The sequence below is a fragment of the Nipponia nippon genome, unplaced genomic scaffold (genome assembly GCF_047370975.1).
Source record: "Nipponia nippon isolate SJK-2023a ecotype South Korea unplaced genomic scaffold, ASM4737097v1 scaffold_5, whole genome shotgun sequence".
Classification (NCBI taxonomy): Eukaryota; Metazoa; Chordata; class Aves; order Pelecaniformes; family Threskiornithidae; genus Nipponia; species Nipponia nippon.
This window is the reverse complement of record NW_028262369.1, coordinates 75,671,361-75,743,449: the sequence shown is the minus strand read 5'-3', so window position 1 is coordinate 75,743,449 and position 72,089 is coordinate 75,671,361. Positions and strand designations below refer to the sequence as shown.

The 72,089-nt window shown below is 41.7% G+C and overlaps 1 protein-coding gene across 8 annotated transcripts; it reads left to right on the top strand.

Annotated features, from left to right (window-relative positions):
- The first annotated feature begins 15,956 nt into the window (after positions 1-15,956).
- Positions 15,957-51,808, top strand: MTX2 (metaxin 2). Of its 8 annotated transcripts, none has more exons than XM_087733150.1 (11): positions 15,957-16,105; positions 30,016-30,063; positions 31,042-31,088; positions 43,212-43,284; positions 46,344-46,420; positions 47,164-47,256; positions 47,517-47,711; positions 47,992-48,030; positions 48,433-48,558; positions 49,221-49,297; positions 51,067-51,284. In XM_087733150.1, the coding sequence occupies exons 1-11, from the start codon at positions 16,000-16,002 to the stop codon at positions 51,188-51,190; spliced, it is 1,005 nt and encodes a 334-aa protein (XP_087589276.1). In that variant the 5' UTR covers positions 15,957-15,999; the 3' UTR covers positions 51,191-51,284. The 8 variants fall into 8 exon arrangements, with proteins under 8 accessions (XP_087589276.1, XP_087589275.1, XP_087589277.1 ...); XM_087733149.1 differs by lacking the exon at positions 51,067-51,284 and adding an exon at positions 51,314-51,808 and having other exon boundaries at positions 15,961-16,105; XM_087733154.1 differs by lacking the exons at positions 31,042-31,088; positions 51,067-51,284 and adding exons at positions 30,894-30,980; positions 51,314-51,808 and having other exon boundaries at positions 16,020-16,105.
- Positions 51,809-72,089: the final 20,281 nt, after the last annotated feature.

Here is a 72,089-nt window from a genome sequence, read left to right as displayed (position 1 = left end):
GAGCCGAGAGCAGCTCCGCCAGCCCCCCGGGGTCCGCGGGGCGGTGGGTGCACGGGGGGCCGCCCCAAGCTTCCGACCCCTTCTTCGTTTTGCATTTAAAAAGAAGATCCGCAGGCTCAGGCAAAGTTCATGCGGAAGGGGGGAAGAAACCCCGAGAAGGCAGAGCGGAGGCGAGCAGGGAAAACTTCCTCTCACGGGAAGGGGCAGGGATGGTAACGGCTACCAGCATGAGTCCAAGATCCCCTTTTGAAAAAAGTGCCCTTGTCTCCTGTCCTACCCTTCACAAAATTGCTGCAAAAAAAGAGGCTGTTTATACTTGTATTTATTGCTCATTCGTTCCCATTCCTTTTCCTGATGTGGCTGATATAGTCCAAAATCTGTTTAGTAACTCTGAGGGAAGGTTTTAAAAGAAATAGTGTCTTAGGAGGAGCACCTCTTCCCATGCTAACTGCAGAGGTGCTGGGATTTTCCTTGCAGAGGCTCTGGGCTTCCCCAGGACCAGCCAGCAGCCGCTCTGCTGGCTCCTGGCACCTCTCGCATGTGCCTGGGCAAGGGCAAGACAATAAAAAGCCTCTTACAGCATCTAGGGCCAGACTCTCAGATCATCCAGCTCTCTCAGGCTTGATTGTATCTTATGGTTAAAGAAATGCACTGTACTAAATCAGTTTACAACAGATCTTACCACATGCAAAAGCTCAAGACCTGTTAAAGTGCAGAAGGATGCTTGGGTTTGACCACAGACCTCTGCCAGCAAAAGACCAAGAGGATTCCTGGGTCTTTTACTTGGGGTACTAGTTCAAAAAGAGTGACAATGACTGATTTCCCCATACAAGTGCAAAATTCACCAGTGATCCTCACTTGTCCCGATTTCATCTTTCCCAGAGACAAAATAACAGTATCAAAGTGGACAAAGCAGCCGAGTTCAGACTCTTTTCCCGCCTGTGACTGGGAAAGCATAACAGCAATGCGTAGAGGAATGACATCTGGATTTATGGGAAGGTGATTTTATTTATTTGTGGTACAAAATGGTTTTGGACAACTCTCTCTTTGCCCCGGATTTCTGCTGGGTGCTGGACTTCGGGGTGAAGAACCAATTGTAGCACCAGGGGAGATGGATCTCAGGGGACCTGTGAGCGCTGGGTCCCTGTCTGGAAGCCAGCCCCAGGCACCAATAGCTGTTGGTCTTTGTTGGATGCTTGCTGTTCAAAAGAAACACAGAGAGAAGACGAAGATGGGTTTTGAGTCAGAAAGTCCGCAATGTAGGGGATACTTATTCTCTGTAATACCTTCCATTCCCCAAGGCGCCCCTCTGCTTACAGGCTTTCCTACGAAGACGTCTCTTCTGCCGAGGGACTGGGAAACCACCGCTGATGGCAGCTTCAGCAGAGGTTGGTGGGAGCCCTGGCAAACAGTGTGCTCCCAAAAGCCGGGCAGGCACGTTGGGATGATGCTGCGGCAGCAGGCCCATGGCTGAGTGGGGATGGGAGGCCTCCTTAGCAAGGAGACGGATGCCCCCGCAGCGAGCATCTGAGAGAGGGAACCTCCCAAGACAGACGTGTTTGGTTACACATCATGTCCCGACTGTACCCGGAAAGTACAATAAAGCTAGAGGCTTGCGGTTGTGCATGCACACAGGGACGTTTTTGTTCTGTATATGGGGTTATGGTTCACGTCCCGCTGACTGATTGACTTCATGGGTTATCACTGAAAAATTCTCAGGACTGAAGTACTTGTGTGAAACTAGTTGCAACCAAAGTATGTGGTTTGCAGTTCCTTATTAAAGTAATGACACCAAACAAGCGTTTATACTGCAGGCTGATCATTCATTAAAAATAGGAAATAATATTTCTACCACCTGTTTTTGAGAAGATGCTATTTAAAGCAGAATAAAGCAAAATCTGGTAAAATTCATGCAGATTCAAGTAAATCAAATTTGTTTTGCAATCTGAATATTGAAGGCAAGCCAACTTCTAACCAACCCTTTTCAGCTGCTTTTAAGGTACATTTTTACCAAGTCTCCTGTTAGTACTCCTTGTTTTTTTAAACAACAAATAAGCATAGACATGTAGCCAGAAAAACCCATCTTTCTAAGAGCATATGGTTCACATGCGAACTTTAGAAAACAGCTGTGTTTTCAGTTGCTTCCAAATTTGTCACATGTCTATGGGGTTGGGGGTTTGTCAGCCTTTTATTTTCCTAATGATTTTGACATTTGTGCTAGGCACTTCAGGCCAGAGGAACATTTTCCACGCTGCTGGCATGCTCCTGCGCTACCAATGTGGAAAGAAAGATTCTCATTGATTTCAGTGGTGCTGGATCAGGCCATTAGAGCACACTAAGTCTTTTATAATGAATGTTTTCATGCCATATATTTTCCTGAATAAATAAATACATGTGCCGGCCTTGTAGCAGTGCACAGTTCTGTATCCATCAAAATGACACAGCCTGAATATATAGAGATTTACTTGCAAATTAAGACGAAACCTTACAACTCTTTTATGGCAGTCTGAATCAATTTGCTGGTAGGAACACAACTATATTCTGTCTTAAGAACTGGTACTTAATATTAAGTGTAATTTCTGCTCACATGACAGGGCCAGTTTAATAGGATTTTTCTTCTTCGCAAACAGTTTTAGCTATATGAGGATTAGATATTGCTCCTTTGCACTGTTCTGTCAGCAAGATACCCAGAGGAAGGAGCTAATGCTAGTCATGTGCCAATTCCTGAATAATTAAATAAAAATGCCTGTGATATACATGGGTGCACACATGAGACAAATAAATGATAGATAAGGTCTAAGATTCACTCATTTAACATTAATCCCAAGAGTTGTGTCTCATATACGTTCAATTTGATGCCTAGCAGTTGGAAACGGGTTTTAGGTTAGGCAGATAGAGGTATGAGCACAAGCTGCAGTTCTCACCGCGATTGGAACAAAATATTCCAGACTTGCCTCAGTAGACACCCACCACCATATAATTTATCACAAATTATGAAAATACTATTTCCTGGCCTTATTTTCCCTCAAACATCATTAGAAACCACAGATAGACCATTCTATTTCAGTCATATATTTATTTTTGCCTACTGACTATTGCTCAAAGGGCCACAGGCTACAAAGGGATATGAACAAAATAATTTTTTTTTAATGTGTTCCCATTTTGCCTGAAACAGAACAAAAATATTGATTTGGAAGGCATCCAAGGAGAAAAAAGTTGTAAAATTAGTGTTCCTAAGTGGTATATGTGAATGTAGAGATTTCATATCCTTTGGATAGGTAAGTGATAACAGAAAATCACACCTCTTTGAAAACCAAGCTTAGGCAAGAACCCAGGCTTGCTTGGGTATCTGGCTTCCCATGCAGAATTGAATGAGTATGTTATTGCTTGCAAATACAGCACAGGGAACGCTTTGCCAAGGGTCAAACCAACGACTGCGGTTTATGGTATGAGCTGCATATACAGGCTTATTTTGAGCATGAAAGAACACAGCAGTAAGCCAGAAAACAAAAATATGCAACCCAATCACCACATTTTAATCTCCTTTTAAAAGTGTGCCATTTCCTCTATTTATTGGTAAAACCTGGAACGGTGGCTTACGCATAAAACGGCACAGATTACTAGTAGAGGAGAACAGACTATTACCTCTTTTAAGAAAAATCTTTGCAGGCAAAATTACAAAATGGAAAGACCTCCTTGTAGTTCCAAGCACTTGTCTCTAGCAGCTAATAAATCATACTTATGATTTGTCCCGCACCGCTCTGTTAGCCTAAATTCCAAGGAAATCCCGAGAACACTTGCAAATCCCTGACGACCAAGGAGGAAGCGGCATGGAGAGAAACCCCAAATAAGACATGGTTGTTACCAGTTTATCATTAAGAGGTGACTGAAGTTCAGGGGAAACACATTCTTTTCTATTGGCGATATATGGCTACATATAGCTATATGTGTATGTGACTCACTTGATCTCAACCATCATTTTTTATGACTTTTCCTAATGTCAGTGTGCTAGAGGAGTCTTTGGCCAGGAAGAGGCACCCTGTTGAAAGAAAGAAAGGTGAACCAAATGACAACTCATTCTGCTCCCTATCGTAACAATGTCTGTTATTCACCCCCCTCCCCAACCATATCTCTAAAATGCCCCCCAAATAATTCTGGGCAATATATAGGAAAATATACTTCCCAGAGCCAGTGTCTTATTGTATTTTACTTTTATCCAGAAATCATTTGCTCTTCTTGAGCACCAGCCAAGTGAACAAAGTAACCCTCAGCTGTGCAATGTGAATCTTCCTTGGCTTAAACTTATGCCTGCATAGAGTGCTAACCTCTCAGATAGAGATACAGTCCTGAGAACTATTTGTACACAGGACAAGGCTTCCTTTATACTGAAAAAATTTAGACCGCTGGCCCACAAAAGAGCTTTTCATAAACAGTTTTGTTTTTCTTATATTTTTGTTTCCTCAAAAGGCAACAGCCCCTGGTGATTAGCAGATTGAAAACCAGCAGTTTAAGTAAACAAACAAATACATGAACAAACACAGTCAGTTCCTTCTCTACCAGCCTATCACACTTCCCACCACCTGGAAAATAGATCTTTTTACTACACTTCGTCAGAAAGCATAGTGTTACAAACAATAAACCACAAGAAATTTCGGTTTATTCTGGAAACTGAGGCATTTTTAACCAGGATGGCATATCATGCCTTATTAAAATGTTTAACAGGTCTAACTCAAGCAGTGTGGCCCATGACCCTGGCCTTAGAGTGAGACCCCTACACCCACCGGCATGGGGGACATACCTAACCTGCGTGCTTGTGCCCTTACACGGAGAACAAAGACCTTTGCAATGCATCGATCCATGCTGCTGTGGGTGTGCATAAAATTACACCCATGTGTGAATTCAGTGGATCGGGAGAGCTGCTTCTGCTGGGCATAAGGAACCATTCCTTCTGCCCATACAGCCTATGAAAAATGCTCGCATCCCAGTAATATGATTTTGGTGACATTAGTATAGCAGGAGAACCTGAGAGCTAAGGCTTCCCAGCCATTACTCTTCATCTTAACTGTTGTGTTACACTAAATCTACATTCCTAATGCTCCTTTTTATGTTCCTTTAACAAGTAAGCTAGATTAAACACAATAAAGTTTAGCGTGGTATTTGAAAATAGATAAAAATCTCCCTAAATTTTTTAATGACCACTCAGATCAGATTTTGCCCAGTTACTGTTCAGATAACGGAAACAGTTTCTAATCCTGGCAATCTCTAGTATCAGATCCATATGTTAAGCATAGATATTGGAATAATTATTTTTAAACCTCACACATTTATGGATTTATAAATTATACTATTTATGTGGGGTGACATTTTTTCAACATCTGAGTGTATCAAATCCAATGATAATTATCAATCATTGTGTTAAAAGCCTATCAATAAAAACCATCTGTCTTTTGCTTTACAAATTCAGCCGAGTAAAAGCGTGGAAGGTACATGGCACCAATGGGTTATCAAACCCATTTTCTCATGCTGGAGAGACTAGACCCCAAAACACAGTGCACGCAACAGGGTGATGTCTTATAATGGGTCCAAGATTTTGTAAAATTTTGTAATTGTAACCAACACTGTGAGCACCGAGATTTTCATTTTAATGTGACCAGGCAGACAGTTAAAAAAAATGGGACAGGACTGTTGAACACTCTTAATGTCACGTCTTACTTAAGAAATGGACCACCTGGTGCTTCTGGTTGCTTTTCAAATGTAGTACCAAATCAAATAGATTTGGTAATCTGATTTGGGACTTCACAGGTGTGAATTGTTACAGCAAGAGCCACACAAGAAAAGGACTATCACAACTCTGGGGCTAATCATAAATGCGAAAGAAAAAGAAAAAAAAAAAAGAAAAAAAGCATTACATCCTGTCTGCATGTTGTCAGTGTCATCTATGATGCTGTTGTGTCTGTCACCTGTGATCTAAGGCCCACAACAGAGCTCAGCCACCCCAGAGGCAGACAGCCGTGCTTTCAAAGGCGTGCACATAGCAGGGACTGGAAGAGCATGGCTCTGGCCTGTTCTTCCGAAGATTTTTTGCTAAATTTAAAATCCATTGTATTTAATAAAAAGGTGATGGCATATCTGGCTGTTGTTGGCAGTGGTCACATCCAGACAGGGACACCCAGATCTGCGGTCACTGCCAGCCTGCAGTTTGTTTTCTAAAGCCTTCAGCAGCCGCAGGATAGCCTGAGCCGCACTGGTGGCCACATGATGTACAAGCAGTGCCACCAATTGCTCACATGTGCTGGGTTTGTCAGTCTCCAGGCTTGTTTTGCATTGGTCCTCTCTGCATTCAACTATGCTGATAGTTCAGACTGACTGGCCATCTAACTCATCACTGTAAGTCTCCTGTACCAGAGTTGAGATATATTGGCAACCCCAGGCATTCATTTTACTAAAGACATTTAATTCTGAACATCTGACTATGAAGGCTTCAGATCCTAACAACATTACTCTTGTAACTTTTGCCAGCCTTCGGGGAACTGAGAGGAGGTAATGGATTGGGGATGTCACGCTTACACATGGCTGCTAGCTGGACTAGGCTGGAATTTAGCTAGCCTGTGCTCTCTGCACACTGATCGAAACTGAATCTGGCTCATGTGGCTCAAAATATTTCGCAATCAGGCATTCCTTTTCCATGTCCCAGTGTTCAAAAAGCTTCAAAGTGTGTATTATTTGCAAAATGTTCTGAAATCATTGCTGCACGACTTTTTCTTTCTGGCTGCTTGATCTCAAAAAAGACCAAAGGAGACACCTGGTGCTTTTCTCACATCCTTCTGCTCGTGCCAGGAAAAGGATCAATCTGATCTGCCACATCTCCTCACAAATCTCAGGAGATACCCAGCCTCACCAACTCATACCCACTACTAAAAAGACCATATGTTTTTAATCTACATACATTCAAGTTATTTCAGTCAGCATAATTTTTTTCCTTACCACAGTTGTACCCTGGGGAGAAACTATGTCAAGTATGAACTTCTACAGCTGTAATGAAGATATGGCAAAGCTTTTCTTATTCCTTTTATGGAATAAGACAATGATTTTAGGTGGAGTAGATTAAACTTCTGAAGTTGCTGCTATGTCATATCTAGTGAATCAATTCTCAGCCTCCCTTAAAAATACAGCAGGGCACTCCTGTATGGTCAGGCTACGTGTTTAAACTGGAAACATTGACCAAAAACTAGAGAAAAGCTTCTTATTTATGAGACACGCAGGGGAAATGATTCAGAAAATAGAAAGTCACTTCCATGTAAGCTTTTTAAAAAAGGAGGTGTCCCATCTGGAGGCAAAAAGTTTATAAAAGATCATTCGGCTCTGCAGCATTTAGCTGTAAAAACAGAAAAGTCAGTATAAACAATGGACTGATCCTCTGAAGACCAAGTAATCAGGTAGAACCAGTCACGACACTTCTGCTGAAGTGAGATGGACACCATGAAAAGCCCCATCCCGGCTCAGCAGAGACAGCATTCACGTGAGATCAACAAGGTTCATGTCCCTGCTCCAGCGTGTTAGTCTCTTCCCTAGAGCACTCCCCAAGGATATGGAGGTTGAATGGAGTGGTTTGGACCCCATGAATTCTCAACCAAATTTTCTTAGGTGTTAAAATTTTCTGTTGGGCTTTCACATTGCAAGAGTCCTACACATACAACTGATGAGTTTTTTTTTTGTAGGGGGTTTTGCTCTCTCTCTATTTCTAAGATCTTTTAAAGGGGTTTTGGTTTTATCCCAGTGTGGAATAGCAACGCATTTTTAATCTCAAAAATCTTTTGGGACAAGGAAACCATTTCCTGCCCAGCTCTACAATTAATCACAGCACATCCCTCTTACAGTGTGCTACAGATAAATAATTCATTACAGCTGCCTTTTCCCTCCATGCAGGGTAGGCAGTTGTGATCATTTCTACAGGAAGAAGGAGAAAGTGAATTCTTTCTATGCTGGCCTCCAGAGAAGGATTTAGACCCTCTCACAAGGAGCTTTGATGAATTAATAAACCTCCTCAGTATTTACCACACTTGTCCAGAAACTGAGTTCAATTACAGCTCCTTAATTTTCCAGATAACATCTTTAGAGTTTGAGAAGACTTGCCTAACCAGTGCCTACAGTCAAACTGTGAACAATTATTCTTACTTTCATTAACAAGATGGATCAGGATTTTGCTGCAGTATGAGCTATACGAATATCAGGATGAACCCTCACAGCCATCACTGCTGCAAGTTGGAGTCATGATTGCTGCTTTGACATTCGTGCTGTTTTGACAATGCAGCCCTGATTCATGCTTTAAAAAAAGATTTCTTGGTGTCTGGCCAATTAGGGATTAGAAAAACATAGACAAGTATGGAAGCAGTCTGTTAACACAGGTTGGATCCAAGGGAGCCAAAGGTAGAGTTAGTTTGGCAGGGAGGGTAGAGGAAAGCAGCACGGGCTGGGAAAACAAGGGCAAAGTCCCGCTGAAGCTGTTGTCTCCCTTCTGGGAGCGCCTGCTTGCAGGCCCCTCTGATCTGAGATTTTGTTTCAAAGCCAAATCCTGGTCCCATATAGCATAAGCTCTGTGAAACCTATTGCTCTAAATCCACCACTTACGTGGAGAAACATGCTCCACGTGCAGCTGAGATGCTGCCAGGGTCCTGGAGGCATTGATGGGCCTGACCAGCCCCACCTGGGACCCCCACCACACCCTGCCCATCAGCCCAGGGGATCTATTTAAAGCTGAGCCCAGAGCATTTTCTCTTTTTGCCTAGTGATGGTTCCTGCTTAGTTGGATCCTGACCTATGAGTTGATGTCCCTGTCCCCATGGGGGTGCCTGATGCCCTGGGCTGGGGTCAGTGGGATGGACTGTGGATGTAGAGGCTCTGCCCTGCTAACCTGTGGAGTCCCCATGTGAAAGTTCAGGTAAGGCTGGGAAGATCAAGGTCTGACTTCAAAACCTTAGCTATTTCAGAGCATGGGGAAAGCTTCCTCAGCAGCTGCTGTGAATGACAGGGATATGCAAGAGCCTGGGGGCTGGTAATGCCTCCAGTGAGTAGAACAGTGAAGCTGGGATTTCTGCACAACTGCTTTCATGCCTGCTCAGTGCAGCTGTAAGGATGACAGATGTGCTAAAATAGACTTGGCACTCCTGAAAATCTGACCCTGCTGAATAAAAGAAGGCAAGAAAGGAGGTAAGTGAGAAAGGGAGGAGAAAATGATTCATCTAATGGCTTTCATACACAGTTTGAGATCCCGTTTGCTTTCAGAAATGCTATTCTTGTGCCTTTAAAACTCTATGAAAACTCTTTCTATCCTCATGTGGGTTGTTGGAAATGCATCAGCATTAATTGATTTGTCAATTAAGTATGCAGTATCTTCCGTAAGTGCAAAGTGGTTAGTGTTAATACTCTGGCTATTGCATTTTTATAGAAGCATATTCCTAGAAATTGTACCTTATCTTGTTTACACAACTATTAGACCAAAATTTGTACCTGACTGATTATGAAAATAAGAGAATACTGTCAGCAACATGTAATTAATTTTATCATAGTGTGAAAATCTACTGTAAGATATACCTGAACTACCATAAAAACATCCTCATTTCTTACTCAGTCATGGGTGCTACCACAAGACATACATGCTAGCTTCCCAAGGAAGTGCACAGGAGCTGCAGAGGTGAAAGTTTAGCCTCAGTTTTGAGTTCAGGTTCTCATATAAAATGGTACCTCCTTAGTAAACTCCCAGGACTGTGTGTGTGACTGAAAAACTTGTGACTTGGCTCATAGTTGGGCAATTTTAGCACCATTCCCCACACTGAAGAACAGTGGATTGCATGAAATGGCTTATAGGCAAACACTTGCATTAAAGATAGAGAGTGCCCTGTGAGATCCATTTGATCACGCTAGTCCAGATCCATCTGTTTCTGTTGCTCTGTGTACTTTGCCAGACTGTTTAGTGTACAGAGAACCTCTGGCATGAAGTCATGGTAAAAACACCCTCCTGCTGCTGCCTGGCACTGGATGTGTTGGCAGGGAAGGACTTACTCAAGTCTTCCCTCATTGCAGAGATTCCCAGCAGCTATAATAGCTTTTTAAAGACACTGACAGGCAGCATAATGCAAAGCAGCCCCCAGGATGCCCTAAGTTACACCAGAGGGGCAGCCTGGCTGCAGGCCAGGTGAGGAAAAGGCGTTTCAGTGCTGGTTTCTTTGCAGTCTCTCGCTACCACTTGGCCTATTCTCAAACACCAGCCATACCACACAAGCAGTCTTCAGAGGTTTCACTCATCAGCGAAATTTCCACACAGTTCTCTTTCAGAGAGAATAATTCCTAATTGAATCTACGATTGTCAGCACTCCTCTGTGTCTTGGACAGGCCTGACTTGTTAGAGACCTGCTCCATAGACATGGAGAGCAGTGGTTTGGGCAGAGGTCCCCAGTCGTGTGCTGAGAAAGTGCTCTGATGAGGTCTGTTGAGCAGCACACAAACCTAGCCAGTTGTCCTGGGATGAAGAGAGGTCATACTGCAACACAGAACAACTCTTCAGTGTCCTCTGCCACCTCAACAGCACTCTGAAGAGGGATGTTTGCTATCAGTGTTTGGCACACAATACCATTGTATCCACCTTAAATTTGACTTAGCCTACAGTGTGCTTCATGAACTTGAGAACTGCATGTGACACCTAGCAGAACTCAAATTTGGAGAAAGTCATTCAAATGCCTTTGCTTTCTGGCGATTTGTTTAATCTTATGTCCTGTTGTACACTTGGCCAGCTAGGCTGTAATTTGAATGGTCTGCAATAGTGGATGTGTTAAAAAGCAAACAGCTTAAAAAAAAATGCAGGAGACCAAAAGTCTTTCATTGCCATTTCCCAATTCCGCTTGTAAAAATATTCCTAACAGTTCTATCTGCAAAGGACTTATATTGCAGGTATAGGTATGCGCTATTGATAGCCATATATTTTGTTAAATATTAACGTGGAAAAAAAGAACAATACAAATCAAACATACATGTTAAAAACTGCCTAAGTAATATTAAGGGAGCTGATAAGAACATTCTTTTTTTTTTTCTTTTTCTAGGCAGAAGATTAATCCTAGTCAAATTCCATTCTATTTAAAATGGAGCATATGTATATATGGCCTAGTCCTGTTTCCCCAGTGGACAGTTTAACCCTAGCAATTAATACCTTACCTGGTAAAGGCAGCCCCTGTGGAGAGATGGGCTATGAGAAAACTGCACTCCATCTTTTGGGCATGCCTGTGTAAGGTAAGACCCTTATTAAGGGGTAATGGTTCTGCTAGATCTACTCCAGTTGACTTTCAAAAATACAAAGCCCAAGGGAGAGCCTAATTCTGCCTTTTGTTTTCCCTTGAAATACTATCTGAAAGTGCATCCTTCTCTCCGCACTGAAATCAGAGGGACTAGCACCTTGGGATCTGCTGTTATGCCTTTAAAATCTGTGAAAGCTGGGGAGCTTTCCATGGTGTGGAGTAAGAATTACCAGAAAGACATTTGTTAATGGTGTGGCCAGCTGAAGGAACGATTCACATGCAGGCCCTGCAGGAAGCCAGGCTCACAAGAGCGATGCCTTTCCTCAAAAAGCTGGGGGAGGAGAGAGGCGTATCGAATAAAGGTGAAGGTGGTGATGGAGTTGGTTTCATTGCTACTATCTATCATCAGTGGAGATCTCCCTGGAGGATTTCCTACAAGATGCTCTGCTAAAACAGTTCTTTCAGTGGGAGCAGGGAGGAGGACTGGGAATGCAGAAACAAAACCCACCACCCCAATCTCCTGTCCTGGAGAAGAGAGCCTGAGCATCTGTGTGCTGCCACATGTTGGAGGCATGGGCTGAGCTCCACTCAGTTTTCCTCCTGCTTTGTCTAACTGTTTGGATTTGTCGATAGATTTCTGTGGGTATGTATTTGTTGATACTTGCTGGATGACTTCCCGGTTTCTGTTCCCTGACTTAGTTTGCGTCATCCACCTCCATTTCTGGAGATGAGCTCTTTGTATCAAACTGACCTCCACAGAGAAACTTTGCTCTTTAAGTGGGTGCTAACATGTGGATTTGGCCTAGCTCATACCTAGTTCACACTCAGCCTTATCAGGGCAACTTTTGCACCATGTCTTGTGCTTTTAGCCTTCTAAGTACTCTTGGTGATGAAAGGACTCTAATAGGACACACCAGCTTAATTTAGACTGTTGTAATCCCATAATACAAAGCCACTCAACTTCTCAAGGCTGCTCAGAGTTTCTGTAAATTTGGTGCTATTCAACTTACAACTGTAACTAGAAATGTAGCTTTCATCAGCATTTTAAAATAATCGGTCCTCTTCCACATCACTGTTCTCAGTTCTCAGTCCATTGTTCCAATGTATTTACTGGCTCTTCTGCTTTTGCTACTGCTCTAATAGCATGCTTCCACTACCAAGTGAAGAATGTATTTAGTAATGATGCTTAGTGATTCAATAGTAAGTGTCACCAGACGACTTTCACATACTTTGCAAACACTAATACATTTCTATATTTGTTCCATACTGTTGTGGTTTAACCCCAGCCAGCAACTAAGCACCACACAGCTGCTTGCTTACTTCCCCCCTGGTGGGATGGGGGAGAGAATCAGGAGAGTAAAAGTGAGAAAACTCGTGGGTTGAGATAAAGGCAGTTTAATAGGTAAATCAAAAGCTGCGCGCGCAAGCAAAGCAAGGAATTCATTCACTGCTTCCTATCGGCAGGCAGGTGTTCAGTCATCCCCAGGAAAGCAGGGCTCCATCATGCGTAATGGTTACCTGGGAAGACAAATGCTATCATGCGGAGCGTTCTCCTCCTTCTTCCCCCAGCTTATATACTGAGCATGATGTCATATGGTATGGAATAGCCCTTTGGCCAGTCTGGGTCAGCTGTCCTGGCTCTGCTCCTTGTGCACCTGGCAGAGCATGGGAAGCTGAAAAGTCCTTGACTAGTATAAACAGTACTCAGCAACAACCAAAACATCAGTGTGTTATCAACATTATTCTCATCCTAAATCTAAAACAGAGCACTCTACCAGCTACTAGGAAGAAAATTAACTCTATCCCAGCTGAAACCAGGACAGTATCCACCCCTTATTCTATACCATATATGTCATGCTCAGGTCCCACATTATCCAATGCATCCTCATTACCCGCCCCCCCCCCCTTCTTTGATACAATACACAGATATCATTCCCTTAGTCTATGGACCATCCTGTGAGATGTCTGTAAAATGTCCACAAAATGTCCATTGAGTTCATTTAGTCCATGACTTTGGGCTTCATCTTTGTTGGTGGTTGCTCAGGATAGGAGAGGTGGTGTGTTGCATGGAGTTATTGGGCACCAAAGTCAGCTCAGGTTGGGTCACTGCTGCACTTGCACTGCTTCTTGTAAGGCTTGTCTTCCTTTGGTTCAGGTGGTTCCTGCTATGGTAATTCTTATAACATGCAACTCAGATCATGGGTTACAACAATTTAAAGGTGTTTCCATTACAACTGCCACCCCTGGTCCCTTGGGGCCGGGTTATAGGGTTTAACATTGCAAGGAACTCCTCCCCTTGCTCCTAGCCTGGCTAGCAACAAGGGGTTCCTGCTATAGTAATTCCCATAACATGCAACTCAAATCCCGGGTTACAATTTAAAGGTATTTCCATTACAATCTTCACCCCTGGACCCTTTGGACCAAACCATCGGGTTTAACACTGCAATGGACTCCTCCTGTTGCCCCTGCTCCAGCTTGGACTTATCCACAGACTGCAGTCCCTTAGTGATTTACCTGCTCCAAGTGGAGCCTTATCTATGAGCCACAGTCTCTCCAGGGGTATACCTGCTGTGGCATAGACTTATCCACAGCCACGGTCACTTAGAGGTGCACCTGTTCCAGCGTGGCCTTCTCCATGGGCCACAATGCCTTCAGAGATATACCTGCTCCAGTGTGGCCTTACCCACAGCCATAGTCTCTTCAGAAGTAAACTTGCTCCAGCATGGCCTTACCCATGGCCACACACTTTGAGGTGCTCCAGCATGACCTCACGCACAGCCACTTCAAGATGTACCTGCTGCAGCACAGACTTATCCACAGCCACAGATGCTTCGAGGTGTACCTTCGTCAGTGTGGACTTATCCTTGGGCCACAATCCCTTCAAGAGGGATAGACAGACATAACCATGGCCACAGACGCTTCAAGACATACCTGCTCTGGCATGGGCTTATCCACGTCCACAGATGCTTCGGGATGTCCTGCTCCTTCGTGGACTCATCCACAGGTCACAGTCCCTTCGGCTCAGGTTGACACTGGAGCTCCAGCCTCTCCAGTACAGCAGCACAGAAACAGCAGCGACGCCCTGGCCATCGGCCAGTCCAGGGGCATGGCCACTGCTGTTATCAAAATGTTCCCAGGCACGGCAGAGTGAGATGATCAGCAGTACAGCAAGCAGCAAAAGCAAAAAGCAGCCACTAAAGAGCACTAGACTTTAATATAAAGTAAGGCAAGCAAGCCCTGTGGCAAACGCAGTACCTTCTAGTACTTACAAGATTTAAGATCTTACCTTACAAGACTGAAATATCATTGTGTTATCTGTCCTTTGCAGCAGAATAAGTCTATTTGATAAAATGAGATATTTTTAATTCTTACTAAAGTGTGGCTAAAGAAATGAGGATCAAGAGGCACTGTAGAATAATGAAACAAGTCTCACATATCCACTATGTTCTCTGCAATCTACATATTGGATACATAATCTGATTTTATGTCATTTTCCCAAACTTTGTATAGTCTTTATATTATAGAATTAAGACTAAGAAATTAATAGTTGTTTAAAGGCAAGGTGTACATCTCAAAATGCAGTTTGTCTTCTGGAATCTTAATTTGGGATGAAGAAAAGGCAGCTGTACCCTTTACTGAGTCCCTTTAGTTATAACTTCTTGTCCCCAAGACACTTCAGGAAGCATTTTGGTACCAGGGTGTTGAAAAGATATTCAGTATGGTGAGTAAAGAAAGCACCTAAGATTTTCAGAACAGCCTCCTGCCAGATTCAGATCATTTTATGCCCACCTTGCCTCTCCTCCATCATTTGTGTTTTAAAGGTAAAAAAATTAATGGTTCAACTGGTACGTTGTTCTGAACCAATCCAGGGGAGCAACGTATTCCAGAGCTATATAGCCAGAACTAACATTTTTGTTCATGTTTATAGCAGGGAAGAATTCTAACTTGCAATTAGTGTGGCACTTTCAGGCGGTTAGAGGTTGACCTTTTTTCTGTTTTCAGGCTCCAAACTGTATGCTGTCATTTCTGTTATCTTCAGAGAACGAACGGGGTTAAACCCTCACGCGTATCAGAGCTCCACATAGAAGAGTGGCAGAGGAACTGAAGATGGCTTGAGTCACTTTTCTTGGGAGACCTTAGCGCTGGTTACAGCATTCCCAACAGCTTTTTTTTACACGGAATTTAAAAATACGCCTTCCCCCCCAACTCCAAAACCCACCTGTTGGGATTCTTTCATCAAAAAGAAATGTAAAATAACCTGGACTTGCATCTTTCAGCTCCTTACGATATTGCCTCCACATGTCATGTGGAGCACATTAAGCTGACTTTCCATCAACAGTAAAAATTCCCCATGGCTGGGGACTTTGTCTGAGCCACGGTATTTTTAAAGTTTTTTTTTGATGTTTCTCTGCTGGTCGAGCACAGCCTTGCCCCCGACTCCTCTCTGCAGGACCACAGCCTAAGTTGCACACATGTAACATACCACTAAGAAAGAGCTGCAAAAAAGGCTTTTTTGCTCAGGCTGGAGTAACTGAGGAGAGCGACAGTAACTCCCCAACACCCGTTCACTCCTAAATGTCTTTCAGAGTTTCCCTCCTCTGCCCCCTCAGCGCTGCCGGCGGGGAGCGGTCCCGCTCCTAGCGCCTGCAAGCGGCAGCGCGCCGGCTCCCCCGACTCCCGGCCCGGCGCCCGCCGGGGGCGGGGCGGACCCCGGATGCAGTTGCTGCCCCGGCGGCCAGTTCCTGTGCGTGCCCTCGGCCTGTCGCCCGTCCTCCGCGACATGTCGCTGGTGGCGGAGGCCTTCGTGACTCAGCTGGCCGGTGAGGGGCGGGTGACGGCCTAGAGAATCGCGGGCGGGCGGGACGTGGCGGGCAGGGCCCCGCTTCCTGTCAGACGCTGCGCTCCGGGTCGCAGCCTGAGGGTGGCGGCGGAGCTGGAGCCGCCCCGCTGGGGTGCGGAGCCAAACCCCCGCGGCCTCGGTCCCCTGGGTGAGCCCTCGGGACGGGGCTGGGGCGCCCTGGGAGCCAGCCGGCCGCGCCTGCCTCAGGGAGGGGCGGCTGTGGAAGGCGAACGGCGGGCCGGGGGAGGCAGGGGGCTGTACGGAGGCAGGGGCTGTACAGGGGGCTGTACGGAGGCAGGGGGCTGTACACGGGGCTGTATGGAGGCAGGGGGCTGTACAGGGGGCTGTACGGAGGCAGGGGCTGTACAGGAGGCTGTACGGAGGCAGGGGGCTGTACAGGGGGCTGTGCGGAGGCAGGGGCTGTACAGGGGGCTGTACGGAGGCAGGGGGCTGTACAGGAGGCTGTATGGAGGCAGGGGGCTGTACAGGAGGCTGTATGGAGGCAGGGGCTGTACAGGGGGCTGTATGGAGGCAGGGGCTGTACAGGGGGCTGTACGGAGGCAGGGGCTGTACGGAGCTCAGCCCTGGGCCCCTTTGCCCTCTTGTCGCCTGCCTGGCACTTGGAGGCGAGGGCAGGTCACCCTGCACAGCTCCCCACAGAGCACAGGGGTGCAGGTTCGCCAGGCCCCCTCCTTTATGGGGTCCCTTACCCCTATGCTAGGGCGCATCTTTACTTTGGTTTAATAACTTCTCTGTCTTTAAAACTATTTACTTTTCTTCAGTGGTCCAAAAAACTGCATCGTATTTATAATTACAGCAGCTGGAGTTGAGTCCCGCTGTGTGGGCGAGCTCAGCGTGGTGCCACCCTCTCCCCGCGCCCCACGGGAGCGTGCCGTGTGTGCTGTGTTGCTCTTGTGAAGCTGGGAGATGCGACAGTGCCTTTGCTGCTTGGTAGTGCTCTTGTGATCTGCTGCAGCTGGGCCACGTAAACTGGATGTGAGTCGTGTCGTAAAAGAGAAATGTGGATCGCTGTGGAGTTATTTAGCAAAAAATGACATTAATCTGCTCTCAAGCAAGAAGAAAACATGCACCTTGGGTAATTCCTGGCTAGGAAGTTCAAAATCCAGTTAGTATGTTGCACACTGAAAATCAGTGCATTGGCCAGTTTCTCCTTACTTGTTATTCTCTGTTCCTCGTTTCTTGCTGCTACACAAGCTCACAAGTAATAAATACTGCAAGGAGACAGCATTTTAACTGCTACTGACCTGTTGAGGCGTAACCCGCTTTTTTGTCTCAGGAGCTGGGTCTTCTGCCACTTGGTAGGATTGGCATTTGTTAATTCATAGATGTTAGCACAAGCCATGCTTACACTCTAAGGGCCAGAGCCCTGGATCCTCAGGGTGTGGAGAATATGGCACGATCAGCATTGCTTCATGCCATTTACTAGCCTTTATGATCTCTTTAGTATATTTTATTTACATTGTGAAACACAAGGATAATGACATATGTGAGTAGGTGTTGATTCTGCTGGATTCCTCTGTTCTGTGACCATTATGGGTATTCTAGAGTGACAGCTTGCTGATATTTACTTTCTTCTGGAATTACAACCTCAAAACTATACTGTATGTAGGTATCTCATTGCTTTCTTGTTGAAAGTGCTGGTTATTTTCGCAACAACTTCCCACTAAACAAGCAAATTTTTGTGGAATACAGCAATGACAGACCCAAATTAAGTACAGTGTAAGGAAAATGTGTGTTTGAAAAATGGGAAACAAGAAGACAAAGTTCTGCAACAACTGGCTCTTTCCCTCCTTGCTGAAGCATTCTTATTCTGTTCCTAGAGAGATGTTTGCCCCTCCTTTGGGGTAGTTGGATGCTGCTTATACTAGTCAGACTCTCGTGCTAACAACTGTACTGTTAAGGTGGTGCTTTGAGGGCATCAGAGCTGCTCAAGTACTTCTGGACACTCCTACAATTTAATAAGCTTAAAACAGTAGCACCTCATCTTTTACCTGTCAGTCACAGGTTAAGTGATGCTCGTTTTCTTTTTATAGGTAAAGTAGTATGTAGGCATCTAATAGAAAAATACTGGCAATGTTCGTCTATTTCTGCAGAGCAGAAATGGTTGGTGCTTATTTTATTAATCTTGTGCTTCTGCTGGATACACAGCTGTGACTTAAGGTACAGTAGAAATCCTTGTTGCAGACCTGTCCACTGAATCATTCTTTAAAACAAAATTATGACATTGCCTTTGCTTTCCCAAAAGTGAATCAGTATCAAAAGCAGTTATCTGCCTTGAAAATAAAAAATACCTTTGCCAGTGGGTCGTGGCCTTCCTAGCTCATCTGTATTATGTACCAGTCCCAGACTGAAACTAAATAATGGCAAAATCACTCCATTTGTTCATATGGAAGATTTTTCTAAGGGGAAAAAAAAAGTTATCCAGGATCTTGGCCAATACCCAACGTACTTCTAGATTTCCTGAGATGTTGCACAGACACAGAGTATATTTCCTTCTGGTACCAAGAAGATATAAGTGTCCCGCAAATGTAAGAATATTTTTGAGGAAGAAAAGTGGTGCATCTGCAAGGAAAAAATACCACTTAACAATGACACTTGTTTTAATAGTGTCTTGTCCCCATATCTGTGGTTGTGAATACTGCCTTTCTGTTATGTATGGATGGAAATTTAAGAATGATTGAGAATTTTTTCCATGTCCATAAAAATGAAATTTGATTGGCTTGTCATTGAGAGTCTTGTCCGTGAAGACGGTTGCTTTGTCGTGGCAGTTGCAATGAACTACCGCTGCTCTAACATGTAACAGCTATAAAGCATGGGTCTTTGCATGCAGGTGTTTAAAGACAATCATCCCAGCATAGTTTGTTTTCTAGAAAGGTTTTAAAAGCTGAGGGGAGGGTTTTAGTAGAGAAAAGGATCATAACTTTCTTTTACACACTGACTTGCTTGTGTATGTATTTGAATTTTTTTTGTTAAGTACTACCTATCTTCACCTTTCCTGCACCTTATACATTCATTTTTGACGTGCCTATTCACTGTCTCAGCAAAACTGAAGCACAGAAAATACCAACATAAGAAAAACTTTTTTTACTCTGAGGATGGTTTAACATTGGAGCAGGTTGCTCAGAGCAGTTGTGGAGTCTCCATCCTTGGAGATGCTTAGCACCGAACTGGAGATGGCCCTGGGTAACCTGCTGCGGCTTACCCTGGACCTCCAGAGGTGCCTTCCAGCCTCAGCTGTTCTGTGACCATCAGTTGCGCAGCCCGCTTGCGCTGCTGCAGTAATTCAGCACCCTCTCTGTGCAACATGCGTTCACCCGAACATGCTGAGCATAGCCTGCTGCTGTAATGCATTAATGATTAAATACAAAATGATGACTAAATCACTTACGTGGAGTAAAACACTTGCTTTAGTGCCATTCAACTGTTCGCTTATTCAGAAATATAGAGGTTGATTCTGTGTCTCAGGGAATAATAATAAAGAAATATTTCCATAGCTTCATGAATTGCAAGCATGTTATGTCACATTTTAAATCATCTATTGCTGAACTGTAGAAAATATTAATTGGATAATATGGTAGAGAATTTGTTTAGAGTAGCTCAGCATCAATCACATATTAACAGGATAGGAAATGAGTGTTTATACTGTAAGAAGAATTAGAGTGCCAGCTTTCAAGTCGTCCAGAACATTAATCTTTCTAACTCTAGTAGTTTTGAGAAGCTGACTGCTCAAATCATCTATAAAAGATTGTTGAAAAGATGTTTAATTGATCACTAAATTACTCAATATGCTTTACTTTTTTTTCCCTCAAAACATTAGTTTTAGATCAGTGATCAAAAGAGAGAAAATAATATCCTTGTTTGTCCTTTGATCTCTGGAAAATTACTGCTGTTTATTGCTGTTGAGTTATGTCCAAGGGTCTTAGGCTAGTTTTAATACTAAGGGAAATGAATGCAGTTTGAAAAACAGATGCCCTCTGCCTTCAGATATTTTACATTCTTAGTGAGTCTACCTCCAATGTGACATGCCAGAGCGAAAATAAATCTCTGACGTGCATGTTTTATGTATTGAGACAAGCTGCAATTTGGCTGAGAACAAATACATAGGGAATGAAACCTGACCACCTAAATTGTTCCTGCACATAAAGACATAAAATTTCAACTCAGTATGCATTTTGTGCATCAAAATGTGCATAGGTAAATGTTAACATTTCCTGCACATGTAAGGTGAAAAAAAGTTATTCTTGCTTGATAATAGGTTGTCTGCAGCACAGATTGTTTAAGCCTCCTGCAGAGGTGCTTGTAGTCAAAAAGAGGTGATTTGAAAATACCAAATTTGTCAGGCTGTATGATTTTATCTTACAGTGTTCTTTTACATGTGCTTTTTTTTTTTCCATTGGTAATAAAACTAAAAGGAATCGCTTTAACTCTTGCTCAGTTTCAATAAACAAGTCTCTTGCGCTGCTCTTGCCAATTTGTGCTCAGACACATATGTTTTATGAGTTGATTTGAACCAATCCTTTGAGTGGATTGCCTATCTAATCTTTTTTTAGGTCAGGGGAAAAATGACTTTCTTTCACAATTATTATAGTCCAGTACATATTTCATTTTAGATATTGTTATTTCTTGTTTTTAAAAAGCAATATAATTACAGTTTATGATAGAGTATGCTTCTATAGTTGTTTCTGGCTCCATTAAGACTAAGCAGTCTTTCTCTAATCAGCATTTTATCGTTGCATGTTTTCTGCTAAAGTAGTATCTTCTTTTCTCATGCCAGAAATGAGAGTGCTCTAGAAATATTGGTAACAAAATCAGTACATGAAAAGTAACACATATTTTGTTATTGTCCAGTTTGACTTGCAAGTGAGCTTTCATCAGTTGTGGAATGATTCGGGTGTGAGTGCTGTTTAGGAGCTCACAAGAGGTCACAGAAGAACAACTTCAGAGAGGAACCAGATTTTTCTTCTCTTTCTCACTCCCTTTTTCTCTCTGGTCCTTGGATGCTCTGTTCTCTGACTGTCCCTAGGCACTAACATGGTCTCCTCGTGTAGATTTGGACCCTATGAGCTGCTTCCTTTTCAAAACAAGAATGAATGAAAGAGCTTGGTTGCTGTCCTTCTTTGCTCTAGTTGAACAGGCGTCACATGCTGCTGCATTGCTGGGCATTTTCAGCTGTCTCTTTTGAAAGTAAGTGAAAAGCTGCAGCTGCATGCAAGCCGTGGGGAGGACAGAGAGAAAGTCCACACCGGGTTCTGAGATTTTTATTATTATTATTTTTAAATTCTGGTCTTTAGTTATTAAGAAGACAACATAGATGTCATGTGAACATGGATGTTTTAATACAAACTGGAGGAATTTACATGTAGTAGTAAAACCTATGAAATGCATAGGAAGGATTGGAAACATCAAAAGAAAAAATTACAATGGTGCTGCAAAGAATGCAGAAAAAATTGGTACCAGTCTCATTTGGGGGGGAAAAAGCCTAACCAAAAAACTGGAGTGTGCATACTGAATTGGAGAGCAAAAATGCTGAGAGATGGGAATTTTTAACAGTTCTGCCTTCTAGCTGTTGTATAATGAAATTGAAGCTGATGTATTGCTTGCATTCCTAGCAAGAACTTTCAAAGTCCATCTGCATGTGTATTTTTTTTTTTTTTTTTTTTGCATTTGAGTGCCATATTGGAGAAACTGGATGCATTGCAGTGTGTTCACTGAAAGCCTTGGAAAAGAAATGAGGAAGACTGTGAGGATATGATGAAGAGAAGAGGATAAACGTTTTCAGATTTTGAAGTAGGAAGTCTGTAGTGTTTCCCAGAGGTGAGGAGGAGCCTGAGAGGTGCTGTTGCAAATACCATTGTCTGTTTTGGGCTGACTTAAAGACTGTGAGCCCTAAAGCAGCATCTTCCCCCTTGCTAGTGGCAGTGCTTGGCTGGCTGACTGCACCAGTGCTAACTGCTTGCATTTCTACCCTGCAGAGCTCTCCTGCCTAGAGATCTCAGCTCTTCTTGCCTCTTTGCAAGACTCTGGCACAGAGAGTCTCTGTTGTCATCACTTTGTAGCTGCTGGTACTTCTGTGCTCAGGGCTGTGGGCAAGACAGGAAAGAGAATGAAGCGGAGCCTTAACAAAAGGCCAGAGGGGCCAGGGCTGGGTGAGCAGGAATTGTGTGTGTGGACTAGCTTTTGGAGCAGGTATGGGATATTGAGGTCCTGTCTGGCGGGACAGATGTGTAGGTTCTCTGTTGTGGATCAGAGTAGGGGTGCTGTGGATGAGAAGCAGGGAGCTCCTTGGGGGACTTTGCCGAAATTGTGTTCAGACTGCCTGCCAGACATCCTTAGGGGAGAAGGAGTTCAGACTACCACAGAGAAGAGGGGATCTCAATCTAAGAGAGCTTTCAAAGGACTGATTTAAAGCATACAAATGTAGATAACATGGCTAAGAAAGGTCCCCATCCAGTAAGGCGCTTAAGGCATTCGTGAGTATCATACCTCCAGTGTCCTGCTCTTCAGAGCTCCTGTGCTTGAAGTTTCAGTACTTAAGTCAGGGCCAAAGAGGGGCAAGGGACTTAAGTAGCACAAAGGGAAGGGATTGATTTAGAGATCTATAAAAAGCTGTAATTAAGAATTACAGAGCTTCGAGATGGAGCATTTATGCTGAATATCAGGAATAAGTAAAATAGCTCCAGCTTGTCAGGACCTTATAAATAAATCTTTTGAGATCATTTAGCTGGCACACTCTCTGATTTTTCTGAAGAAATCCAGATGTTGATTTGGGAACAACTTTTATTTACGGATTTGATTTTGTTGAGATTTTTTGGCCTCCTCTTCTGATGGGAGGCATGATTCTGCAAGTGCGGAGATGCTGAGCCATCTCCCACCTGTGGCCTCCTCTAGCGTGAGAGCGCTGAGCACCCTGGGGGATTGAACCGCAGATGTGTACTCTCTGGAAAGTCGACTCAAAGACAGTAACAGAATTGGACTAATGCTTAAATACTGGCAATTAATAGCTTTCTTGGAGGGCAAAGAAGCAGATTGTGTCATGCTGAATGGCTGCTGCAGTAATGTCACACGCTGACTGTCTTAGTGGTACAGCCACAGGAAACTCAAGTTTGAGAATTGCTGCTGAGATTGAATCTTTATGTTGACAGTCTGCTTGATCAATAATTACTGAACAGTCATGATTTATCTGAATTGTAATATCTCTGTGAAGGCGGCCTCGGATGGATTTAAGCAAATGATGTAATTATTTGATACATGATTTAATGCATACTGTTTAACTTGTGTGAAAGTTGGTTTTCATTTGGCAAGGCACTATGAAACACTTTTTGGTCCTTTGTTCGCAGAGCCAGGCAGTTGCTGATGCTTTCATTTTTTCTTGGCCCTTGTTAGTTTACAGGATCAGGCCAGTTACATGAAATTGATCTGTACTCAGTGTGGGTGGGTTGAACTGGTGGGTCTTAAGGCAGCTAATTCACAACTTTCTCATACTTCCTTTATTGATCACTGTTAATGTACGAGATGTATATTTTTAACTGCTTTGGTTCCAAAGTGGCTGCAGCTTCACTGTATATATGTATACACCCCTCCACTTATTTCCTGTAATAAGGATATAGAAACACATCAATTCCTGGCATTTTCTTTTTAAAGAATGTATTGCTACTTGAAAATATGACCGATTTGTATTATGAAGAGAATGAAGTGATCATCCGCTTCTTTTTGATGCATTTTAACATCAAGCAGCTAATAATCCTCTTTCCTTCTGGAGTTTGTGGGATAGCTTTCTGTGTGGTTTTCTTTGGGTTACTACATCTAGACCATAGTGAGCAGCAGGTCCCCCCATAGCACCAGTCATGGGAAACCAAAAAGGGTAACTGTTTTCCTGCTGATTGTTATGATGTTTGATGTGTAATGTTTGGAGACTTGTAAGTAGTGTTGTTGGATGTGGATGTTGCCCAGATGTAAGACTAAATTTCTTTTTAGTGTTTACTCTTGTGAGAAAACAGTTTTGAGGTATCTCATTATAATTTAATCAAATTTGTACCTAGGGAGAGGCTGAAGGAAACTATGTGGAAATAATGTGTAAGTTAATCTCTCCAGCTGCAATATTGCAATACAGTGATTCAAATTAATGCCAACATTTTTGTTGTTGTTTTTAATAGAGGATATCTTGCCTCTTGGTTGTTTTAATAGGCCTTTAATGCCACGGGAACCAAACTGGTAAATACAGATATTTCAGCTTTCCTCCTTTTTATGCAAGTTCAATATCAAAGTGTTTGAGAAGAATATGACAGAAAGGAAACTGATCCATGCAAATGTGGTGACTTTAGAGAAGGAGTAGTCTTCATTTCTATATGATCCGTATGCAACTTCTTAACATTTCAGGAAATTGCTCTGTCTGAGAAGATCAAATGTTCCCGGGCCAGGTCCTAGTCTCACCTACACAACAGCACAGATTGAAATGCATGGAAGAGATTGTTAGTTGACTGAGTACTTAATTTACAGAAGCAGAAAGAAGATATCAAAGGATAAATTCCTGGCATACTGAGAATTCAGTAAATTTTAATTTATAGGAGATTTGGGGCAGAGATTGTCTTGATTTACTTCTCACTGTATAGTTTCAGTACTTGAGAAATAATCAACAGGATAGTAACATTCTGTGTTAATTCTTTAGCCTTGATTCTACGAAACTTTTAACCTGTTGATAACTTAACATCTTGATGCCGGGATCCACAGGTCTCTGGCGTTTGTCTGTGGCTGATATTCAAGAATGCTGCAGCTTGACAAGTGTGCTAAATGAGTGGCAGACTAGCAGGGCAAACCACACCACATACCCTACTGCTTGAAACTGGCTATTCATTCTAGACTGCTGGAATGGCTAAATTGTTGTTTAGCATATTCCACGATTTAACGTGCAAAGTATTTTGTGTCTTCTCATTTTCACAGTGAGAGTCCTGTTTTTTTAAGTAACAGGATTAAAGGCATAACTGTAAACCATTTATTTAATTTCATCTCTTTCATCATCATGAAGCTGCTTGGGGAAGATGGATGAAAATGTCTGTTTCCCCCATCCATCCAGGCAGCACTGACACAGGATGAACAGTTTCACAGTAATTCAGAGTGTAGGAGTTGAAACCAAGGTTTGTACATTCATAAAGAGACTCTGAATAGCCTGGACAAGGAATTGGTGGGGCCGAGGCACTGTAGAGCATCTTGGGAATGTGGTACTTCCTTTTGCGGAGACTTCACTGGGGAATGTTATTGCAGCCTCTCATTCTTTGAATTAAGATTCACCTCTGTGCAAGTATAGTATGTCCTGTTTTGAGAGCATTAGTTGGAGCTGAGATGTGTGTAGGCCTCAGGTGAGCTGCTGATCCCCTCCTGATAGTGGGGTCCAGTGCTCTTAAGTATCGCTACAGCATATGTGCATTCTTCTCTCTTGCTGTCCCAAAAGTATTTGGGTGGATAAAATCTTATTATTGAAATGGCAGTCTGAAACAGCTGGAAACGTTGAAATCAAAATGCTATTTGAATATCTGTCTCTGGCCTTAATGTTGCTCAAGTAAAACATTTCACCACAAAATCTGAAAAATGCACCTAATGCAATACATTTTCAGTGGCAAAGAATTTGACGTGACTGTCGTGACTCATTCTGTGTTTTGGAAGTTTTTTGTAAGAGCAGAAATGATGTCCTTTCTAGGTCATTCTTTGACATGACAGGTGAGGAGTCTAGGAATCTGTTCTAAGAGATAGCTACAAACCTGAATAATTAAAACTCCATTGGGAACATAAAACACACTGGTTCACAGAATTTTCTTCTAAAAGTCTAATTTGACGCCTAAGAACCCTGGTAACACTTTGAAATCTACATTTTTCATGCTAAACTGTTAATAAGTAAAACACTTTGACTAACAAACACGTTGAGCTTAGTGAAATTGTCATGCATTTTGACTCATCCACAAAACCAAAGAAGATTTTATGTAGGTGGTCTACTTGCTGTTTAACTTCTCCGGTTGTTGTGATGCTGCATCTGCTGAATTCTCAGTTCCTAGGATAACAAGCCTTATGCAGTGATGCTTTCTCTGTCCATCTCCCTTTAGTTCTCACTTCCCAGTAACTTTTGAGCTCAAAGCTCATTTCAGACATATTTAACAGGGAGGACTGATCCTGCGGATGGTTGTTTCCTGTAACTAGCATTAAAACAAGCAGTGTGGTAGAGGAGAAGTAGGGAAAGACAACAGTAGGAGGTTTGCTTCTCCTGAACAAACAGCGGACAATCCACAATGAAAGACTAAATATTTGAATTTGTTAAGCATGGGAAAAGTTTCAGTAGGGTGGGAAAACAACTTTTATGAAAGACCGCAAGCCTGAGAGAATCCCATTGAAAACCACACAATAGTAATTCCTCTGATTATGGAGGCAGAAGGAAGAACCGAATAGTTCCTTATTCTTAAGATATGTAGAGAAGCTATTCCTGTAAGGCATACTTCCAGGCAGTTATTTCATCCTGGGAGCAGCTAATGATAAAAATGTCTGTTGTGTAGGATCTAACACATAAATGTGATTCTGTGTGGAAAGCTTCTAAAACTGAATTGACATTACATTTGTTAATTTTCTCTTTATATACCTAGCACCACAGTAGCTGTGGTTAGCAGGGAAACGAACATGTGCAGACCAGAAGATTATAGTTGCCGAAGGATAAACTGGATTTGACTTCATTAGTGCACAAATGATAAGTTTGTGAGGAGTTATTATAGCATTAATCAACTTGATAGATTGGAAATATGACAGAACTGAAGCAGCGTGTAATATTAGTGCCTATTATTCTACAAATTATGTCTTCACCTACATTCATAAGGCAAGAGTCATTGCCGTACATTAAAGATGTTACACACTTTCTCCTCTTGTGGAGGCATGTGACATCCCTTAAGCAATTCCTCCTCCTCTCTTCCCCCAACGGGGTTCTGGTCTCCCTTAGCTGCATGTTTTCACCTTACAACTAATCGAGGGCGCCTTGGGAGCTGATATTTGAATTTATCTTGCACCTTATGAACCTGGACATCTCGTGTAGCAGCATGTATTTAAACTTCTTGCTCCATCAGAAAAAATATTTCATACTCTAAACATCGTGGAAGAAAGAGAGTGAGTAGAAATTGGAAGATATGAGGCAGATAGTGAGTGGGTATTTAATTCTTTGATTTCCAGAGGATTGCACAGGCTTTGTGTATGTACCTCCAGTATCGTTGAACACAATCTGCAGCATGCAATTCTGAATGCATGCTGCAGAATGTTTTTTCTAGGATATGAGTGAATCTTAATGTGAAGTTGATTGTTTTAAAATCCAGTCCATACAGTGATAGCAAAATCAGTTATCCTTTATCTGGTCTGCATACAGAGAACGGAAGGTCTTGGTTCAAGGCTGGTGAGCAAGTGCCACCTCGTCCGAACACCGTCAGAATTGTGACCTCCCTCTGGAGACCCTCAGGTGCCAAGTGCAGGGGGTATTATTCATTCATTGTCTTAGAACTGCTGAAATTCGGAGTTTAAGGTGTACTAATAATGAAGGCTGAGATTTTCATGTGGCTGCTTGTCCTCGTTTCATTTACTTGTCAAAATACATATATTAGTACACAACTAAACTGCGACTCAGTGAATGCAAAGATTTTAAACTACCCTTGTCCTTTCCTTCCATCAAGTTGGGCGTGTACTGCTGTGTACTAAGACTGTGGGATAAAGACTTCATATCAAGACTAATGAAATTAGGATCAGCAGATATGGTTCATGAAAATCTGTATGTGATCAGTAGAATGTGGAAGGAAAATTTAAGACGATAAAGGCAAACAAGTTACAAAAAATATTCTATTTGTTTATAGCATGGATGTGGCATGCCTTAGCAGCAGTGTAGTTTTGGATTCTGTGTGCCAAGAAGCTGTTTTATATCTATCTATCTATCTCCATGGCTGCATATAGCTTAGTGCCAAGATCAGACTGGAATTAGTGTTTGAATGTCTTGAAATATACCTAGTTCTTTTGTTGGAAAATGAAAAGTTCACTTGATTTTTGTGGGCCTAAAATATTTCAGCCATGTGCTTTTATAAAAATAGGCCACTTCCAATTTGGGCTGGAATCTAAGAATTAGATATAAATCTGACATTTCAATCTAAAGAGAGTCAGGCAAACATTTTCAGTAGAAATGGGCCCATGCAATTTGAAGTTCTCCATACCATTTTGGGCATGTAAAAAGGATGTTTTCATTGGTTGGCTGGAGTATTTATGAGATCAGTGTACCTTTGTGACTTAGTTACTTCTGTAAGTATCTCAGAGTCCACCACTGATAAGTTTGCTAAAGTATAGTAGTAACATTCTTAATTTCCTCATTCCATTTGCTCTTGCAAGACCTCAGTGGATCTGGAGAAATGTATGTTGGATAAATTATTCTAAACAGTTAAGGCTGTAGTGCCGCAGACCCTATTTTAGTCTCTTTTTATTTAAAGAAGTAAATGTACTTCCACCTCAAGAATTTTTACTCCAGGGCAAAACTTTAATGGAGGGGTGTAAAACCAATAACTGCTACAATAAAAGATAAAACATTTTTTCATGACACTTAAATGTGATTAGTTGCTTTCTCATGCCCATACTAGTATAGCTTTGATAGGCTCTGTGCCTCAATGTTAAAGGCAGTGACCTTTGCAAAACTGTGTACAGTGTTAGGAGCTGTACAGTTCTATGTGACTTCCATAAAAGTTAATACGTCATGAGTATCCAAAAAGAACGATAGTTAGAAAATCCTGCATTTTTTTTCCTTTGAGTTCTAAGGGCAAAGACACAAAGAATGACCTTTCTGAAGCCAGTGGCATATTTCTGTTTGAACCACACATAGTTATAGACATTATTGCTTTAAAAAATAATTTATATGATGAGAGCATTAATTTTGTTTACAAATAGCTAGTTTGGGTAGAATATGAGGTTTGAAATGCTATTTAAAAATAGATTTTTAATCAGACATTAACAAGGAATGTAATGGAGACAAAAGAATGTGATGACCTGTTATCTTAATGCTACCATTAACAGTAAATCAGTACTGATTATTATTTTTGCCTTCCCATAAATTCAAGTGGTGTATGATTGATTAAGTGCAACGGTTCTCAACTGGAAGATGTGATTGTCTTATTTCCTTGCCCTTTTTTTTTTTTTTAACAACTGTTCAACTGTTTTGAACAACTGATGATGCATTTTTTTTAATGCATATTGACATTCCCGTCTTAGGGAATCATCGCCAGTATGTCATTTAAAGCAATAGGTAGTCCCAGTTGTCCTGGTGGGTAGGTTTCTGACATGCCTGAGCACCTGGCTTTGTGGGGATTATATGGGACCAGTCAGGACACAACTTTAAAAGGCAGAAAGCTTTTCCATTTCCCCAAAGCATTCTTCACACTTGTTTTGGAGGTTTGTGCCTCTCTCCTCTGCGTCTTGTTCTGTTTGTTCCAGAATTCTTTGTTTAGTACCTTAATAATAGTTGCTCTTGAGAGTGGCCAGAATTGTGATGGGAATGTGCACAAGGATGTCTTTATGGTGGAGGGAAAATAGCTGCTTGGGCTGCTTGAGAATTACAAGGCCGTTCTGTAATGTAGCTTGAATTTTAGCTTTTCTTGCAACTTTAAATTTTGGGACTTAGTTTTCGGCTCTGTGTTGTCCCTCTGTGAGCAGGAGAGAAGTATGGGAGAGGAGAGTGACAGTGGGACATTTTTAGGGCAGGTTAAATCTTGCATCAGCATCTTTGCAGTTTGAGTTCCTGTTCTAGGTAACATTCGTGTTCAGTTAGCATCTGCAAGCAAATTGTTGTTTGGCTTGCTTAATTAATTCCTCTTCTTTCCACAGCCGCAGAGCCTTGGCCTGAAAATGCTACGTTGTATCAGCAACTGAAGGGTGGGTACACTGGATTTTGCAATTAATAATGACTTTATTTTTAGAAAACACATTAAATATGCACTAAGATAATTAACTGCAAGGAAGCACAGAAACTGTTAAAAGAGTCCTTTGTGTTGTTTGTCTGGTCAGAGGTTTTAGCTACGCTTGCATCTGCCAATATAAACCAGCTATTCATGGCCTATAAGGTCCTTGGTTTATTATTGACTCATTATATTGGCTGCTCTAGGCAGTGTAAAATGATGTGGTTGCAGGCACAGTTGGCAGATTTACTGCACCAATAGCTGAGGCAGCAGATTTTTGAAGTCTTGTGGTAAAGTGGGCTCTCAGTAAAAAGGAACTGTTAAAATGTATAGGCTAGGATGGTTCAGGCTCCCTTTAGCAGCTCTTCATATATCATCAGATCACATTATGGCCCCCATTTGGGGCTCAGCAGCCTGCTACAGTTGTCAGAAGACTGCAAAGTAATGAAGACTAATAGGTAGCAGCCCTAGTCTTCTAAGCATGGAATTTTTATTGCAGTGAACTTGTCATCTTTCTTTTGTGTGACAGACCTAGACACAGTGTGCAATATTAACTGCAAGCTGCTTTTATAGGTTTCTGAATGCTTTTACTTTTTAGCCAGAGGAGTTATGAAGATGTGGTTTTATTTAACTTTGATTAGAAGAAGAGTAATTGGCATAAAACTCAAACATTTGGGTTTTAGTTGTGAGCATTTTTTATTGTACATTTGTGGTAATGTATGATAAATGCAATTGCATTTGCAGGAGAAATATTCCTGGTATTCTTTTTTTTTTTTCCTCTTTCTTTTTTTAATACTTGTATCACAGGTTTTCCAGTCCAGCTGCATAATAATTATATATGTACTCTTTGTTTGAGGCGTAAGAAATGCAACCCAGAATGGCTAACAGTTACAGGTCAGTAGCTAAATGGGCACTGTGTTTTGTAATTGTGTTTTTTGGTTTTTTCTTTCAACAGAGGAACAAATTTTGCTTTCTGATAATGCATCTTCCCTTGCTGTTCAGGTAAAATGTCATATTTTCTAAACTAAAGAAGTTAATTCCGTTTTATTTTTTGAATGATTATCTAGCTGAAGTAACTGTATTTAGCTAAATGAATAATTTAAGGATTATTTCTGTTAAAATCAATGACTTGTTTTCTGCATCTGATGTGCTTTACATTGTCATTGAAGTGCCAGAGCCTAAAGGACATGAGAATTTGAGAGTCCTATATAGAGTGCCGCTGCTTGTACTCATATTTATATTGGTCTATGTTTGTACAGTGTCTGCTTGTCTACCTACTCTGGGAACTGTGCATGGTTCCCATCTTTTGTCACTTGGTATGCTGGTTAGTCTTGTAACATCTTGCATGGTGCTTGCTGGTTATTTAATTCTCAAAGCTAATGCTGCCCCAAACTCGAGGCATATTTGCTTCATGCTGTGGGCATCAAATCTCTGTATGTCTCTGATAGGTTTTCTCAATTTCATCATGTGTACAGAATTGAGATCCAATGTGGTTTTTAGAAACAGTCCATATAATTGACAAACTTGCATCTCTAATTGACTTAAAAACACCTCTGTGGCTGTGAAGTCTGTGTAAACTCCATTAACCTGTTAGGTTCAGTAACCCCAAATCTCGAGGGGGTGTTTTCCCCGTTAGTAGAGAGGGCCTGGCTGTCAGAAGTGGTGGTGAGCAGGATGTCTGTAAGGTTCCTGTTCTTCAAAGCAACTTTGCTGCTGCTTTGCGTAGTAGGGAGTTGCACTGTTCCCCTGCATCTGGCTTTTTGTGTGTGGTCCAGCTCAGAGCAGCTAGAGCAAGCAGTCTTTGAGGGCTGTCCAGAACGGTCACATCTTATTTAGCCAAAGTGGGACACTTGGAAACTGTAAGTAACATTACTGGTGAAAAGGTTAGGGTCATGGTAGCTACTTCCAGGATCCCTAACTTTTTTCCTCCCAGCCTGGCAATCTATGAAATACTTCTAAGAGTTAATTCTATCACAGCAAGAAGGTACCTTTATCCTTTGCTGGAAAGATGAGTCATCTTTGATGCACCAAATAAATAAGGCAGTGTTTATTTGTTTCGGCAGTGTGTTTTATATCGTGCCTCACAGTAATACAAATAAGTGTTTTTGTTGCTCACTTGATCTCAGTGTTCCTTTTTACTCCAGCAACTGTATTTTTTGTGGTTCTCATGAATTTTGTTACCATCTAGCAATACGTGTGGGTGTGGCTTGTATTTAAAACACAAAGAAAAGACACAACAACATAACCCTAAAATTTCCTTTTCTAATACATCATTTTGCTTTACTGTTTCCAGTCCATTGTTATCCTACACATGTCACTTAGATGATAAATTAACTATAATATATTAAAAATGCTTGTTTTTCTTCAATATTCTCTAGCTGGACAGCTGATAGTAGCCATGACTATAAATATGGTTCTCGTAGATATCTGATCTTAAACTTTATAGACCAATTTTGTATTGGGGAATCATATCTATTTTGAAGAATCTGTGTAACATGGTTGTGACTGCGAAAGAATAGCTATCCTTGGTGTCTTTGATCCATTTTGAAATGATACTAGGATCTGTAGTTATGTATTACTAGCTTAGTGATCAGAAAGCTTTAAATATACCGGTGTGTTTTGCATAAGGAAATTGCTGAGTTCCTCTGTTTTAGAATTTATTTTTTATTCTGATGAGAGCCTGTTTATCTTTTTACTGGATATCTTTTTGCTGGTGCTTTTTTTCCTTTTTTTTTTTTTTTTTGAGGGGGGGGTGTCTTTTCCTGAGAACGAACTGAGAATGGGGGATAGGAGGAGAAATAGGAGCTGGTACCTGGGACTTTTTCCCCACTATTACCATTCCTTTTCCCCCTGTTACTGATTTGGGGCACGTGAGTATCTCCAGAGCAGATACATAGCTTGTTCATGGCTTGTTGAACTTCCATGTGGTGAAAACGCATCAGAATTTTGAGTCCCTCTGATCAAAAGAGCATGTGGAGTCAGCTGCCATCAAATCTTTAAGGAATGTGGTTCACAACAAGACTCTAAATGTGCTGCAACTGGTCTTTCAGATCTTTCTCAAAATCTCCTGACAGCACCTCTTTGTAATGCTGCTCTGGGATAGCTCTCAGTGGACATATATGCAGATAGATACATAGAAAGAATAAAATCCAATGCCATAATAAGTAATTAGTGAGAGTAAAAGCTGACTGTTTTAAAATTGACGACCCTGCAATACAGATGGCATTTCATGTTCCTCTTGTCAACAGAGCAGATCAAGCAGGCAGCAGAGCAAGTTACTCTTAGTGTAGGTGTAACAGACTGTTGCAGGCATTTTGTTTGAATTAATGAGTAGTGAGGGTTGCAGGTTGAACGTAGGAAGTTGGTTGAGTCTTGCTGTTTTAATAATGATTGGACTTATGACTTCTCATTGTGCAATGAAGTCTGGGCTCCTGACTATAGCTACATGTCAGATAAGAGAGGGGAGGACAGAGTCTTCTGGGAATCGCTAAGTAACTGTGGTGGTGCCTTCAATAGTTAAAAACCAACCAAACCAACCAACCAAAAAAAAAATCCTCTTATCTTGCGGAACCTCTCTGCTGATTCTGGTAGGGTTTATTTTGTTGTTGTTGGTTTTTTTTAATTCCTCTTCTGCCCATTGTTGTCCTTGGAAATAGACTAAATTAACAATTCCTTTGTCTTTTGTTAGGCTCAGATTCTTTGTATTTGCTGAAAATGCAACATAACTTCAAATGAGCTAGTGCATTGTCTTTGGTACATCTTGGTGTTTGCACTCCTTGTTTGTTAACTTGAAGTAGTGTATTATACAATCCTGTTGAAAGTGAAGTCCATTTGATCTGCAAAATCTTGATATTGAATGAAGTTTTATTATCATTGCAAAGGAATTAAAATCAAGGGAAAATACTAACCAGTAATGATTATCAAGCTACAGGAAAGAGAACTTTGTACATAGGATGAAGGCTCTGTTCTTCTTGTGAGATGTTCAGCCCTGTTCCTATTAAAGTTAATGAAAACACATACACTTCCTGGGTAACATGACTCATGGTTAAAACCATTCTCTGCCTATTTATTGTACAGCTTCCATTATACAGCATTCCTGCTTATCAGTCTTATCATAGTAAAAAAAGCCACCAAAATCCAGAAGTGAATACACAACTGTATTTCAATAATAAAACAACTCCACAACTTCAAGGAGGGAAAAATGGAGTTTTAAATGGATTAAAACTGAATTGCCACAGGAGAGTATATTTCAGTCTGAAGCAGAGAGCCTGTCCAGGCCCCGTCTCCCTGTTGACGCCCGGTGCAGGTAAAGGCTTTTTATTTAGTGCCCGGGTGGAAGTAGTGTGGCTGCGTAGGAGGGAGGGGGTTAATACAGCTGTGCTGTGCCAGGCCTCTTGCCTCAAATGGCAACCCGGAGCATCTCTGTGCATTGTTCTAACTTGTGGGGAGGAGGAATGTGGATGCTGAGACTGCCTCTGTTATTACAGGTTCTCCTGAAAGCTTTATGCAGGTGGTCTCAGAGTCTTGCTTAAAAGCCTGTCTAAAATATTCAGGATTGTGGAGATTCTCATAGCTATCCTGAGGTTATAAAGCCTGCAGCTCCTTATGTTAAGATATGTATTAATTGCCTGTGCACTTGATGTCCTTGTAAATGATCTCGATATATTCCAGGAAAGTGCATTTAGAATTGTCTGTTCTTAGTCCTGAATGACAGAAGGATGTTTGGGCAATTTAAAATTGTGTTACACAGACCAACTGCTTATTTATTTCAACAAGCAATCAAATAAATGTGTAAATCACGTATGATTAATTGCCCTTGACAGATTTGTGATTTTTGTGTGTGTGTATGAATTGTGGTTTGTTTTTTCTCTAGACAAAACATTAGCAGAAATTTGAACTTGTTGCTGAGGCTTGAACAAAGGCTTACTACTGAAATGAAAATCTGACAATCTCTTTTTTTTAAAGAGAATAAAAGCTGGAATTCTTCATGATGAGAAATGCAGTATCAACATAATCAATCTAGCAGCATTGCGTTGTAGCTGAAAACATGCTTAAATCCCAAGCCATATAGGTACTGTTTGTGAGTGAAACATCTTTCATATAGTTCTAAGATGAAATTACCCCTGAATGAATAGCATCTTCATTTATCTTCAAAACCTCTGTGCTACTGGTGAATCTACTCTTTCCACATTCTACAACAAGAATTACATTATACCATTAGGGCAGTGTTGTGCTGCAGTGTAAAATAGATTGTTTTGGAGAATGAACGTGGCTTTGCTATAAATTACGTTCACAGGTACAAAGGAATTTGTTATTTTGTTTAAAATAGTCACAAATATAATTAAGCTCTTAATTTATGTTAAACTACAAATGCGGCCATTACCATAACTGGATTAGGAATTTAATCTGTCACTCAAAGAATGATACTGAACAGTTTTCATTTATAACCTTAGACACACTATTTCAGTTACAGGGTCTGCAGCTGTTTGATATGAACACTGAATTATTCTGTAGGTTTGTTCATGGTTTTTAATTTTAAAATGTGTTCCTGCAATAAAGTACAGAATAACTCTTTAGTTGTCATCACATATTGTCCTTTGTATGCTCATGAAATAATGTAAAAATGAAAACAGAAAACACCTTTCACTCTTTCTTCACAACAGTATTGTGCGAGTGCTTTTAGAAGAGCTGCTGAATAAGACATGGCTCGGAATGGCTTGCTCTTTATTAAAAACTAATCACGAATATATCTTCTTCAAATGAAGCCTGGAGTGTGCCATCTGAAAATAGTGTTCCTCATGTGGGGACATAAGTTGTGAACTATTTGAGTCTTGGCATAAGTAATTTCATTCTTGCCTCTGATCTCAGAAACTGCAATCTGGATATGATTTACATCAAGTTGTAACTCATTTTTAATGGGTATATGTGTTTGCTCATACGTATTATTCTGAGAGGGGACTGGAGGGGAAGAGGAGAGCATTGGGATGGAGCTCTGACAGGGTGATTCCCTGCCCGACGTGTGTTACGTTTCCATCTGACAGTGTCCAAACAGCCCTTCCGTAGCTGGGGAGGGCAAAGAGGAAGGGAGAGCAACAGTAAAAATGGCACCTAAAACAATTAACTGTAGGAATAAATACAAAACTCCCCCCTCCCTTCTCTTATTCCTTCCCATTGTATTTCATGCACAGTCATTTTCCATCCTTGTCATCATAAGAAGACACAATGGCATCACTTTCTTGCATTGTTTGGAGGGTGGCAGCGGCAGCAGAGATGGGAATGTCAGTCGTGTGAGAAGAGGAGGAAGGGCAGGGTGGGCTGAGTTGCCCTGTGGCTGCTGTGGTTTCTGGGCTCTTGAACTGTGCTAAAGCAGCACAAAGGTGATTGCTCTGGTTATTTTTTTTTTAGATAATTGAAATCCAATGTACTACCTACATTTTGAATTTGAAATTGGGCAGGCTATAAGAAAACAAAACAAGCCTTGAGTTGATTGTGTCCTTTAAGCAACGCTGTTGTTGTAAATGTGCTCCGTAATTCTGGCAGGAGGTGTCACCTGCCATGATTGAAGTGAATGATAGGCATAAGATTGTTAATTAATTTTGTAACAAGTGTCACCTCAAAGCTTCCTGTCAGCCCTTTTCACATAGCTGCTGATGCTTCGTTCTCCTGCAGCAAAAATACGAACTGGCTTGTTCTGTGCTGACTTTGAAAACAGAGTGGCTCATGCTACTACTCTCTGGGAGGAGAAGACAATGCAATGAAAACCATAGTCCTGTGCGGGTCAACGTGTGGTAGGGCAGAAAAGGCACCGAGAAGCTTCTCCATGCTTTTTCTTCAATTAGTTGTCCTCACTCCCACACTCTTTCTTCCCTAGTCTATAACAGCAAACATTGGGAGGGCAGGGAAGGACAGACAGAATTCATCTGGTGGCACCTTTTTTCCTCCCTGTCCTCTGTTTCTCCTCACGGGCTTGCAGCAGCTCTCCACCTCCCTGTCTACATCAAAGTCTCCCATTAAAAACAAGGTGCACAGAGGCAGTAGCAGCTTTGTAGACTCGGTGCTTTCAGTCTGGAAGAAGAGAGGTAACATTGCAAAAAATATATTATTCACACTTCTTGCTTCCCAGGTGCTAGAAGAGTAGGAGATGCTACAGGTAGAGAGGCTGGAAGAGCATGAGAAGGGGAGACAGTTAGCTTGCAGGGAAGAGAGACCAAGAGCATGCATGGGAGAGAAGCTGACAGACCCTATTAAGCTAAATCTTTATTTTTTAATACCTTTATCTGTTTCTCACATTAACCTCATACAAAGAAAGGACACACTTTGTTCCAGAAATAACTTAGAGAAAAGTTTTTGTAGCAGACGTTATATTGAACATATGTTACTAAACTGGACAGTTTTCCAGGTGTCTGCTTCAGTCACTGACCAATGCTGATACTGCACAAGAAATCAGGCCCATGTTTTTAAAATTACGGAAATGCAAATAATCAGTGGAACATATGGATAAAGTAGGCACTCCTGCTGATACCAGGGGAATAAACTCAGTTCTTCCCAATCTGAGATTTCATTACCCTTGTTTTATGCTGCATTAACTAGTATGAGCCATGAAATTACTCATTCCTTTTAAAAGCCTGAGCGTTATGGTTTGATGTCCTTCAGTTGTAGTGAATTCTGTATATTTACGCTTGAATGAAGTTTCCTTTATTTGTGTAAAGTCTATTGGGCAGTCATCTCTTGATCTTCTGCAACATGGCCAAGGGGAAGTAAGAATGATAATCCCTCCTCTTTATGAATTGATCCAAATAGTTAACTCTTTGGATAGGTGTTAAGCATAAAAAAAAAAGTTTATCCTTTCCAGCAGGAATTGAGTTCTCCTTTTCCTGCTTAGAGTTTGTTTGAAAGAGTTGTTTCCGAAGTGTCAATAAACATTTTCAGTGAACATCTTTACAATTACTTTGGACCAGAAAACTTTAGATGAAGTAACGTGTACCAGTTTTACTACAGACATGAGAGCTGGTTTTTTTTTTCCTTATTCTGAAGAACTGCAACTGCTGTAGTATTATTGCATGAGAATCCTAGGTGCTGGAGGAGATCCAGGTTGTGGCCTACAATAGTTACCCTGTTCATTCTGTGCTAGTACATTTTTTTTTCCAGAGGAGAAGAGAGTGAGAAATTTAATGCTGTTCTTTGGAATTACAAGCATCTTTGCAAGGTATGAGAGTCAGGCTGTGCTCAGTTAAGTGTCTTGTTTCTAGTTTTGCTGTTACTGTCTTGCTTACCATTTTTAGGTGAATTTTCACAAGGGCTTGATTAACTAGCTTATGTGTCACTTGGAATTCAGTTCAACCCTTTCAGTCCCTTTTTAAGTTGATCAGCCAAATTTATGATGTTAACAATGATCTCTGATATACTAGAATAAGCCTGGGCCCTTGATCTTCCTGATTGCTCAGCTTTTGATGCTGTGTCTTTGAAGGGGTGTTGATATCTTCATAAATCTCAGCAGAACTGAACTGGGGTGGTTTCAGCCTTCAATCTCTCGCCCTTCGCTCTAAGAACACTCAGAGGAGCTGAGCTCACTCCCAGTTGCTGATAGTTGCTCTCACAAGAAAAGCAAGAGTTTACTTGCCTGCTCAAATTATATATGTGAGGTACCCAAAGGGAAATGAGATGCTCTGAGCTGGAATAAGGAGTGTTCCACTGCATCTTTTATCAGAGTTGGAAGCCATGATACCATCTGCACACCAAATGTGCTGGTTCTTGACATTCTCCATGAGTGGTCAAAAAGGGAACAAATCCTCCTTTGATCACTGGGCTAAAGCGTTAAATGAGATAAAGATTCACAAAAATTGCTGCTTTGTCCTATATTCTCTCTGTAGGATTTCTTTGATCTGTGCCAATTTAAACTATTTTGGCAATAGTTCATGCCACTTACTGTCTAACATCAGTTATTGTCTAAAATCTAATTGAATGCATCAGAAAAAAAAATTGAGGTTTTCTGCAGTGGATATTTATAAGAATGCATTGGTCACGATCCTTGTCCATCTCTTTTTCTAAAAGAAACCATAATTTCCATAAATACGAAATGCATTCACTGTGCTGGAAAAGTCAAAAACACCTGTGTTGTTAGTACTTATAATTTCTAAAGCCCGTCAGTCACATCAGTGAAAGAATGTAAGTACTCTCATAGCAACGCAAATTGTAAGGCTTATTTCTGAGGCTGAGCCTTCATAGTTTGGGATCGTACTGTCTTATCACTTGACATGTATTTTTAGTCAACTTGAAGGCTATCCAGTGGATCATTAGTTTAAGCTGGATCAAGAAATGGATACTGGCCTACTTCCCTAGGTAATGATTAGTTCAGGATTGTAGATCTAATAAGAATTAAACTTCTCTCATATTGTGGAGCTTGCTTTCATTTTCCTGCAGAACAATATTTAAGGAGCACTTAAAATTTAATAGGTCATGCTTTGGGTACAAATTACAGCTCAACATACCGGTCTTTTAAGTACCTGGGCTTCTATCTTTTTAAAGATGTAATAGCAGTTTTTAATTTTTTTTAAATTTATTTTTAGGTTTATTGTATGTCATTAAATGATTTTATCTTCAACTCTTTCACGGTTCTGTTTTCTCTTGTATTTGTATTTCATTACTATTTCACCACTCATATTAAAGCTGATCCTAATTATAGACAAAGGCTGAAGTGGAATAGGTCTTGGCACATGGATGCTGAAGGGGGTTGCTGGAATGGGCCCTGTAAGGCTGCTGGAGAGGCAGCTCTGGTGGTCAGTGTTTCTGAACCTCGCAAGAGGACTGCTGGAGTGAATGCAGAACCAGATGGATTTGCCCAGTTTTAATCTTGAATCACCCTTCAGTTTCTCAAACTCAGTTCTCATCTCCCATCTACAAAATGTTCATCAGAACTGTAGATGACTATTCCAAGGAAGTTTCCTCAGGTTTTTGGTTTGGTGTTTACTTTAGGATCTCCTCCCCCTGCTTTTTTTTTTTTTTTTTTTTTTTTTTTTTCCTCACTGAGGGTAGACTGACTTATTTCTAAGCTTTCTAGAATCTGCTCTTTATTATCCAAAGTAGTGAACATTTTTATTTAGTTAATATTCGTTCCCATGTTAGAGCTCAGTTCTAGTTCAGTCTCTTCTCTCCCCTTTTCTTTACGAAGTGCAAAAAAAGCACACAGACCCAGTGTGTTTGCATTTCCGAGATGCCGAAATGGCAACATATTCTCAATCCCCTTTGCTCTAGGCCAGAGACTGAGGTAGAATTTCCCTGCCAAATGTGATAAAGGTCGATAATCCTTGTTCTGTGGATGTTTATTGAGGAGGAGAGAGAGAAAGGTCAGATTCAGATTTTTGATGGAAACTTGGCCGAACTCTTTACACTCCAAAGGTTTTATTTATAGTTTAGCCTCTATGCTGAGGACTATTTTTCGCAGTCGCAAGCTGTGTTTTTGGTAGAACCCTTGTACTGTGTAGGAGCTAATGTACAATATGATGTACGGTAGGCAATAATTTGCTGAAGCAACTCATGTAACCTAAGTGTTCTATGCCAGCATGTCTCATTTTTGACACGCTGATATGGGAAAGTAAAAATAGTTCTCTGATTCACCTCCTTTTGCTCAAATGTGTCTCTGCACTTACAGGCTTTTCAGTTATTCATGTGTTGCCCTAACTCCAGTGCAGTTCAGACTTTTTGTCTTCTGAACTTGCAGTGAGAATAGTACATGGCAGTTATAAAATTAATCTCTAGCTTAATGCAGAATTGCAGAGTTAATTTAGTGCCTTACTGCAAAGGAAGTTCATTTGGTAAACCTAGACCAAATGAAACTTCACATATTTTTGAGATTAAATTCAACAGCTAAGGATTAAGTAGTACGGTACGAGTTCATTCCACTCCTCTCACCCAAAGATGAAACTCTTTGAAGCCGTTGTTTGATGCCATCAGTTGCACTGCAGCACTATGGAGGAGATGTTGTTAGCTACCAGTAGAGCTTTCAGAAGAACCAAGTCTGTGTACCAGTTGAATTTAGAGTGTATGTTTCTGGTGGGTTACACTGTGTCCAGCAATAGCATAGGAGTATGTATTTAATCTAAACTAAAGTCTCTGCATTCTTGTCTCTTAGCTATTTCCAAAAAAGTTGCATATGAAGCCCCAGTTTGGGCAGAAGACATGATGCGTATAGCAGTAGCTGGAACAGTCTGGACATTGGAGATCCTACAGAGCCAGCAGGCAAAGGAAGAGATCTAGGACTGAGACAGACCAATGTCTTAAATTCCTGTTTAAAAATTGGTCCTTTGGGTGTTACTGTTTGCGTGGAGTTTGGGATGCTAAGACAGCAAGAGCATTGATTTTGGTGGACTCTAGTGGACACACAGACTTAGAAAGTGTGAGGTGGTGTCAGATGTGGCCAGTGCCTTGTATTTTCTTTGGGTCATAGTTGCTCAGTTAAGCAGTGATAGAGGTTCTGTTTGGGATGAGGTTTTGCCACTCTAGAGACCAGTTTATTGCTAAGTGTTGCAGGATTTGCAGGATTTGGCTGATGTTGATCATGATTAGTACCCTCTCTTTAGCTCTCTCTCTCTCTGCATGTGTATGTATAATAATTGGCTCCCAAGCAGCGCTTTAAATGAGAGTTAAGCTGAGGAAATCACAAGCTGTAGAAACCCAGGTTTGTGGTGGGTTTTGCAGAGCCTCTACAGTTCTGAGGTGGGCTCTCATCAGCTGTAATCAATATCTTGCCTGGCAGCTTGTGACCATAGTTCCTTGCTTTAAATTGGGATTTGGGTTTGAATTAGGTCATCTAAACCTGCCAGAGCCAAGTGTTGTAATGGACTGTGCAGTTCTTGGATTTGGTTGGAAAAGGACCAAAGCTTTTGGCTTTTTTTTCCCTGGATACAGTTAGTATCAGCACTTGGATTAGGGTTTGGGAATAGAGGACTTGAAGAGCGCAGGGGAAAGGAGAGGGGCTGTTTGGGTTATTTTTGTTTGCTCGATGGGTACTACAGAAGCCACAAAGTTAGGAACAGGGCTGATGCCGGTGTTAGTTCATGCCTTATGGTCTCATTTAGTTCAGAGATGAGCAATCTCGAGGTTAAGGTTTGGGTTACTTTGATGTCTGTGATTAAGGTCTGAGCATCTAAAGCTGTGAGCGTGCAGCTTATTGCCAGACCCGGCAATGTGAAGACCTAGGAGGAGGCTCATGTAGAAAGTGTCAAGTTACAGCAGCATTTTTCTTCATGGTTGTAGCCTTCTTGGTGTAGACTTTTTTAACCTCAAGCCACTGTGTAGTAAAATAATAAATAGGTGTAATTTTGGAATCTGGAATTCTGACCTGTCTAATTGCAAAGACGAAATGAATGATAGGACTTCAGCTGAGTTGTGAGAGACTCTAGAGGTTTAAGAAGTTCATTATTTGCCATGTTCTGTCCAAATTGCAAGTATTTTTCTTGGTATTTTGCTATTTCAACAGAAACACACTAAGGATTTTGTGGTGATGGCAGGTGCTGACAAAAATCGGTATCCTACTGAGAATGCTTTGAATCTAAGGTTACAGATAGAAAGAAACAGTAAATCGATCACTTACGCTCTCCATGATTCACATAAATTACAGATAATAAATTCTTCCTCCCAAAGCAGACTTGTGCTCTGACAGTATCATAGAGCAAAACTTCTGGCAGCTATTGTAAACGTAACGTGGGAAGGTGTTATGTGCGTTTGCTGTGCTACACAATATGAACTTGGTTAGCCGGCTTTAGCCAGAAGAAGCAAATACTATGATTTTCAGGAGGGACAAAATGTCACTTAATTTTGTACAGCCACAGAACTAATTGTGTCTGTCAGATACTGCTTCTTTGCTCATCTTGAAGAAAAACAGTAGAAGTAGATGAAATTTCATTAGAAGAATTCCAGTCAATGACTGGATGATAAACAGTTGTCTAACAAAGTTAGAAAACCTTGTTTTTCTTTAACCTACCCTTCTTTCTTCCTCAAAGCAGTATGCAAGGAGCTTCATAAGCATGTGCGAAGAACTAGCTAAAACATAGTCAAATGTATTGAGAAGAAAACGCTTATTTGTCACTGGTGTATTAATGCTTTTTAAATGTGACTCTTTGTTTCCAGGCCTTTTTGCAAATGTGCAATCTGCCAATCCGTGTGGTTTGCAGGGCAAATGCTGAGTACATGTCCCCATCTGGTAAGTGTGTCCTTCATTTAGATTACTCCGTTATACCTCCATGTTGATACCATGGCAACTGTGCCTTGTCTTGCTGATAACAGTCGGTCAGCGCTGCCGTGTGGGTTGCCTTCCCCCCTCCTCTCCAGTGCAGTTCCTCCTCTGTAAACAATTAAAACAGTCAAACGCAAAGTAACGTTGGCACAATGTGTAAACGCGCCTGTGACTCCAGTGCCTACATATAGCATTCAGACAGTTCAAATGCCTGGCAGAAACCTTCTCTAAAATGCCTGAGCGCTGTTGTGTCCTGAAGCAGAAAGCCTTACGTTTCCAAAAGTGGCTTTATTCTGCATCCAGGGAATATTCCAGTGAATGCTGTTATATTTTCCCATTGCTGGAGTGAGAAAACACCGAAGGAGTATCTTTTGTTACCCTGTCTGGAAGATGATTGCTAGGATGTTGATACAGGAGAATATTGAAGGGTGCATTGTCACTGTTAAGGGTGACAGGTGATTTTAGATCTTCCTCTGAGCCATGAGACTGTCTGGAAAAAATCCAAACCCACCAACAATAAATTAAGTATTAGAAGGGTACAGAGTCTACCTTCTGCTGGAGGTGACTGGTTGCCTGAAAACCTCCAAAGTCCGGCTCCAGAAGGTTGCCTAAAAATCAGAGAGGATTGCTGAATGCAGGGTGCAAAAGTCTGATAATCTTCGCCTTCCTTCTCAGATTTGTGTTGTGTGAGAAGATACTTATTTACCAGTTACTTGGCTTTGGCTGATGCCTGCCACATGGAAGTGCCTGTATGTCTGCCAACTGTATGGATTCTGCTGCTGCTACTTATATTTCAGTAAAAGCAGCTGGAATGATGCTATTAAAAAAAAAAACAAACCAAAAACCAAACAGAAAAACAGTTGCTGGGCAGCAGTGAAAATACAGCAAAATATGGAGGTATATAAATTATTTGTTAGTAAATAAAGGTACCTTTGAAATGCTGAATCCATGCACAGAGGAGCACCTTGCACACACAGGAGTAGGACTAGTGACAGTTGCATACTCATTCTTCTCCGCCCCCCACACCCTATGTCCACCCTTGCTGGCATCTGATGTTATAACGTGGCTCTGAACCCTTCCTTCCTTCTGCTGAAAACAATGAGCACAAGAGGGAAAATGATACTGCTTCAATTTTAAATGTAGGTAGAAATACCTGTGTTCTTTTTGCCCTTACTCCTGGAGTCCTTGTTATTTTTATTTACTTTCCCTATTTCCTTTCTTTATAATATTTTGATTGCTCAATGATAATTCAGAGAAGGTTTTCATTTGCTCCCTTCTCCCTCCCCACCTCCCCCTGTCTCACAGCAGCAGCAGAGAGAGATCTGCATCTCATCATTTTGGGGGGATGGTTATTTATCTCATAGTCGTCGTAGTGACGAAACCCACTCTGAGGGAGTCAAAAGCAGAATACCAAAGGATTGTCTTGGTGTGTGAAGTACAGTCTGACTGAAACCGCTGAATTCTGCAGCTCAGAGTGGTCTGTGCTTCTGCAACACGCAGTGTGTGGATGCAGATGAAGCCTTTGTTGGTGTGATGCACTTCATTTATTACCCTTAGGCTGATCAAGCCAGTGAGAAGTGAATCTCATGATAAAAACCACGACTGAATCTGCTGTTAGCATGAATTGTTTTTGTGTTTCAGTGAAAAGAGTGAATGTATTACTAATAAGCTATTAGGAGCCAGGCAGGTACTGATCTTGCTCTTTGGGATGTCTGTTGAGGGCAGAGTTTGCCCACAGCAAGAGGTGGGAATGTAGGAGTGTAGGAGTGGCCCACTGCACTGGGCAGGCTCATTTACTGCCTTTGGGCATGAGGATGTTCTCAGTAATACAAACCATCCAGCATTTATCTCCATTTTATGGACGATTTCAATCATGTAAGTAATCCTAAAAGATTTAGTCTTAAATTTAAGGTTGATGTTTGTCAATTGCATTTGGATGAAGATTTTCAGAATGACCAATGCGGTTCGGGTGGATTGGAGCAGGAGCCCTCAGCTTCACATGTTCAGAGCTGGGAAGAAGGGGCGTAAGGCAACTTCTGTCATTCTTTGGCTTGCTGTGTGTAACAGGGCTTCCTCTTGTATCTCTGCCTGCCTTAAAGCTTTGGCTCAGTTCCGCGTGTAAGAAAAGTTACCAAGCAGAGAAGGTGGGCGTACAGAGTCGGGAGCCCTTCACACCCTGACAAGTTCCACCAGTGACACAGTCATTTCCCAGTCTCCTTTTAAGGACTGGTTGTTTTTAGCTCTGTTCCATGCTGGACCCTCAGGGCTCAGCTTCAGGGACTGAATGTTGAGCCTTACTAGTATTAAGCTTTAACCCCATTTTGCTTCCATGATGATGAAGCAGCTCCTTCCCCCTCCCAGCCCCCCGGATCGTGAAGCTGTGGGTCTCATACTGAGAATCTGCTCCTGACCCCAGGACCACGGGGGCTTGAAAATGCCAGCTCGCAACTAGAGGGTGAAGACTGGGGCAGTCGACAGGAGCTGGCTGGCCCAGTCGTTGGAAAGCTGCAGGACCGGAGGAGGGAGAGTCAAGACCCTGCCTTGCTGAGTGTGCGTTTGCACTTCCCCCTGCTTGCTTTTCTGGGCACAGTGCCACATGTCCCGTCATCCTTCCAGCAGCCCTTTTCCCACCAGTGGGCTAGAAGGGAGGGTGGGAAAACATTGTGTCGTAAAACTAGCCAAGGGCTCTGTCTGCCTTCCTGGGATTTCCCAGCTGTACTTCAGAGAAACATTGAATTAAGTCTTTCCAGCAAAGCAAAATCCATTATTAAAATAGAAGTTGATAGATATCACTCAATAACTTTGAAATACAGAATTGCAAGTATTGCATGTAGAAGAGGTTTAGGAGGAGGAGGATGTACAAATGTTCAGTGGGTGAGCTATGTATGTTAGGGCTTTACCTGTTCTCATTTGAAAAAAAGCACGGATGTTGATGTGTACCTGCAATATTTAATTGCTTTGAAAATCAGAAATGATGTTTTACGTGTATGAAAACCCTTTACTAAAATATATTTCTCATTTTACAGGCAAAGTACCCTTTATTCATGTGGGAAATCAAGTAGTATCTGAACTTGGGCCCATAGTCCAGTTTGTAAAAGCCAAGGTAATAATAGTACATTGTTTTCATCAATTACTGAATAGCATGTTAATCCTGCTTGGGATTAATCATTGTGCTGATTTGGTGTGCTCTTCTGGAATGTTGCTTAATTTGTTAAAACAGTGTAGAAATCTGGTGCCATTTTAAAAGAAAGATATCCTGGAATAGGAGTTTGTTGAGGCGGAAATGTTTTTCTTTGACATTTACTCAAATTCTGGAAGTAAGTTCTATGTGGGATAGCTGCATACCAGTGCCAGTTTCTGAGACTCTTTTTCTGTGTGCCCTGTCTCTGGGTCTCAGAGCTCTTAAACCTAGAACTGACTGGTTTAAACCTTGAAGTGTTTAAATTTGCCTTTGCTCCTGCCCCGCCCCATACTTTTTAAAAACATTGTCTTTTCACTGAGCAGTTGATACAGCTGTATCACAGACCTAAATTTGTGTTTACTTCTTGCCCCAGAGATAACAGTAACCGGGAGGCTGTGTGCTCGAACTGTGTTCACCAATAACTGATAATAGTCTACATTTCTTGTGGATTAGCTATATTACATAATGATGATTCTTTTTTAATTCTAAAAGACACTACATGTAAAAATTGCATATGTAATTTTTTTCATTGAACTATGTATATCAGGATCTGAGCCAAAGCTCATTGACTTCAGAGGTCCTTGGGTCAGGCATTGCTGAATATTCCAATATCCTTTCTTACATGTGTGGTTTTTTTTTCTCCTCTTTTTTATTTTCCCCATTAGGGCCATTCTCTCAGTGATGGGTTGGATGAAGTCCAAAAAGCTGAGATGAAAGCCTACATGGAATTAGTCAATAATATGCTCTTGACAGCAGAGGTACAGCAAACCATAGTAACTCCACACACTTACATAAGTGACTATAGACAAGAAAGCTTTAGAATTTTTTCCTATATTGGAAATACTGCTTGTTCTTAGATTAGGTCATCAACTTTTGAGGTGAGAGGAGGGGAGGAATAAATTCTCTGTACCCTATGGATTGCTTGCTGAAATGTTCCTGTAGACGCAAGCGACAGGTGTGATTCTCCTGGCCTACCTGAAGTGTGTCACGTAGCTGTAGAAGTAACTGATTTCCGCAGATGGAAAATGCCGGTGGCTCCTGGGATCCTACCCCACACCCCACAGCTGGCCGGGCACCCTGCTGTCACCTTCCACAGCGTGTGCGCTCATGCGCCTGCTGGGAGGCCGGGATCCCCTGTGGTTCGCGTCCGTGGCCAGTTAACGTGACACAATCCCAGCGCAGGAAGAGCGTTGGAAATGGCGGGCAGCTGCAGGTGGCTGAGGGCTGGTAACCTGTGCAGTGAGTCGTGTGTGGCATGGGCAACGGGAGGGGGGCCTTTGGTCTCAGCTTGGTCCTGGTGCTGGCAACGTAAGGACTAGCAAGGGGGCTTTTGCCTTCTAGTTTTAATTTCTTTTCTACATCCAGAGGTCTAACAGAAGGAATGAAATGGAAATTTAATCTAATACAGAAAAGGAAGTTCTACTAGTGAGAAATGATTGTCTCTCTATTCTCCTTTATTAGGAAGTTTTAGTAAGTGTTCTTTCTGTTCCTAGCTCTATCTCCAATGGTGTGATGATGTTACAGTAGAGGAGGTGAGTGGTTCTGCAACATTTATCTTAATTAAAATTTAATGAGAAAACACTTTTGCTCACAATTGCAAGTCCCTACTCATAAATGAAACATTGAGGTTTATACCATTAATGATACAGTCTTTTCACTTTAATTTTGCTTGCATATACATTTTAGGGAAGTTGTGTCATTACTGGAGGTAGCTGACTGCAAAATAGATACAGGTTCTGTATATGTTTCTGAAGTAATAAACGGTTATGCTGCAAACTATAAATTCTGCGCAAATAATTACAGCATATCACGCAACTCACTTTCTTTTACAGCTCCCTTTCTGATAGAAATATGTGAATATTAGCTATTTTGTGCCTAGAGGTATCTGTATTTTCTTATATTATAACACAGTACCTTTCTGTTTTTAAACAAAGATTACTCACCCGAGGTACGGCTCCCCTTACCCGTGGCCTCTTAACCGCATTTTGTCCTATCAGAAGCAATGGGAGGTAAGGCGAAAGATGAAAGCCATTGGATGGGCTGGCAAGACACTTGAACAGGTCAGTATAAAAAGTAAAGCTTGCTTCGTTACTCTGTTTTATTTGTTGTTGTTTGTTTTTTTTTTTTTTTTTTTTTTTGCAAAGGCTTTGGAGAGTAACACTTCCGCAAAACAGATGTAGTACAAAATATATTCTGTACTTAAAACATTATCTGGAGTCAGGTATTTGCCTTCAGCAGCAATAAATCTTAAATTATGTGCAACCTGATGGGGTGGGAGTAAGGGTGTTTTACCATGAGTGTACATCTCTGGTGATGTTAGTTTAGGCCGTAGTCCTGAAAACAGGTTGTAAGTTAGGGCCCCCGCTTCCCGTGTGGTGTTAATAGGCGCGCTTTGCAGGACTGGGGCTTCCCTTGTCGGAGGTCTTAAAAAAAAAAAAAGGCAAAGTGGTTTTGAGGTATAAGCTAGTACCTTTAATTAAGCTCAGTTATAAATGTTATGGGAAGCACTTAATCAGAATTGCTTTACATCAAACGTTAGATTAGGTAACACTTAGCTACCTGCCTACTGTGTAAGTTTGACTGACTTTAACAGCTTTTGATGTTCTGACATTGTATGTTGCATGTTCACACTGGCAGTGCAAATACAGCAAGGAGGTTATTTTTTTTCAATGTTGGTATCTCCTGACAATATGGATCTTTTATCTCTTGTTTGGTTTGATAGGTGCTTGAAGACGTAGATCAGTGTTGTCAGGCTCTCTCCCAGAGATTAGGAACACAACCATATTTCTTCAATAAGCAGTAAGTTACTCTTTCCTGAAATATTACATCCAGGAATGTGAAGTATTGGTATACATCCACATATATATATACACACACATATATATGGAAAACTCCTGTTTTATTTTAATGCTACATGATTAATTGAGGAAATACAAATGTGTGACTGGAATATAAACATGAAATTTCAGAAATAAGTAATTCAAGGTTTTAAAAGGAAAGTTTCTGTAAGTTTCTGTTGTTTTTTTTTTCTATTTATGATTTAGTTTTACTCTTGCTTGTCTTCTCTGCAGAGTCTACGACAACTTATGTAGGCTACAAATGCACACCTTTATACAGTTGGTTTCTTATTAAAAATGATACATGTAAAGCTTTACTTGTATTTCCTGGGTAACATTCTCTACTAGGCACAGGGGAGTGAATGTACGTCATGCCATCCTGACCAGGACAGCTTCTCTTGCCCTTCTTAACACCAGGGGCAGCTCTGAATGAACTGAATTAGCGTGAGGGTGCCCGTGAGTTGTAAGAACTGGAGGAGAAGCTAGCCTTGTATCAACAAAGGATCAGTTGCAAAGTGAAAACTAAGATTCACATTCCCAGGGGAGGAAAAAGGAACGACCTGGCCTTCATGGGATGTCCTCTGCTTTCACCCGTTTCTTCCAACTCCAAACCACTTTTTTTTCTCTCCAATAATTCAATATTTTTTTAAATGGTATGGATTTAAATAACATCACATTAGCTCCCTCTTGTCTCCTGTGCTTAGACCAGACTAGAAATGCTCAGGTCTGGACTTCAGTTAACTGCATTTTGCCAGGCAGATGCCTTCAAAAGGCAGCATATGATCTTGGTTACTTTTCTGCATGTGTCTTTGTCCCTTAGTCTTTTCCAAGTTGAGACTAGGTGGGTAGTGTAAATTGAGTGGATACAGAAATATGCATTATAGAAGACGAGTTTGAATTGCATCTTCTCAAATCATTCTTAAACTTAGTATGTCCTAAATTTTCTTTCTGTATCTGTAAAAAAACTGTAGCTTGGGCATTTTGTTTTTGTTGTTTGTTAATCAGGCTTTCTTGGTACAGTTTCAACCTTTAAGCTTTTTAGCTGTCTGAAATATTACTAAGAGAGCATATGTGTTTAGTCCAGTATTTTTTAGTCTGTGACTTCTGGGAGTCTGTAGGAAGTAAATAAGAAAAGCAGCCTGTTGCTGACAGATTTAAGTTTGTTATAAAAGGGTCTACATCTCCACTGGAGAGTTCTTAGTGATCCACAAATAGGCAAAAAATTTATCAGTTAGAAAACCCTCATGGTGCTTACCTTGGACACTAGTAAAGAAGGACTCTTAAGTTATTAATATATTTGAAAAAAACTGTATTTGCACATGGGCTACTTATATACAAAGGTCCAAGATGACAGTTCAGAAGGCTTGTACCTAAAATAAGGTAGGACTGAAAACATTCAATAGACCACTTTTTCCCAAAATATCTGTTTTCTTCTGTGTAGTCCCCTTTCAAAAAAAGAGATGTTTCCATCTGCTGTCACCCTGGAGCTCCTTTTCTTATTGGTTGAATAGTTCCTGACTATGGAAAAGGACAAAAAGGGAATAGGGGTTTTATGCTCCCGCCCCCCCCCTCCTTTTTTTTTCTTTGTGAGATAATAGCTGGGGGGAGGGTATATACATCTGCAGAGGAAAAAGAAAAACCCCCAAAAGACCTGATAAGCATTTGCCCTTGTTGCAGAACTAAAAGGTGGAGCATGGTTTGATATTGGATCATTAACTCTGCCCCTTCTAGGACATGTTATTTTCACATTTCCAAGTTACCAAGAGCAAAGAAAGATGCCATACTGAGAACTAGCAGTATGCTATATACTTGTATACACAGTTTTCATGCATTTGGTAAGTTCAGTGTTGCCTGATTTCTTCTCAATTCTTAGATTGTGTGGCTATCTAAAAGTTATTCACAACAGCAGGGTTTTTCTTGATCAGGGTTTTTCTTTGCCTTCCAAAATACCTGTTCTTTTTTCTGTTTGTTTTTACAGACCAACTGAATTAGATGCTCTGGTATTTGGACATCTGTTCACAATCCTTACTACTCAACTAACCACTGATGAACTCTCTGAAAAAGTGAAAAACTACAGTAATCTCACAGCCTTTTGTCGGCGAATAGAGCAGCAGTACTTTGAGGGTCATGATAAAGACAGCTCTGGAGCTGTTGCAGCCCGATCTGCTAAGAGGTCCTTGCTGAGATAAGCGTGGTGGTTGGAGTGGATTGCATTTCAGTTCTGGGTTTTATTGTTCAATGAATTGATTTTGAGAATGAAAACGTGTGTTAGCTTTTTGAAGCTGCCAAATCATACTGGAGCAAGAAAAAATTCTAAATGCAGTTTTTGTGTTGTAGAATATACTGTGCGCATTTAACTTGAAACGACTGTATGGGCACTTCCATTTTAATAGCCTGTATGCCACTTACTCTGAAGTGACCTTGGAAAAATATTCTATCTGTATTTAAAAAATAAAATCCTTTAAAAAGTTTCTTTCTGATCTTTCTAAATGCCTTTCTGACTAAATTTTATGTCTGTGTAATTAATGTCTATGTAGTTAATGAGTGGGATCCTGTTGGCAGGACACCTGGAAGACAGTTGTATGGTAAACTAGTTAGAATTATTAAGCTGGGAATGAAAGGACTCGTTAGAGATCTTAAGTTTGCCTGCCTCAGCCAAAATTCATTCAGGAATTGGGTGGAAAAAAACGTCGTGGAGCCCCGCAGCACACAAGTGATGTGATCTTATTCAGTCAGTTCTTATTTTGTGTCAAAGTAGCTCCTGGCTGTCATACTTCTTCTGTGTGTCCTGCCTCTGCTTTTATTTCTTGTTCACCTTTTGGTTTTGAATTTACATTTTTTTTTTTCTTCCTACAATTTTCCAGTTTTAATCCTCAGCTTGTCTTGCTCTTTGTTTAAGAAATGAATTTGCTAGGTAAGCATCTGCCTCCCTGTTGCCACTTCCAGTCTGTTAATGTTGCTTCTGAACTTTGACGTACTTGCTGGGGTGGGTCTCGTAGCAAAAGGACTTGGTATGAGCCTGCAGCTGGCATGCCTTGGTCCTTCTGCCTCTAAATTATCCTATGGTGCATGTGGGCACAATAACACAGCAGGAAACAAAAAAATACAATTGTGGTGCTCCAAAAAACCCTAGCCATGTGGAACTTTGCAAGGGAGAGTTCCTGTGTGTAGGCAAGGACTCGATCTGACTAGTATTTCTTCAAATGGATTAAATGGCACCACTCCGTTCTGCTTTGTCAGTTGTACTTTGCACTTTCCAAAAGCGCCAACCACCCCGGGAGCGTGCTAGTGGCAAAACCAGCCCTCGTGCACTCGGGAAGTCCTGGGCACAACTGGGAACTAGCTCAGGCTGTTCGGCTAGTTGGAACCGCTGTGTTTTCTTACTATGAAATATATACTTTTGACTATCCACCTCAGTGTCAAAATACTTAATGGCTTGAACTGGTTACACACTGGTCGTGAGATTTTTGCATGCCATTTCTTGCTCTCTTAAACACTGAGCAGAAAGCAGCTGTGTACCTTGGACTGGCCGGGGTCTCTTGACTCTGTGGCTCATGAACCGCTACTGCGTACTCATTCCCTGCGGGGGACCACCCTTGTCAGCTTGACGGGGAGATGGAGCAGAATTCTTACTGCCCGCTTTTTGATACAGGAGTCCTGCTGGAGTCCAACTGACAGAAGTATCAATGCGTAAGGGGGGCTTGGCCTTTTATCAGATCACTCTTGCCAGGAGAGGAAAACTGCCCTTGTCCTGCATTTCAGTCTTAAAATTTCACACGTACATATTGAATACCTTCGCAAACTAAAACCCATCAACTCTTGGCTGCTTAGTGACAATTTCTGCTATCAAAGCAGTCGGTACCTGAGAGCCCAGATATTTCTTTTGAACCTCCTTTTCTGCATTAATGCAACTTCTGGAAAAGAATTTGTTGTAGGATTTTTCTTAGTTTGGAGAGAATATTACGATATACACTACTTTGTGAAAAAAACACTCTGTAATAGTCTCTAAAGCTAGCGATGCCATGCTGATGGGGAAATCCTGTGTGAAAACTGAAGTATCTTAATCCAGAGCAATTAAACTTGCCTTTTACCTCCTGCTATTTACAGAGCACCATTCATGAGTAAAGGTTTTAACCTAGCCTCTGTGGTTTTGGCAGTTCTTCTGCTACCAGTAGACTGAACTACAGGAGTAATTTACTTAATGGCTTTCCAAACCCACCTATGCACAGGCATTAACTTACGTGCAGTCTGAAGAAGTGCAAGTGGGCATGTATTCCTCCTCTTTCAAGGCTGCAGTGGCCGTTAGCCAACTTGTAACCAAATTTTAGCAATTGCTTTGAAACAGCATTGAATTAAACCACTTTTTTATATTTTGGCAGGGTTTCCGTGAGGCAGAGCAAGCACCGGTAATACAACACTAACTGCTGAACAGATAGTTATTGCAAATTTTGTGTGGTAACATCGCAAGGTTTATAACTCCAGAGGATAAAAAAACCTCCCTGAGGTAGCCATATGCATTAACCCACTTTGAATGTCTCATCTAGAAAATAAATGCTGTGGTTCGGCAAAAGATACTGATCTGTTACAAAGTTTGCGTGAATCCACCTGAGCTACTGAGACTGCACTTATGGATACAGAGACAGGCAAATTACAGGGTTTTCAGTACTGAAGTGAGAGGGCAAGCAGAGACTGAGCTCTGGAAGCTAACTGGAATAGTTTCTGAAAGTTTAACCACCCCTTGTTCCTTGTGTGTGACTTTGATAACTTAATTAGTAAAGCAAAATTTAAATGGGAAAATACATTCTTTACTTCCTCGACTGAAGAGCATACTTTCTATCCGGCACGTTTGCCACGGGGCTGGTTTGGAGTTCAGGCTGCACCTCATTCTAAACTTAAAACTACAAGGAAAACCTTGGCTTTGCTACCAGTGTCGAAAATAGCTGTTAAAATCCTGGACAAAGGACATACTTTGCGCTTCATAAATACAAGAAACCATTATGCTTTTTTAAAATGTCATTGCTAGCATGACTAGTGCTACAGTGCAGAGCGAGCTGAGCACCAAGGACCAAAGCTTGTAAGCCATGCTTTAACTCGGGGAAGCTGCGGTCCTATAAAGGACACTGATGCTGACTGCTCCTGAAAAGCCGTGCGCAGTTCAAGAAAAAGAATGAAAAGTTGAGACAAGACCAGCAATAAAACCAGTCAAGGGTGGGAAAAAACCAAAACCAACCCAAACCCAACAACCTTTCTAGCAAGAGCGTTGAGCAAGTCAACCAACCTGCCTTATCGAAGGCCAAGGCAGGAGGGCTTTCTATTAGCCTGATGGCCCTCTAGTAGACAAGGCTGTGCAAGCGCAGGCTGTGACAATTCTGCCCTTGGGTTGTGTGTTTTCCTACATCTCCCATGTCTGAAGTGCAACTGCTGCACCAGAGGCAGGAGTCGGGCCAGGAAGGCCTATGGTCTGTCTCATGTGGAGATCATGAGGACAGCGTGGATTTTCTTTCCTAGCTGTTCAAGCTCAACAATCCCAAGCTCCCAGAGGTTATTTTCGGTGAAGAAAGCAGACAGCTGGAACTTCTTAAGTTTCCCAAAATTAAGGCAAAAATTAGATTTCTAATAGCAAGAATGTCAGGAGCAGCTGCACCGTGACTTAACATAGGTACTCTGAATATGCCCCACCAGGAACTGCAGGAGTCACTCAACCAACACAGTACACAAAGCCATAAAAGCACTCATAACTACAAGTGAGTAGACATTACCGAGTCTGAACAATGTATAAGTCACTTGCCCATGGTGCTTTGCTTCTCGCAGTCTTTTTGTTCCACGAATTAATAGCTTCATATTGAGATGCTCAAGTGGAGCTAAATGCTAGTTGGAAAGTAGCAGATGCTTTCTTTGCCTGATGGAGCTAAAATAATTGGGAAAGTCCCAGTGAAAAGAGAACTGCTCCTCCACGCCCGAGATGATGCTCTGGGGTTGTGGAAGGGACTAACCTTGCTCAGCACAGTTACCTACTCACGTCCTTGCTGGATTCTGGTGTCTGCTCCTATCAGAAATGTGCGGTGCCAATTCCAGATGTTGTGAAGGTCTCATTTGCCCAACAGGCACAGCACTGCATGCGTGTACCCTGCAACACTCCATGAACAGCGTGGAAAATGGAGAAACCGTCCTGCTCCGCCCCAGGCTGTGGCAAACCAGCTTGTGATTCAGAAGTGGCCGGGATTTCAGCCACAGGCTAATTTATAGTATTGGATCATTGGTTCCAGCTGGCAGCCCTTCCCGAGCCCCTGGTTTGCCTGTCCCGCTCTGAAGAAAGCTCTCCTTGACTGGGGAGTCTCTGATGCTACGGTTTATGATATTGTGATGAGATTTCAAGACAGACGTGTCAAGGAGCTTCGGTGGTAGCAGCTTTTGCTAGGATCTATCACTCTTCACATACCAGTTAGTAAAAATTATAGTATTGAGTGGTGTTAATGAGATATTAATCTGCTATTTTCTCTGCCTTTTATTTTATTTCCCCTCTTCGTCCCCAAGGAAAGAAAAATAACCTGGCAATCTCCTGCTTCTCAAACGTACTTAAAGCTCAGTGTTGTGGAAAAAAAGAGCCTAGCACAGCCCTGCACATGGAGAACGCTGCTGAGATGCACTTAATGATGCCTCTTAGGATCAGCTGCGCTGCTAGAAAACGCTTCATTTCCTGTGGCTTGCTTTCTTTCCAAGCCGAGTGCAGCTCCAATGGCTCTCACAACAATTAGCACCCACTTGTTCTGCAGGTTTGAAGTTTTTTGCATTAGTCAGGTTGAGAAATTCATGGTATTAATCATGACTGAAGTTGTTATTTATCACCTGCTGGGTGAGAAATAATAATTTTGGCACTGCTGGGGCAGCAGGCCAGAAGTACCAAATTAAGTAAAACATCTAAACACTAGCAAGGATCATTTCTCTGATTAATGAATTGTTACAAAGAAAAAGTGCTACTCGTTATCTGATCTTAGGATAAAAGTAGGAGTTGGAAGTAGAAAGCATTAGCAAAGTCAGGCTATACCCTGACTGAGTTTGAAACTTTCCTGGCTGATCTCTCTTCCGTCATTCACTAACTGCTAACATGCACTCATCTGCGTCAGAGGCTTGCAATACTTGGCTCACACCCCCAGCACCAACTTTGTAAAAAAAGGAGCATTTGGCAGGGAGCTCAAGGTCCCTTGTGTAATCGCCTCGAAAGAAACGCTGAAATGACTTTAACCTTCTAGGGCTTGTCTAGGTTGGAAGGTTTTGCCATAGGAACAGTTACCAGCCTGCCAAAACACCATTGTGTGAAGGCAGTAACAGGGGTGCAGGAAACAAAACCAGCGACATGAATAGAATTAAGTTTACACCCAGGTAACTGTATCCGCACTGGGGCCATTAGTCACCTACGGGATTAAAAGAGCCCACAGATTCCAGCTGCCTGATCAGAAGTATTTCACACGTGAATAAAAAAACGGTTGGCCTACACAGAAGTGGTTACGTTGAAAGGAGGTCCGTGTGTGCCGTTACAACCCTAAGCCACCAAGTCACCGTGACATACCACGTCCTCTCCCCACAAGACTGTTGTGAGGAGCTGGCTGCTTAGCAATGCCCACAGAAAGGCTATTTTCTGTGTTCATAAATGAGACGTAAAAATTGACTGTTAGCCTTGAATATGGTTGAAGAACTCAGCCCAGGACAGAAGCGGGTGCAATTTTGTTTGCCTGTTGAGCCTTACAAGAAAAAAGAAAAAACAGTGAGAGCCCGAGACCCTTTTTGGCTCCAACTGATTCATTTGCTGGAAAGAAGGCACAGGCTTTTTCCATAGAAAGCATCAACCATTCCCATCTCTTGCTGCAGACTTCAAATTTGGTACTAGTTGAGGTGAAGAACTTCGCACTGTTGACACGGACAGACTGCCCCTGCTAGCATCTGGGGCGGCCAAAGTAACCCCTGTCTACCAAGCCAGTGTGCCCAGAGGCTAACTTGAAATAGTGAGCGGACGTGAGAGGTCAGCGTGAACTCATGCCTCTCCTATTGGGCTTAATGCTGACAGTAACCAAGTTTGCCAATAAACACATTTTTGTAAGCAAGCTTTATGTCACATAAATGCTCTCTCATCTAGATTTTTTTGTTTTTATCTAAAAGTTTATTCTGCATTTAGAAGAAAATTAGAGGTCTACAAGCACTGCTCAAATCATCAGTCTTCCAGGGTTTGTGACCTCAGTTCAGTGCTGAAGATTTGAAACAAGAATGAAAAGGATGATCATTCATAGAAAATAAAAGCATCAGCAAAGAGCTTGTTGCAGACTATGGCGTGACCCAGTCCCCAGAGCATCTTCCTCTTCTAAGTTTATCTTCTCTCAGCATGAATTTACACTTTCTACCACTTCTTCCCGCCACAGATTTGTCAGAAGCAAGTCCACCTCCCTAGTCATACATCTGAGGTTGTCTCTGTCATCCTCTCATGGCTGGTGACATCTCTACTTTTCGCCAGTACAATTTTGGCCAGGTTTTCTTGACTTTGAAGGTATCTGTTGCTGGTCAAACCATTCTCTCACTGCTGAGATCAAGTTTTGTCACTTATGCACAGGATTATTGCCCGAGATTATCTTGTGAAAATTATCCTTCATCTCTCAGATGTCATCACTTTAGATTGTGACTGTTAGATTAAGAGCTGCTCACTTTCTTTTCTTGTCAAGACAATAAAAACTTGCCTTTAGGTCCACTGCTGTTTCTAGCTTGGTTCCTGTAAATTCCTTTGCAGTTTTTGTCGGCTCCTTCCCTCAGAAGTGCGTAGCATCTTGATCTACGATGCCTCCTAGCCAAGAAGTATATAGCTGAGATTACTGACTATCTCCACAATCTCTTTCATTTGCAGTTTTAAGTCTGTGTTGCGGCATGTTTGAGGAACCAGTTGATGAAGATCAGTAGTTTGGGGGCATTATGGGAAGGGTACATTTTTATCTACTGAGATAAACTTCTCTCCAGCATATTTTGTTGTAGGTTATAATATTTTGTAAAAGGCAGGTAGTTTTTTGCATGTGTGTGTAAAGATCACAGACCTGACTGTGACTTGTGTATTGCATGCAAGCGTGAGTGCAAAAGCCTTGTTGTTATGCCAAAGCACACTTGTAGCAAAGCCTAAAAACACTGCTGTGGAAACTGCTGCCCGTCATCTGATGGAAATGCTTCTGACACACACAGGACAGCTCCTGCAGACCTGTTTCTATGGAGGCGCTTTCATTTGGTTCAGTGCCTCTTCCTGGGGCCCATCCTGCTGCCCCTTCTCCCTGACGTCCTTTCCTGATCCCCCTGCCTTCCCTGCTGCGTCAGGGTCTTCCTGCACAGGGAAAAGGAAGGGGCTCACCCTTAGGAAAGGTTTTCACGCCTGTGGACTGCAGTCCTCCCCCTACTTCGCGAGAGATTCCTTGTGCCAGTAAAATCACCTTAGTGCAAATAGAGAAACCAGCATGCTGTCTAGGATTTGTTTAGGCAGAGAGAAGCCTCCTGCAAGCCTACCACCTTCTGCTCCGTGCATCTATAGCGAGTCCAAATGCTGCTGCCATGGGAAACACATTGTGTTTCCATAAACTATGATGCCTAAAATCTGCTTTTCTAACTCACTAATCACAAACAATTACAATAACAAGGTAATTGGTGTTAAAAATTTTTTTTGAAGTTTGACAAAATTCAACATTGTAAAAATGGAAAGTAAGATTAAAACTCATTTGGATATGCAGTTCTCCCAAATTTCTTTGGTATTTTTGCATTATAATAATAAAAAATTATCAGTGTAGTCATAAACTGTGATTTACTGAGAAGTAGGCTGAGAAAAGCCTGGAAGGGCAAGGAGCAGATTCCTCACTCCTGAGGCGGTTAAAAGTGCAAAATGCTTAATTGAGGCTTCCAAAAGAGGAAAAACTGGTAGCAATAAGAGAATGGAGTTCCCTTTCAATCCTTAAATCAGCTCAGTGAGTTTCTCAGTGTATTGTCCTTCTCACCACAGTGAATTGGAGCCATCTCTTGCACTGAAGCCAACAGAAGTTTTTTGATGCATCCCATTTGAAACGTCACCGATCTGCAATCAAACGAGTGAGTTCTAGCCAAAGATGACGAAATACTTGGCAAACCAAGTAGCCAAGTGGATGAGTCAGACAGAAAAATCTGCCTGACAGAAGAGTAAGTCAAGCCACAGCAGTTGCAAGTAATTTGTCCCAAATGTGAGCAGGGCAAAATCTAGAGCAGGACGCGGGAGGCTGGTTTCCCAGCTCCGTGCTCCAACCACCGCTCTGCATTCTTTGCTGCTTTTTTAACCACATCAGCCTCTGAAAATCACTCTTCAAAGGCATTTCTTCGTAGTAATAAATGAACCATCAAAACCTAAACAAAGAACCCAGCAGTTGAGGTGATGCAACTTAACAAATAGAAATGACTAAGATTGCCTTGTCCTCTGCTTATTTCCAAAAGAATAAAGCCCAGGTCATTTATAAAGCCTTCCCCCTTCCCCTCTCCATTACAGCCTCTTGGGAGTCGCCCAGGAGACAGCACCACTTTCCTCTGCTTCCCCATCTTTAAAATATATTCATTCCAGTTTTCAAATTGCTATTTTGTAGTGCTAAATCTCTACCCACACTAATTTCTCCAGGTCAGAATCTGACCCTGATTTGAACAAAATCTGGAGTCAAATATTCACACCAGAATGCTTTTGCCTTGCTGCATGTCAGATGCCATCTCCCTGCAAATGTTTCACACACCTTGGAGTGCAGCTTGTGGAACTGATGAGGTGAAGAGCACTGCAGAGCAGCTCTGTGCTGGTAATCACAGGACTGAAGAAACACATACATCATCTGCCACATAGGTTGGCATTTCAAGTAAAAAACCTTCACAATGTGTAAGATGTTGGACAAATGATGGCCATATGCATGTTTGTCTCTGCGCAGATGTCTTTGCATTCTCAGCTAGGAAAAAGCTGAGGTAGGCTTTTTTTGCCGACAGTTTAATATTAGTGACACAGTTTATGTCCTCTGCAAAAACAATAATGGAGGATAAGGTGACATAAATTATTTGCAAATCGTTTGACATATGCAGGGCATTGTCCTTGCAATAATCACCATCAGTCTGTCAGTTTAAGATATGAACCGTGCCACTGCCATTTTATATCATTGTGTTAAGCTTTCACATGTTGTAATTTTACAGATCTGTTCTTTGGAGAACACTGCAACACAAATCAAATTGTATTATGTTTAGTCATATGCTGTGTGGAGCACCTCCCTGCAATTAGGGGCAGGCGGAGATGAGGACCAAACAAACAGTCCCAGATAAGAGGCAGCTCCTCAAAAGTTAGGATATTTCCTAGGTACCATTACTCACCTTTCGTGGTCATTACTCAAGGCAAGGGGAATTATTTAAATTCATGCTAACATCGGTTGCTGGCTGCATGAACAAAGTGAGCACTGGAGAGCACCATACTGACAGATCAATTTAAAACACCCTTGTCTGTTTTGTTTCTCCATAACAGTCAGGCACAACATTTGATTCTTATGAATAATGTGGGTTTTTCTAAAGTAAATATACTGATTTCTTTTCAACTCACAAATGATCCCTTCAAGACCCGGTAGGTGCCTGTAGTATTAACTCTGCTTTTCAAAGACGCGCAGAATGGTTCTGGAATATCAATGAACTCAGCACTGTCTCTTTTATTCCAGGCAAATGAATTCCTGTGGCATAGTTTAAAAAAAGACCTAAAGTTGACTGCTTATTTTTAGTCTTTTTTTTTTTTTTAATTTGAACTGCAGATTACTGTGGGAGTCATTCACAAGTGTATTCTAAGTATATTCAGTGCCAGATACCTTATATTAACCGTTTGAGAAACGTATTAGTATGTAAGTTTGTCTTAATCGGTAAAGAAGTCAGTAGGAAATACTATAATATACATTCTGGAGTACCACATTTCAGTGACTTTTTACTATATTTTGAATAAAGAAACATGATTTGTTTTCCCCTGGGAAAGTTCCCCACATTCAGTTGTCAGCAGAACAGAATCTTTCTGCTTCCAGTGAGCCCTTAAACTAGCAAGATTTATTGCACTTACACCCTTGAAAGAACATATCTTTTTCTTTGAAGGCAGCCATTACCACCATCCCATTTTATATCTTTTCTGATAAGCGCAGGCAGTAAAGCAGATAAACTCCTTGCATACCAATTAAAGACACATGCACACTAGGACACTGTATACTATCAGAGATGCTCAGAGTAATATTCTTCCTAGCACAGTAGATATATCTAAGGAGTTTGACTTTTATTATTCTCAGCTTTACACCTCTGACATTTCTAAAAACAGGGAGGAAATTAATGAATTCTCACCCAAGACTCCATTGTCTAATCTTGCCCCAGTGCTCATGAATTATGGAAAATGACAGATCAGCTGATGACGTACAACGGGCTATTTTAAAACTACCCTTTTTAACAAAACCTGGACCATGAAAGGCTCACCGCTGAATTTCATGCAGTCACCTGACAAAAATATTGGTCTCATGTTAACTGATACCTTAAATAACTGCCTCGCTTCCTTGCATCCAAGATGTTGTGATCATTTTTATGCACAAAACGTACGAAAGCCAGACCCCTGAACCATCCATCTCAGACAGGATGCTGAAGTGCCATCCTAACCCTTGGCAACCTGGCTTGGATTTTTCCATTTTGAGATTTCCATAGGCTAAACAAGGGCTCAGTAACATTTTAAGGTTCTTAAGCACAACCTCCTCCACCTACCTCTGTAACTGCCTCTTCTTGTAGTGCCTTTTCCCAGGCAGAGAGGAGGCCTTTGCTCATCCTGAATGGTGAGACCAAGAGGATTTGTATGAGAAGGTCCTCCCAGCTGAGATCGTTGCAACGCCCAGGCTGTAACGACCAAGAGCTGTATTAGCAGCTGCAGGCCCCAGGGTTGCTGTCTGACCCGCAACGTTTGACTGGGCAGTAAGAGGCCAAACTGTCTATGAAGCCTTTGGCTAGGACATCTCCCACACCCTCTCTGTCCCAGTTAGCATGCAAATTCACTGGGGTAGGAGCCACTCCGTTGTGTGTCTTTCCAAATAAGTAAGAGCCCCCGAGCGTTACCACAGGCAGACGATGTCAGCAACGCCAGCCGTCCAGCGAGGGGCTGCCCTGCTCCCCTCCTGCAGCCAGGACTGCTGCAAGCTCGGGGCTGCTCCCCAACCACCACACGCCCAACAAGCCCTACACGCTCAGCTCCTTTTTCCTTCTGTGCTCCAGTTTAAAGTTAATTACCACATTTACTCACGACATTATTGTCAGGTGGAAAATTAGCTGTCTGCAGTATTACCTGTGAACTTATTTTTACCTCTCCGAGAATCTCACCTAGGGTTTTCCCTGAAGTACAGCGTCTGAGCACATCAATGACTTCCTTGTGCACGGTGGCTGAGATACCAGTTTTCTGTCAGGGTTCCCTTTAGATAAGAAACTATAGAAAGCAATACATCTCATTCAAAACATCTGAAAGAGCTGAAGATACAGAAAGCACTAATCAGTAATTAATACAAATAAAAGAAACAATCTTTCATGTAGGTGGTAATAATAACACGCCGGAGTTTGTTCTAATCCATCTTTTTGTCAAATGAAGCACCAGGGATTGTCTGCAACAGAGTATTTTCAGAGTCTCTGCTTTGATTTGCGACGTGGGGTTTAGTCCTGTGTTAACACAGGACTCAGAATAAATAATCAAAGGGAATGGCTTCAAAACTGATAAGTTAGGCTTTAATATGCAGGGGAATTCTGCTATACTTTCATACCCAGCTTACAAGGCAATTTTCCAAATTAAGGAGCCCCTTTTTCACTTTATATAGGAATTGCAAAAGCACGACAACATCCCATTGCACAAATCCTGATAGCTCCCTTTCTTCCGTGTTAAACCCCTGAGAGCAGCTGGAATAAGGGACTTCTACCCTTCTTCTCCAGAGGAACAGCATCTTCCAGAACATCAGACAACCCTGAAACCCTTTAAATAGCCCTGTATTCGTTATATTTAGTGACACTTACACAAGTGACTTCCTGACTGCAAATATGATTCATTACTCTGCAGCAGAAGTAATACCTCTAATAGACTATGCATTGAGTTGACCCAAAATAGCTGCTGAAGAATAGTTGTTCCTGAACTACTCCATGGATAGATTTTTCAAATGATTATAACCATATATAAGAAGAACAGATTATCCTGCCATGTAATTATTTAGCACTACCCCATAATCTTTATGTAAACTAAATTTCAGATGTGGACAACAATAAGCAATGGTTAATAAGGACCTTTTAGGAACAATTTGTCTGGAACTTGCCAGGAGGTTATAAGCCCTGTTTTAAATTAAACAATTTGCATTCAGTGTTTAGTCATCCTTTAGCTCCACTATTACCATCACTCTTCAAGTTTAAAAAAAAAAACAGAAGAGAAAAAGAGAAATATAAAAGTATTTTTTTTCTTCTGAGTAAAGGGAGTAGAAATGGAGTATTTCCAACTGTGCTAGACCTGAGGACACAGCTCCAGCTCCCTCCCCACTCTTGAATAACGCAGACAACTTAATCCCGCTGAGGACAGCAACTACCCCAGGGCCTGCAAGCCTGTCTTTAACAGGATGGTGTTGCCCTGCTACTGGTTTTGATGCCTACGCAGTGCTGAACATCAGAGTTTCACTGCATACACAAATTAGGAAGCCTGGAAATGATCTCAAAAGATTATCATGTGTCCACTCCCCTACTGCAGAGCCCTGCACCATGAAGACAGCCCTATCTCACTTGTGCACTATCACTGTCTTCCTAGGAAGGGACTGCTCACAGGCCTGCACTGGACATCTTCGGGTCATCCTCAGCGTCCGAAGCAGACCTCAGCACTGCCGCCTGCCACGCCGGCTCCATCTCGCTGAGACAGGGCTCCTCAGCACAGCCCTCTCCTAAGTTCACGGCTGCAGAGCGAGGCAGGCGGCAGGGCTGCAGCTGCCCAGCTCCTGCGGGTGCCCCCTGCCAAGGGGATTTTTGATATAGCCAGATCCCTGCCCTTCTTCCCAGGGCAGGCAGAAAGTAAAGACTAGGGGAAAATCAGAGTCTCACCCCCTCCCTCTCACTGATGCCAACTGCAGTTTATCTGTGAACTTCAGACACGACAAAATTTCATCTGTATTGTTTAGGATTTCCGCAGGCAAGGCAGCCAGGTACGCTTGAGGGGAAACCCAACCCTATCAGCTTTCAAAAGAAGTCACAGAAATACTCTATCGCCTTTACACAGATGATACTAAACACATGTGCAGCAATCTTCTTTCAGCTCCTTTTTTATTCCTTTTGATAGCAGTTGCTCGGCGTACTCTCCCAGACAACAGCTGCTGCCAAAGAGGAAGGCTGGGAGGCCTGAGCTGTGCTCAAGACTAAATTGTCCAGGTGGGTGCTCTCAGCTCAGCCCTAAAATTTTGATTATTTGCTCAGCTTCCTGTCCAAGGGTTGTGCCTGCTCCCTTGATTAGAGCAACAGCAATTTAAACTAAGCCTCACACCACGCGATGCCTGACGCTACTGCTGAAAAACCTCACTGATGAGGTCTCAGAGTAATCCCAGCATCCCAGCTTACTGTGCATCTCTCTGTTCTAGCTTGTAAAACGGCATTCTACAATGCTGGTATGTAATCTAAAAAACATCATAAGTAATAATTAAACATTAAATCAGATTAATTCCAGGCTTGTGTGCCCTTGATAATAATACTATTAATTCTCTAGAGACGAAAGTAAGACAATCGTGTGAAAACAAAGCACAAATAAAGTCCATAAAATGCAGCAGAAGTATTTCCAATATTAATTTTGTAATATGGAGTATTCATTTTGTAATATGGTGGTGACATAAAATATGCAGCAGCAACAAACAGAGAGAAGTTGATGGACTGCCAAAGCTGTTTCTCCTTAAAATGCAGATTGCTCTGGAGCAGTTAAGCTCGGCGCTGAAACGAGACTTGCCTACACAGGCATTTTCAAAGGGCTCTTTCAAGGCTGACATGCCACTTTCAGCTCTGACATGGGATAAAAATTAAAGCTTGGGAATCACATGAAAACCCAGCCAGGCTGTGTGGGACAGCCTCAGAGAGGAGGGCTACAAGAGCTATATTTGTGGTCTCATGGGCTGTTCCCATGCTTGCTGCCTTCATACGAAAGGTTCTCTGTTTATAGACAGCAATCTGTTGGTGCCAGGCAGCGACGGCCGTGTGATATATGGCCGTTGGCAAAATGAGCCGGTCCGTGGGTTATCACTGGCTCTAATTAAAGGAAGGCACAGGCTACCGAGTCGGGGTCCCTTTCATTGGAGCCGAGAGGACAGCAATCTCCACAAGAGCCGCAAAGGAGGACAGATTCATTTGACTGATTGCATGATGTCTGAATTAATGGTCAGGAAAAGAGCTATTATTGTGCCCTCGCTGGTAGGCTGCTTCAGAGAGCTTTTGCTGTGCTATCTGCTTGAGTGTGGCAGGGAAAGCAATGCACTCCTCAACACACAACCAGCAAGGCAGGAGCCCGGTTGATGCGGTGGGCCTTTCCTGGATCAATTTTACAAGGCTGAGTGTCTGATACATAATGAATGTTCAATAAGCTCAAATACAAATACTTTGCAAGAAGCAGGCTGTTAGTCAAACCAACGCTGCTCTAACTTTTAAAACTTTTTTTTTGTTTTATTGACAACATGGGCGGTGGAGACAAAGCAAAGCAGGGCACAGTATAAACCACAGCACCAAGCAATCTGGAGCTGGGAAAAACTCACTAATTAAATCCTTGTAGCTAAGCTGGAGCTGCTGGGAGGAAAGGGGTGGGGGGGTAATTGCTATCAAATAGCAATAGCCTAGCATGTGTTTGACAGGTGGGAAAACCTGGTTCAAGCCCTTGGTGTTAGGGGGCACTTTTTGGGGGGGCTTAATTCTCAGGAAAACACTGTCATTCTATTTTTGGTGCATGTAAGAAATCTGGCTTCTCCCAGGATTTCTGTAACCTTACAAAACTGGAGCAAGTTCCAGAGCTAAAATTAAATTCACAAGCTGTAGCAAGCTTGCAGGCTGGAACAAACTTGCAAGCAACAACCTGCTTCCAACATCACATTTGAATGTAATGCTTACATTTCTTAGCTCTTCAGGATCACAACAGGCTTCTAGCTAAATGGAACTAACTCCAGACTAGGGTCTGCTCTATGTGGCTCGCATCATCTCTCACTAGGCGGTGCTGGATCAAGCTGTAGAGGTACTTCAGCGTGACCCTCTAATACAAGCGAGAAACATCAGTCTCACCGTGCTCCAAGTGCAGTGTCTAGGTTTGCTTCTGTGGCAAACTTTTCTGCTTTCAGGAGATTTCCACTAGCAAGTGAAAGTCTCAGAAAAGACAAAAGTAAGGCAACAAAAATGACAAGCCAGCCTGGTGCCTGGTTTCCGATTTGCTACTTCTCTTTGGGAGCCAGTAGAGAATTTGAATATAAATAAATTACAAACTTCCATTAAGCCACCTGGCAGCGACCTCCTTGGGCCTTCAGTGCTAGCTGAGCACATTGCTGAATACCAGCACTGCTACATTGGCCCGGGAGGTGGTGCGGCACCTGAGCAGGTCATCCAGGGAGGTTGTCAAATCTTCATCCTTGGAGGTGTTGAGACTTGACTGTACAAAGCCATTGCCTGGCCTGATTTGGAGATGGCAATAGTCGTGATCTGAGCAGGAGGCTGGACCAGAGACCCCAGTGGTCGCCTCCTGCCAGCAGCTCTGTGACAATCTGTTGGTCCTTCTTTGCTTCAGCTATCTGGAAATTTAGAAGGCACACTTCTTGGTCGTGCATCTCTTAAGAAATTCTCCCTAGGGTATACATGCACTTCCACATTTCCCCAGGAAGAAACACAGCTACTTAGCCAACAAAAGAAACCCCATTGAGACCTTGTTTTCAGGAGTTCAGACGACAGACTTTGTAAGTGGATATGTGAGAGCTGATACAGACAAGTACACTGAGGAACTTAATCATATCAATTTCTGTGGGATCAAGACAAGCTGTATTAAACTGTTAGCAGTCATTTAAATATTTAAACCAGTAGATTATACAAAGAAAAAGGAAAGACAAAGTTTAATCATGTGGCTCAGTTCTATTGAATATATCTGTGAAGTGGTATTTCTGGTTATTTGTGAGTGGAAAAGCATTTACTTAGTAAATTGTTTCTTGCTTATACTCACCATAGGCTTAGGACTCAGTGATTTGTACAGCCAAAAATATTAGATAATATGTCCAACCGTGTAATGCGAAGAGAATCTCAACTGCCAAACATTTCCTCAAGCCCATAGGATACATCTTGTTGTTATGGATCATTGCAATTGCAGAAATGGTACCTGTGTATATACCTTTAAAGAAATTGCTTTGTTTATATTTAAGGGAATGCAAGTAAACTTGACTGAGGTACTTCTTGGATATCTATTCATATTTGGCAAAACGTTCAAAGTACACTTTTTAAAATTCCCTTTAACTTCCATGGAAGTTACTTACCCACTTAAAATTAAGCATACACGATAGTGCTCTGCTAGTTGAAGATGATATATATACACACAATTTTGAGTACTAGTTATACAGGATTAAACCATAAACAGTATGATATCATGTTCCTCAGATTTTAGAATAAAAGTTAAAAATCCCCAAATTATTGTAATAAATTTCTTTATTAAAAAATGTACTTTTCTAAATAACTTAACAGCTTGTATAAAATGTAGCTGCACCACAGGGTCTGGGCCCCATGGCCACTGTACAGGAGACGCTCGCTTGCGTCCTGGAGATGATGGTTTTGCCAAGACACAGGCGCCGTGAGTGACTAGTGGAGCGGCATCTGCAGAGATTGCATGAGTAAACACTGCTGAATCTCTAAGCTCATACAAACTGAGTTTCTTTACTGGTTTACTGTGGAGGGTTTTTTTACCCTGCTTTTGTTGGAGGCTTTGCTGAGTGTGGTAGATTTTTTTCACAAGAATAGGAACAGACAGAGTAGCAGAACAGCAGGACAAGTATCCTGACAACTTTCCTGTGACAATGCATTGAAAAGTTTTTCTACATCCGTTTAATTTTTTTTAACAGGAACAAACCAACCTATTTTTCTCTCAACTTCTTATCAGAAATGGTTAAACATTTTTATTTGATTAAGAAAATAATTTTGAGGCACAAATCTCAGCTGTTCTGATTAAGATTTAGAGAACAATGAACAGTTCAAACCACAGTCTCATAATTACAAATGTGAGGTGATTTTAACCATGCCAACACCTATATGAGAAAAGCAGAAATAAGATGATATATCTTTCTGTGTATTAGAAACATGATTTAATTTCCCTACACTCATTTCTGAAATGTCCCTTCTTACGAACTTCCTAAAAGAACCCAGAATTATTTAACAAATTAGGAAATATTTAATAAGCAACTTCTTCTGTTTTTATGGTGTGCCTTTACTGGGACTTACTGAGCACTCCTGAGATGCTTATTCATGAGCCGAAGTTATTCAAATCAGCTTAAGGATGGTATGTCTGTACGTGCATGTTTGTACACAGACTCCGTCAATATATGAGGAGTTGATACTGCTGTAAAAAACTGGAATAGCAAGAAGAAAACACAATGAACAATACTTCAGAAGAAAGAGGCAAATAGGGAGGAATTACATAAATGTAATGTGCCACAAAAGGTATTTTCCCATTATTCACTTAGTGCTGATTCATTCTCATTAAATGGTAAAATCAGCTTTGACATCGCTACTCGACACCACTGTGGTATGACAGCTAAATGCTACTTCACCAGTAATCTGTTATTATAAAATAAACTTTTATATTGTAATATTCGAACATTTATATTGGAATAAGTGCATATTGATTTGGCTCTTCCATGAACACAAATGCCTTCCTAGCGAGCAGGGACACCATGTTACAGTAAAGAAATATTTAAAACTATTTATTTACAGCATTTATTTTAGTGGCTTCTGGAAAAAAAATTTACATATTTAAACTGTCAGCATTAGGACACGGAATTTATTTTCGCTGTGCCAATTTAAAAGCCTTTTTTTCCTTTTTCATATGTCATGGCTCCAGGGCTCTTCACGGCAGGGCTCTGCAGACTCAGAAACAAATCATCATTTGCAGTCAGCATATTCAGGGGTCTTATTCCTATTAACTCTGGCTTAAGAACAAGGTCCAATTCCAGAGCTGCATTTCGATCATCTTCCTCTTTCAGTTGGTGCTCCAAGACCATCTGAGACTCCCTACAATCACCGTATACTCCCTGATTTAGACTATTAATTTTCATAACGATACAGAGCTGGTGCTGACCCTCCTTTCATTCCCAGACACCCTTACTACATGCTCTTCTGGCTACAAAAAATTTCGTGCATACTTCAAAGCAATCTGGGGCTGATTTATTCAGTGCACATGCATGAGGCTTGAGGGAACATACCACACCACCCATCACCTCCCAGGCATACGCATTCCGTCTCAGACTTCTTGGTCATGACCCTGTCTCCTTCTCCCTCAGCCCTGCATTGCATATGTGAAATGTTTCACAGAGAAAGATGTCCAAAGGGTGTTGTTTAAGCAGTGGGGAGACGTGGCCAGGACGTGTGTGCTTGGTCTGGTGAAATCTGCCGCCGTTTGCATTGGCTGTCCCCTTGGTGTGCTTTCCTGGCCTGGGCACTATGCAAAGAGGGGTGAAAGTGCCTCATGGCTTTCACAGCACATCAGAAGCTATATATTGTGATACTTCTTCGGGGAGAAGGTATGAAAGTGGCAGCTTTGGGGAGAAGCAGGAATATGACAGTCGTTATAGTTCCCTGAAATGAAACCTGATTTTTTATTATCTATTATTTTTTATTATCTTTCCATGATACCTTCAAAAAAGTAGAAGTGCCCTGGAAATCTTACAGGTCCAGCATCTAGCTCTTAGTGCAATCTTTCCGTCCTTCATTAGGACTTTTGTCTGTTGGGATGAGTCAGAGAGGAAGTCCCCTTGAGTTACACAGCAAGCCAGATAAAATGAGAGACCGATGGTATCCCCGCACGGATAGCACTTCAGCTAATGTACACATGCACAAGGTCAGTGGTCCCACAAAGGAAGCTAGCAGATCTGTCAAGCCTTCTTCGGACAACCTGTTTGAGGATTAATCATATCAATGTTTGCTCCACAAGGCTGTGTACACTTCAGGAGCTGTTCTCTCCTTCAACTCTTTAAACAAGGAAACACTTCTTTCCTAGGATTCAGGGGTCAAGTTTGGTCCCCTTTTGACACCTCAAATCCTTTCAATTTGCCTGCTGCTGCTAAGCTAAATGGTGGCGTGAGGTAATTTATTTGGGATCAGGGTTAAAGTGTTAATGAGAACACCACATTTCTCTGAAGCTCAGCAGAACTGAGAGCAGCATTCTCAGCTGAGAGAAAGAAAAAAAGAAATCCTCAGCACATACGGGAGCCAAGAAGCATATGGAGCCATTTTAGTCCACGGTTGCATAGCTTCTTCTCAGGTTTCAGTGAAGTAAATCTGAAGGGCGGTTTGACTCCTAATATACGTGCAGGAAGTCCATGCATTCAGGATTACTATAAAAGTAGGCTAATTGGAGCCCTTCTCCAGAGAGGTGCTGAGAGCCTTCAGCTCCATTTGGATTTAAGAGGACCGGCATGTTTAGCACCTTGAAGGATTAGGCTTCTAAATGTTCCTACCACTGATAGCACATTTGCTAGGAGGATTGATTTGACAAGGGTAGCGATATATGGCCATTAAATTGTTTGCAGATTTGACCTATCTGTCCATAATAAGAAATAATACCTGAAGTGCCATAACTCTGTCAAACATTTCAAAGGAATACTTGTTTAAAGATCGAATGCATTATGTAATCTCATAATGTCTATGGAACATGACACAGACCAGCATTACAAGACATAGCGTGTCAGGAATTTTATAAACAATTTCTTCTGGACCTCTCACATGTTATCAGTTTGAGTAGTGACTATGATGCATTTCAAATTTCTTCTGGCAGCTGGAGACAAAATGACGTGGCAAAAAAGTGACTGGAAATATCATCCAGGGGCTCTTGAAAAGGAATTTTTCCATAGCAAAACAGTACAGACCTGCAGATTTTGTCCTGGTGTGAGGGAACCTATGGGGAGAATGTGAAAAGAGAAAGGACAGCAGAATGATCAAAATCAAGGAAAGTAACAGAGCCTAGTCCTGTGTGTCATTAAACTGAACCACAGTTCTCAGTTAACAGCCCCAAAATAATTAATAACAAAGTAAATGTAAAAATCCGTTACCTACAGCCAGCACAAGGGCTTAGAGTTACCCAATGCTTATGCCTACGATTTCATAAGCAACATTTTTCTCCATATGGATTTATTTTTATTACATGTTATTTGCCTAGGCAAGACAAATATCTTTTACCTTGGAAGGATCTATCTGTTTTCTTTTAAGTATAAAGCACTTTGGAATTTGGGGAAATAGAAAAGCAAAATAAATTCCTACAAACTAAATTTAAAATCAAGACAGGTATAAAAAAACAGAGCTGAGAGGAGAAAAGGAAATAAACCAGCAATGAAATAAACAGTGATCATTTTTTATGAGACTCATAATAAAGAAAAATTATTTTAACTTTCCGTAAGTGGCAACTAGTGGAAAAATAGGAAGCAACTAAAAAAGTAGCATCGAGCATGCTAGGCTGGTGAGCATCAGCTGGA

Coding starts and splice junctions, on each gene's coding strand:
- MTX2 (XM_087733149.1), top strand. CDS start 16,000: ATGCAGTTGCTGCCCCGGCGGCCAGTTCCTGTGCGTGCCCTCGGCCTG. Junction 47,712..47,991: donor GAAATGGCGGGCAGCTGCAG/GTGGCTGAGGGC, acceptor TTCTGTTCCTAG/CTCTATCTCCAATGGTGTGA. Junction 48,559..49,220: donor CTGGCAAGACACTTGAACAG/GTCAGTATAAAA, acceptor TTGGTTTGATAG/GTGCTTGAAGACGTAGATCA.